The sequence below is a fragment of the Fundulus heteroclitus genome, chromosome 10 (genome assembly GCF_011125445.2).
Source record: "Fundulus heteroclitus isolate FHET01 chromosome 10, MU-UCD_Fhet_4.1, whole genome shotgun sequence".
Classification (NCBI taxonomy): domain Eukaryota; kingdom Metazoa; phylum Chordata; class Actinopteri; order Cyprinodontiformes; family Fundulidae; genus Fundulus; species Fundulus heteroclitus.
In genome coordinates, this window is record NC_046370.1 from 12,633,765 (window position 1) to 12,694,712 (window position 60,948).

Here is a 60,948-nt window from a genome sequence, read left to right on the forward strand (position 1 = left end):
CTACATCTTGTTTCAGTCTACAACAGCCTACCAAGTGGTGAAATCTTGCTTATTGCTCCTTTAATTAAGTGTGCAGGAGCACCGCTCTGCACATTTCTTCACATGTGTAAGATAGAATTCACCTAAACGTTTGAGGTATTTATATTTGATAACATGCACAGAAAAGTCTATTTATCTAAATCAGTAGGAAAAAACAGTGAACGTTGGTTGTATTTTAACTGTTTTATGACAGCAACAGCGCTGCAATGCAAGGATGTGTTGATGAGTTAAAGTTGGAGTCGTAGATGAGTCGGAGTCACCTGAAAATTGCGAGGCTGAAGGACCACAACATCAAAGGTAGGCGCAGGTTCATTTTTGGCCTTTCCTTCATGAAGTATTGACCTGTGAACACGAGTGCCGCATACAGGCCACAAAAGATGAAGGACTTGCTCCTGCAGAGAGAAAAAAGACAGTGAGGCGCCAAACCTCTGCGCACATACTAACACTGTAAAGCTATACATGTACATTCCGCACGGAAATGAGACGTGGTTGCTGCATGCTGCCTTGTGGACCTTGCAGATATGTCAAGCAGGGCCAAGCTTAATGCAAAAACATACATGATGTATGCGACAACAACTTAGCAATTGACGGAAATTATTCTATTTTTTTTTTGTCTTTTAGCAAGAAGATCCAACATTTAAAAGTCTGATATTTGTCTTTTCAATCAGTCAATGGAACACAGCAGGAGGAGCTAAACTGCCTAAATGTATCCATTCATCCACTGTAGAAGCAAAATCACGTTTTCAATTTTTAATTTTTTACAGATGTGAGAACACAGGTTTATTTTATGCTTTCAGTCCCTTTTATTTTGATGCCCCTAACTAAAATCCAGTGCACCTAATTTGCCTTCAGAAGGTGCCGACTTATTAGAATCAGGCTCTGCTTAAGGTTCAGATTGTCAGTAAAGACCTCAGAGGCTTATTAGAGAACATTACTGAACAAACAGCCAAACAGTAGCACAGCTGACAGGTTGGTGAGAAAGATTTGGAGAACATTAAAGCAGAATTAGGAAAAAAAAAAAAAAAAAAAACGTTATTTAAAGACATGGCTATTCACCTAAATGACAGAAGACTTAAAACTGACTCGTGGGTTCACCTTCCAGCTGGACAATAATGTTAAACAGTCAAAGCTATAACAGACTCATGAACCCAGTCAAAGTCCACACCTACGCATGTAAAACCAATAAAAAAATGCTTTTTATTGGTTTTACATACTTAGATTTTACTGATCTTTACAGAGGGTCTTCATCTAAGCTTAAGGTATTTTGCAAATAAGAATTGGCAAAAAAATCCCCATCTCTAGATGTGCAAAGCTAAGAAATACCCCCTCAAAAAATACTTACAGCAATTATTGTATTGTGTAGGTCTTTCTCATAAAACCTCAATAAAACACGTTTAAATGAGTTATTTGGAACGTGGGGGTGGGGTTAGCAATATGTGTCTTGACAAGGAGGAACAGGAGAGCTGAAGCCAGCGAGCCACAGCGAGAGGTTGATTTAAACAATGGGTGCATTTCTTTTCCGGTTCTCCTAAACTGGTTATCCCCAACATAGAGAACCTGTACAGAAAAAGGGCTGAAAAGAACACAGTGTCAGATTAAGGTATGCTTAGTGCTGTTTTCTGGTCCATTCAGCCCAACAGTTATGCAAGAGGAGTTTGACTTTGTTGTTGTTGAGTGATACCTAATGAGCAGGAGACTTATTGCTGTAGTATTCTATCTGGCCTCCTTTTGGTAACGATATTTGATTTTGAATGGAGCAACCAAACAGCACAACCTTAATGAATAAAAAAAAACTAAAACTAAAGAGAAATGAATGTGCTGAAGGTGCTGTTGAGAAGTGGCAGGCCCTGTCTGGGTATTTTTGCAGTTGGGCCACACCCTTCCATTTTCAGATGACGAACCGACATTATCTAAATACTTGACTTTTGAGAGAAGAATGGTTTCTAAGCACTTTTCTCTGGGCTGAATGCAGATGCACGCCTTACTTTTAATTTTTTTGATTTGTAGTAAGTGTTAAAAACCATGCATCACTTATATTCAATTCAGTGTATTATTATGTTTTTTTGTTATTATTATTATTAGTGTTGATTATTATTATTATTTATCAAATAGTGAAAAGGATTAAAGCGTGTTGTTGCAAGGCTCTGGATGCTACGTAGTTGTTACACAATTACTATGAGTAAAACTGGTTTAATAGCATACGCACTATCAAAAGTGAAAAAGAAACTATATTATTGTCTCTATTACTATGTAGGATAAGCCAGGTAGCCATATTTGATTTTTGGAAGTCCAGCCTATTGGTAAAGTTTGTCGATTTATGTATTATATTTTTGAAGTTGCATTTTTCAGTGATTTACTACAGAATCGTAATGCCGGAAAGAAATAAGTAAAGCTGTCATGTGTACCATTCAAAGGTAATAAGGTAATTTCCCATTATCCATACATCTTGTTTATGATCTTATATATTAGGAATGAGATTAACGGCCGCTGGGGGTAAACTAAAAAACAAATCTGATGACATCTCAATGTCTGAGTTTAAATGGTAATAAAATCTGTTTGTTTAATTGCACCATCCGTGATTTTACTAAGACTCAACGGAAGCAGGATGAAGAGGCTTGTTCATAATGAGACGGCCGATCCAGATTGGCTCAATTCGAATTTAAAACAGGAACCGAAAATTAAATCTTTATAATATTTAACATCTGTGCACAAGACCTTCTTAACCTGGCTCCAATCAACCGGAATATTATCTTCACAAATGCAGCCAAACCTAAACGACTGAAGGTGTTTTGTGACCTCCGCCCATCTTTGTCAAACTTTTGCAGTGCTCCAATTAAAGCTGAGGTCTGTTTGGCGAAAAGCTCAACCTTCTTCAAAAATGCGGTTGCAGCAGCATCAGAGCTGAAGAACACGGCGACAAAGGAGGCTGCCCTTTTGTGGTGTTCAGGCGATACTCAGATGCTGGTAAAGGAATGCTGCACAACCAAATCATGAAAAATATTTGCACCCGGAGGAGTGAACAAGGAAGCAGGCTAGCTGTGCCTTCCAAAAGTATTCAATGTGTTGTTCTATGTTTTTGTCACAGGGGGAACCACAGACGTCAGTGCATTGTATTGGGATTTTCTGCGACAGAGCAACACAAAGTAGGGCACAAATCGTGAAACGGAAGGACAATGAGACACAGTTTTAACGTTTTCTACAAATAAACATCAGAAAAGCGGGCCCCGGATTTACATCCGCCGCCACCCGAGTCGATACTTTGTTAATCGACCGATGCAACTACAGCCGCAGATCCGATGAGGTATGTCTCTTCCAACTGTGGCAAGCTAGATTGAATTATTATTTATTTTTATTTTTTTTTGCAATTAACCTTTTACAAAGTAGTGGCATCTTTTTATTTTGCTGGAACAAGCAAACTGGTCAAAGTTCGACCATCCAACCCGGGTGAGCTTTCGGCTACTTAACAACCTAAATGATCCAAAGATTCTTTATTTCTTTATTGTCACCGCGTGTTGCCATGGTGACATTTCTTTGTGGCCACTCCGGCTAGTTGTACACATAGGAGACAAACAAACAGGCGATGAACAAGGGTTGCAGTGTTTGTTTTTGTTTTTTCATTATACCTTTCACAAGATATATATATATATATATATATATATATATATATTTTTTTTTAAAGATGAAGATTTAAAAGTTTGCATGAACTAGTTGTCCTTCATGAGTCACAGATAACATATAATGAGGTAATAAGGTGCTTTTGTCACAAAAGTTGTGCAATGTTGATTTGTGCAAGACGTGCATTTAGATATTCTGAGATAATAAGTTATATTCAACTGAATAAAAAATAGGGCCCAGCTGGCATCGAACCCCAGCCTACGGTCTTTCCGCGTGGAGTTTGCCTGTTCTCCCTGTGCATGTGTGGGTTCTCACCGGGTACTCCGGCTTCCCCCCCCCACCGAACCTGCGATGGAGTCAGGTCCTTCCCGTCTCATACGCCATGACCGATGGAGAACAGCAACACTTTGCATCCTTAAAGTGCCCCCCTGCGAGAAACAGCTAGCGCTTAGAATCCAAATTCCTCGACTGCGATGCTGTGGTTGCACAGCACGAAGTGGGACCGGTTTAATAAAATGTCGGTTAACAGCAGCAAGAGGGGACGAGCCTGATGTTACACCGCACTTACGGGAAGGTTTTAAATGAGAGCAGAGTACAAAAAAAACACCCCATTTTAATTTTAATTTTTTTTTAAATCCACTCACCAGTTTTCCTGCATCCATTCCAGGGCTTTGCTGTCATCGAAACGTCGCTCAAAATCAAAACTGCTCCGCTCGCTCTCGTTCATTTTCTTCCGCAATGGGGGGGTTTTCTGGATAGTTTTACCGAGGAGGAGGAAGCAAGGAAGGAGGGGGTTAAAACATTCACCAGACCCACTGGAAGCTACAGGGTGCTTGTTGCCGCTTTATCCCACTCCCAGGGACGTCCTCCCGATGAAGGAGGAGAAGATGCCGTGCCGTGCGGTCCCCGGATAGAGTTTCTCTGTCGCTTACCTCGACGTCGACAAAGCTCGCGCTAGTAGGGGCCTAGCCATTTCCGGCGCAGACTTTCAGAATAAAACGCACTCCAATCCACGGACATTACATTATGTCTATGCTCCAAGCAGCTTTAGCGTATAATTGACCGAGACAAAGAAAAGTATTTAATAATAGCGAATTTATTACATACTTACACTGTTAAGCGATAATTACACGCGGTTTAATTTTATTTTGACATATGGAAATATGAAAGGTTTTGCAACCATTTGTGTGTAGCGCTCTCTCTTCACTCTGTGACTAAAATCCAGTACAACCTATTGCCTTCAGAGTTCACCTAATTAGGAAACAGAGCCCACTTGTGTGTAATTTAATCTCATATAATATTGAACTAGCTGTTCGTTGATGGCTTGAGTGGTTTGCTATAAAACATTAGTGGACAAGAAACATCTTGAGATCCAAGACACATACAAAACAGCCAGATCAACGGTAAAGATGTAGAGACGTTTAAAGCAGTGTTATAGGTCTTACAGGGGATTGTTCAAATCATCGTCTAAAAAAAGCAAAGCAGTACAACACAACTGCAAACCGAACAGGAAATGACTGCCTTCCTGAACTGACAGGCCAGAAAACCCCCAAATTCACAAATTAGTCAAACAAGAAGGCCCAGCATAACTTTAGGGGACCTGCAGAGTTTCACAACCCTGCTGAAAGACCTGTTTTCTGTACAGCTATTAGATATGCACTTCACAAGGCTTGCGGTTTTTTTTGTTTGTTCGTTTTTTTTTTTTAAAAGCCACAGGAAATCCCGTTTTACATTTTGCAACAAACCCTGTGGTGGAAACAGACCACATGTTGAAGAAGGGCGTCAAGGAAGACCAAAATAAAACCTATCTACCTACATGAAAAAGGCTCTGCGTGGTGGAGTTCTAAAATAGTTTCATTACAAAGACACATTTCCTTGCAGTGAAACATGGTGGTGGCAACGTCAAGCTGTGTGGGTGTTTTGACACAGCAGGGACAACCTGGCAGAGTCTGTGTAAGACTTAGGAGTGAGGCAGAAGACTTGCACAATGCAAGTGACTGTCCATTGTCGCTAAATGCTTACACCGGATGCAAGTAAATGACTCGATGCAGCCTGCTGGGTTTCTTTTGATTAAAAACCCTATTTATTCAATCTATTTGGATGATTTGATTCAATTGACTTTGTAAAGTGGCTTCAGATAGCATGTGGTACGAATTGGTGCTATATAAATAAATAAAATAATTGAATTATTCATAGTACAGTAAAATGGTTAAGACAAAGTCCAGACCAGCAACATACAGATAATCTATAGCAAGACTTAAAAACTGATGTTCACAGAACAGTTTAAGCTATTTTGAATATAAATAAGCAAAACATTACTTTTATTCTGAAAGTTTAAGCTCTAGTTTCTTGTGCACACAAGCCACAGACATGAATTTATCTGTATATTATAAAACTGACAGATTTATTGTTCAGAAGAGGAAGTGTGAAGAAATGAACTTTCTCTCCAAATTATATCCAGAGAACAGTCAATTTAGTTTTGTTGAATGAATTAACAATTTAATCACTTAATTGATCTATGATTGAGTTAGACTTATTGCCATAATATTTTTGTTTCTGTTTTTGTGTTGATGATTTTAATTTCCTCTTCTTTTTGCATAATCACGCCACAAATGTTTAATATTGCATGACTGCTGTGAGTGGTTAGTTAGTTTTTACCAACCCACCTTTTAATCTCAAATTATGAATACTCCCCATATGATTTTAAATAGTAAATCATTTTCCTACCATGTGATGCTCCCCGTACTTTTTCTTTTATGATTTCTTAAGTAAATAAAAACACTTCCTCTTGGGGACGCTGAAATTACTTTTTATTTTGTTTGGTATGTTGATTGTGCAAATAGTGTTTGTATTAATTACATTTTGCATCTGACAGATGTTCTCAACTCTTCATTTAGCCACCCTTTTTCATATGGGGGAATTGTTTAAATTTTTTAGATCTACACAATGCAGTCCCTGGCTTCACACACCTGCTCATCTTATCTTTACTGTCTGCTTTTATGGAGCGATCCTCTTATCTGTCCTCGATTTGAACTCACTCACAGACATACTCTTTGATTCTGCGCAGAACGGCACTTACAAAACAACTGGAGCAGCTGCAGTTACATAACATCAGTTAAGTCTGTCTGCCTGAATCGTTCTAAGGAGCGGTGAGCGAGGTGGTCAGACCAGTTTACAGAGATTTGATTCCAGATTTGCACGGCTAAAACATCATAAAGGATTCCTCGTTTGTCAGCTTGAACTTGTGAAATGGTCAAAATTGATTTATATATAAGACATGGAAGATACTACTTGTTTCTAAAAATATATATGATCATGCATTTTCAGTGACATATTTCAGAGATTTCAGTAATCGGACTTTTTGCAGACATTTTTCTCTCTGACCAAGACTGTTAAGTGACCTGCATCGTGGCTTTACATCGAGTCGACACAGCCTTTTGTCAAGCAAATGATTTTCCAATATGTTTGTGAAAACCATGCAATGGTCATAACCCAGAAGCCTTCAGATCAAAATGTTTATAATATGCATGTCAAAACATGTTAAATTGTTTCCTATAATGTGATTGATCTTTTTTTGCTAGTGTTGGGCTTCAGGCATGACTGAGAACAGGGACTGAATTATACAGAGAAAACGTGTAAAAACTCTAAATCCCAGAATGCACTGTATTACCCTGTTTCCACCAGGAAGGAGGAGTTTTACAGCTGGAATCCCCTTGATGTCATAAAGGTAGAAAAATCATAATCTCACCAGCAGCTCCCCATCTGTTCCTACAGATCCATGGACTGTGTGGGACTGCAGGAAAAACTCTTCCTGTTTTTGTTTTTAGTCCCCAGCACCTGATGACATCACAAGGGGCAACAGGAGTCTGAAACAGACAGAAATACAGCACCATCACAGATATTATGCCGACCAATCTTTCAAGACTGATGGATTGCAAAAAAAAAAAAAAAAAACTTAAGTAAACACATTTAAATATCGTTTGCCTTGTGTTTCCTTTTTGCACTGACGAAATCACAATCAGAGCCAGACTCTCTTCTTCTACATGCCGCTAATGCTTTGGACCAGTTAAAACAGCTGTTGTGCAGGGATTCCCCTGTCAGCAGAGGAGAGAGAAGGGATAATTAAAAACACAATTTAACCTCAAGGCCCTGTCCAGTTCACTGAGAAGTACCACAAAAACAATTAGGACCAAAATAAGTTATCTATTTTCTGATAAGAATCAAGAAGAGGTTGTGTTCTGGGTTAAGAAGTCAGCAGACCCAAATGTTTTCCTCCCTGGAGAGCCTCCTTTATTTGTCCTGTCCCAGCTTTTCATTTAGGATTAAATTGAGTAAAAGAGTAACCTTTATTGTAGTTTTGACAATATTAGACCTTTAATCAGCTAAAAGCACTCTCTACAGATTTTATTAATTCCCCTCTGGACTGAGTTCACTGATGGATCATTTCCACTAGAGCCACACTTGTTCTTGCACACCAGTAGGCAAGCTGGGTTAAGTGCCTTGCCCAGGGACACATTGACACACAGAGACTGGAATTCAACCCACAGCTTTCACATTACAAGATTATTCTATCTACTGAGCCATAATCATTGACCAGGCACAAGAAAGAAATCTCTCACACAAGTTTTTGATAGACAACAGACTGATGAGATAAATCATATATTTATTGAAACTAGCTTTTTCATACACAATTTGTACAAATATGCTGTATTTACAACTCAATGTAGCAGATTAATTAGCAGTTTAATTACTGTAATCTCTCCAATGCCAGAGCGAATCAATTGAGTGAAACATGATAATTTTTCTAAGATTGTGGCTAACAGAGGAATAAATGCAAAAAAATAAACTAAAGAAAGCTTTTTTTTAACAGATGCAGAATGCAGAACTCTGCAGTCTTCTTATTGGACAACAGGTGGCAGCAAGGAGTAATTTGTACTGGTTTTCTCGTTTGCAAGGCCAGTAAAGTTTGAGTACCATCCTCAGGACCTTGGCTGCATGTGTCTTTAGTTTATTCCATTTGATTTATATAGTGGCAATTCACAACCCATGTCATCTCGCGGCAATTTACAAAACAAAAAGTCTATTAGCTCGAATCAGAGATTCCAGGTCAGGTACATACATACCCTCCATGTATGTATGTTACAGTTTTGGGCCTTCTTCCTGGTGCCAGACACCATCGGCGAGAAAATTGCCTTCAAAATCACTGTACTGCTTCCAGTCACAGTGATACAGCTTAATGTCGATTACCTTCTGCCATCTTCTCCAGATAGGAGCCCAATTGTAGGTGAGGAGAGTTCAAATTATTTTTGTTCATTTATTTATTGTATTTCTAAATGCTGCTCAGCCTCTTGGGGGCAGTCTTCGTTGTTCGCCTGATTAATAAAGATGCATCCCTGGACAATAAAACTGTTCCGAATCTAAGTGTTTGAATTTAAGCGGTCTCCATGTGGCATTCCTCCATATACTAGAAAAGATTTTGCTTGACAATCTTCTCAAGGTTGTTATCTTGGCAGCGGGTGTGCCTTTACCTACCGTACGTTTTCCTTCCACTTAACTTTCTAAGATTATACTAATCTTTTCAATATATCTTTTTTTCTGACACACTGAATTCTGGGTTTTCCATCTCTGTAAGCAACAATCGTCAAACTTACAAGGACATATTTCACTCTGTGTGTAACGCATAAGCTTCACTTTCTGAAATCAGTCACCAAAAATATGGAAATATTCAAAATCTTTTAGTAGTAGCATACTTATAAAATATTTAATTTAGTTTGGCAACTGACCGAACAGCTATATGTTTTGAAGACAAAGCCTTGATGTTTACCTAAAACTCATTTCAGGATGAAACCACCGGGCCCACCTGCTGTATCATCCCTTTTTACACCGAGAAGCCTGCCGACTCAATCTGACTAAACACCAGCTGCTTAGTGGTAGCTTGTAATAATCATGCATTTACATCAACAGCAGATTTAAAATTGCATCTAAGTGTCATTATAATTTTTTTTTTAAAGCCATCAGGATTAAAGGAATCAGTGTGGGGACTGTCATATTTGTGAAGCTGAAGGCCAAAATCTGTATCTAAAGTGTAAATATGTCTGAACTTTGACATGTGTGAGCTTATAAATTAGTTTTACATATGCTTCGATTTTTTAAACCGTGGATTAAAATACAAATGTTCTGCTATTCCGACTCGCACACTCTTCATTGTATAAATTTGTTTGCAGTTTTGTATGCATTTGCATCTTCCTTTAATGTGTGACTTGAGTTTGGCTCAAATAACATGTTAATGCTTTAGAAAATATAGCTTAATTCCCTAACTAGATTTATTTATTTTTGCTTTCGTTTTCTCCCAAGAGTTCAATAGTTTATTAGAAGAAACAAAATTCAGCTTTGTTTTTACTCTTTTTTTCTTTATTTTTTCCCCCCATCGTCCTGTAGAGAGGACAAAGCTCCATTACGCATCTCGTCAGACTTTTTTTGTTGTCGTTGTGATCATTCATCCCACTAATACCTCTGCCGTCTTTCACCTCCACCATTCATAATCGTCTTGTCCTCTGCGTTGGAACCACGGCAGATCTCAGTGGGGTGAGGACGACAGAGAGGATTTGGAGATGAGTCACAGATAAAGTGATGAGCGGCTGCTGAAGGGCAAAGTTAACAAATGCAAAATGTCCCCTAGAAAAACAAGAGCTACAATAATGAGCTTAATAACACCAAATACAAACTCAAAGGACACCACCGTGTCGCGTGGAAGTAGGAGATATACACATGCAATGGCAATACAATACATATAGATCAACATCATACAAGGGTTATGTACACATTAGAAAGGTGCTACTGGTATCAAGACCAAACACGGGGGGGGTGGAGGTAAGTGATCAGGAACTAGCACGACTGTAAGTTGTGATTTCAGGCTTGGTTTGTGCAGTAAACAGGACTTTGTTACGTTGGATTGAACTGAAGCAGGGCGAACCGCCCCCGAAGGTGATCTGATTAATGCTTTCACGCTCAGCAATGGCCAGCTGGTGTCTGCTCTCTACAGAATTCAGGTTCAGGATTTTATACGTTCGGCATCGATGGATGGAGCTTCTCCGACGAAGAACGAGACGCCGAGGCACGTGAAGCGGGAGCCCACCTGCCTCACGGGTCTGTCACTTAAACTCACTGAGAGGCTGCCTTGCTTGCGTAGGTTTCTCGTTTTGGTCCGTGTCGAGGATAGAAAAGAAGAGAGAAAGAGAGAGAGAAGGGGGAAAAAGCGAAAGGGCAGAGAGCAGGCGTGGAGTTTTCTTCATATTCGTGTTGGTGGGGGAAATAACGGCGCAGCTATACGGAACGGAAGTTGTGGGATTGAAACAGATCCTAAAGAAGCAGATGTTGTGTGACAGCCAGAAGGAGAGAGTCCAGAGTCAGAGAACAACAAGAAATATATATTTTTTTTTTGGTCCTTTTTTTCTCTTTTTTCCATTTTTATGTTCGTTACAGTTCGGTATTTTGTTTTTCTGTTTGTTACAGTTCCATTTAGAGGTTTGAGATGGAGCCTGAGGCAGGTGGTTGAAAGTACATGGCCCGTAATGGGAAGGCTCAGATGATGCCGTACTGGGCCAGCTCGTGCAGCTCCAGGTGATTGAAGGCCTCCCAGGGGCAGATGACGGTGATATCTGCGAACGGGGTGGAAACGCGAAGCTGCTTAGACACCTTCTCAATCAGTGAAATGAATATTCTAAAACTTACTGTACACTCACCTGTACCCAAGCCCTCCATGCCAGGGATGTCATCTCCAAAGCTGAAAGAACAACAGAGATCACACACTGATCCCCAAGATCTGCAACATCTGAATTAGTAGGAGCTTTAATCGAGGCGTACCCCTGAATTCCTTTCTTTGGAGGCTTGCTCTTGAACTGACGGGTCTGCCTCTGCTTGAACTTGGGCGGGCCCTTGCGAGGAGTGGCGGGGCCTCCGGTTACACGGGTGGCTGACTTGATTTCAGCTTTGGGCGGTTCGAGATTCATTTTGAGCTGTTAGGGAGAATGCGTTCAGGTAAGTTGTCGGGTTTCTCAGATCTCAAATTGCGAAATCTGCAGGAAAAAAAACAAAAAAAAAACTTGTTTTAATAAGTCAGGAAGAAAGAGTCTCACTTGCCCCCTTCACCTGCCTCCAAATCTATACTGATTCGACGTAAGATTTACTGTCACCTCTGGCTGACATTATCAGTTCTAATCCTCTTACAGGCCTGACGTTTTCCCCTAAGTGAAAGTCCCAGGGGGGGTCCACACTGGAGCCTGTCCACCAAAGACGACCCAATTTCCTATAATCCCTGGCTCAAGATAAGAAGTTCTATCCCTCTCCATTTCAAGCTGGTCACACTTGTTTAATCTTGTTAAAACAAGGACGACTGGGGGAATTGCTGAGCTGTGCAACTAAGGTCTAAACGAACAATCTGCTCTGAGTGTCCCGGTTACAATGACTGGCCGGTGCGGGTCTTTTACTCTTAATGTCGTTGGGTTTGGTTTGTAATGAAAACGTGCAGAATTTAGACATCCGCCCACTGTAGTAAAGTTTATATCCTAAAAGAGGCAATTAAGAAGTTTACTTCTTGTTTGTTTATAGTGATATCTTAATTCTTTAACTGAAATATGGGATACTGATGAAGAAATTTGATTGAATGTTAAATACCCTCAGGTGTATAGAAATGTATTTTGGGACATTTTCTTGTAAACCAGGGAGATTTGTAAAGTCTCCCAGAATCTTAATAATAAAAAATCTAAATCAAAAAAAAAAAAATCTAAATCCAAAAGAATTATTGTTTAAATTAATTTCACTGAGCACTACATTGGATCGCAAATGCAACTAAGCAAAGTATATGTATGAAGCTTACAAAACAGCTAAATTACCTAAATTAGTGTCAAGCAAACAAATTATACTTTTACCTGATCTCATATTTTGCTGAAATGGACAATATTACAATAAATATTTAATACTATATACTATAATACTATATTTCAATAGTTTCACATTTATATGAAACTTTTTTTTCTTCTGCAGGAAAATAAATTAAAATGTGCACATTTTCTTCTATTAATCCTATTAATTTTATAATAAAACATACACTAATGTCATCTATTAACTTGTATATATTGGTTTAATTCATTCATAGGGCACCAGTTAACAAGAAATTACTTTCTAGAACACTTATGTACAATAAAGACAGGTTATATCTATATCTAACCATAAACAAATATATAAATAAAATCAATCAAGTAAAATTAGTCCAATAAAATCTAAATTGATCGTTTCAAAATCCTACCCTCCTATTCAAACCTAATTATAACACAAAACAGTCAAATTTCATTTATAATATCAATTGGTTAGATATCACAAATTCTAAATTATCTGCAGGTAAACAGAGATACATGTGGCATTCATATACATGTGGCATTCATTCGTCTGCAGAAATCCCGTTTTTCCCCCGTAATAAATCCACCTGATTTCCAGTGTACTCACCGGATGATTGGTTGAAGCACAACCAGACGAGTGGATGTGAGTGCAGCACTGCTCAGTCTAGCAGACGAGTGGACTTCTACGCTAGGCTCGCTGTGAGGGCCGGTTTGGACCTCAGGGCTTCTTATACCGCGAGTCCTGCAGGAGATTACGAAGGCGCCGCCTCCAAATCTATGACATCAGATCGATTGTTTGGGTTTGGGTCAGTTACATTTTTATTTACAGCACAGTGTTAATGTTGCTTTTTTTAATTATTATTATTATTTTCATATCACTTTGTACTTTAAACCTGTAAAAACTTAGAGCGAAACAGCTTTGATCCAAGGAGTTCTCCCTCATGTTACTTGAAAGGATATTTTTGTTCACCCTCAATGTAAACTGCCTCAAATGTGCTATTCTAAACCCCGAGTAATGTGTTGTAATGTAGGAGTCTCTAGATAGTACTAGCATTACTAAGACTCAATTTGTATATTTTATTATATTTTTTATTTATATATGTATATATATATATATATTTCAATGTGTATTGTATTATTTAATACACAGTTTTTTTTTTGTCTCCCTCTTTTAGAATCTGTCATTTTTTTTCAGGAACTGGGACACACCCATAATTTCCAGGAACGTCTCTGAAGATTCACATCAACACAAGCAGGCAAATTAAACCGCTGATTGAAGAAAGAGAATATGCAGGAGGAGATAACCCAGACCAGATTATGTTCACGCAGATTATCGATGCAGCAGGAAGATTCTTGAAGCTGCCAGTCTCTTCCCTGGCTCTTTGTTATGCAATCCTCCACCATCTGGCGTCTTTTAGTGGAAACTCAGAAAGCTTTCCCCACCAAACTTGTTTTATTGTGACTTTAATGGCTCATTATTAAAAAGTTCCATCCAGTGCCAGTTTACCTCAGTAAAGGGGGAGTGGTGGCCTGGTGGTTAGAGAAGCACATTTGCATTCGGAGAAGGCTTCTAGTGCCTGGTGTGAAACCCACAGACTTCCAGTGCCTGAGCAAGACCCTTAACCGCAGATCGCTCCCCGGGCGCTATCAGCGCTAAGGCTGATGGGTTAAATCCAGATTTTATCGGAAAGTGCACTCGTGATGGCAAACAAAGATTTTTCTTCTTCTAGTATATTCAGACAGAAAGAGAAGTCAAATGTTGGGATTAGATAATACCTTAATGTGAGGTAGATAATACATTTTGGCTGCACCCTTATTCAGGATTTATCACTATAAGTAATTACAAGTCGAACGAAGAATTTTCAGAAATTTTAGACAACATGCCCATTCTGAGGCAACTGGGATTTTAACTCAGGTCCGCTGTTTCAAAGATGCAGACGCCGCTACGCCACCACAGAAGGACAGATGACACCTTTATATCCACCTTTAAAAGAAAAAAAAGAACTTATCATAACTACTGTTTCCACATTTTAAGTAAGTGGTGGCAGGCCCGTATTAAGACAACTCTGGTCAAAAACATCAGACATAATCAAGGGGATTTCTGTAATGTAATTTACTATTTACTAACTTACACAACTACATGTAGGCATATGAGCAGTGATCAATATTCAAATATCTCATTTTAAAATGTTGAAATAAAAAAATCTTGATTTATTTGTCATTTATTAATATTGTGACATCGGTGTTCACAAAACAAATAATGCATGGTCTTTCAACAATTTCAAGTAAATAATATAACAATTTATAAAAAATATATTTTCAAAGATTGTGTCATATGGTGCCCCCCCCCCCCCCCCCCCCCATGGTTGTTGCCCCTGGGCACTGGCCCATTGGCCCTTATGGATAATCCGGCCCTGGTGGTGGCCATATTGCATTGTGGAGCCACTAAGCGAGTTGCAGATTTTGGTAATTATTATGGTAATTATTATTATTTTTTGGCTTCCAAACAACATTCAAAGATCACAGAAAGCTGTGAAGAGAACTGCTATTCTCTTCGAGACATTGACTGTCAAATGACTGTCAAATGACTCCGTCTCTGTCAAATGACAATGTCCCTGTCTTAAGCTGAGACAATAAAGTTAAGCATCACTGATTTGGCTAAAGGTGAGTGCCACACTAAGACTAAGACAGAGAAAGAGCAAGTTAAGAGATGGGAGTGGGAGGGTCACAAAACCGAGACTGACACTGTGACGTGAGGGAGAGACGGGTATTTCTTCAGAGAAGGGGGTGCTGGAAGCGAGTTCTAGGTTCTAGGACTCTGATCAGCCGCGGTTCTTCTGGGCAACCCAAAGCATCTCTGAAGCACCCTCCGGTCTAGAGATGCTCGAGGACTTCAATGCATTCTTTATGATCTGTTTAGTGTGAAAAAAATAAAACCCCTCACGATGCATGCACTGTGTGTGTAAGAAGTAGCATATTCTGGCTTTATATAGTAAAATCTAAGTTCTGAAATTGACAAAAACCTGTAAAGATTTTGTCTTATTTGTAAAAGTAATATATTAAAGATGAACAGATTTCAACCATTATTTTCTTCTACATAGAACTAAAGGTCAAAGAGTCTGAATCTGTGTCTGGAGACACGAAGAACAAAGACTGGGGCTTTTGTTTCTTCATCTTGCCATTTGCATTTTTTGCTCTGTTGTGTCTTTGTTTTGCAGCCAACTTTTTTTTTTTTTCCAGCTCTCCGTGCAGCTGATTGGAGGCCCAGGCAAATCCCTCTACAGGATGATCAGAAGGGACCATGTGTCTGACTCCTTTTTGAGAGAGGTGAATGAACAGAGTGAACATAACAGAATAAATATGAACATAACAAAATAAATATGAACATAATATTCAGCATTCGGACAACTGTTTGGTTCATTCTTTACTCAGTCAAAATATTTGCTGCTACTTAATCTACAAGGAAAGAAGCAAAATATTCTCATATCTGAAATTCAGCGCAATATTTAAAGATCATGTTGTATCAACTATGACTCACTGTGTGAGAAATGTATCTAGTTGGAGATTGTGTGAAGCTCTATATCAACAGGTGAAGTTATTACAACTATTTTGAGTTAGTTTAGGCGTTTGAAGTGCTTGATGAAAAAAATATATACATACTCCAAACTGGACAAGAGACAATGTTCTGCCCTATTAAACCCTGGCTGCACTGGGAACAAACGTTACTTTATGATGAGAACGCAGACACAGGATATAGCATCTTTAGTTTTCCAATCATTAAAAACAAACAGCCAAGGAAATACATTTACCTTTTTCAAAGTTTATGACATACTGTACCACCACAGGGCCCCGATCTTGGCTCGGTATGTTTCATGCTGTACTTAAATATTTCCAGGTATAATTTTTTTGCAGGAGAACATTTTGAACTTATATATCCTTCTCGTTAAATTCCTTGTTGTGAAATCATTTTTTCCCAGTAACTCCTTTTAAAAAAGTGAAACTTGTATATTATATTCCTTCATTGACACAGAGTGACAGTGGCATAGGAGTTAGGGAGTTTGTCCTACTATTGGCGGGTTGCCCATCATTAAATTGCTATATAAGTACAAGCCATTTATATATTTCAAGTGCTTATTTCTTTTAATTTTGATGATTATAACTGACAACTAATTAAAACCACAATTTCAGTATCTCAGAAAATTAGAATATTGTTAAAAGTTCTAATACTGAGGACACCTGGTGCCACACTCTAATCAGCTAATTAACTTAAAACACCTGCAAAGGCCTTTAAACGTTCTCTCACTCTAGTTCTAGGCTACACAATCATGGTAAAGACCGCTGACTTGACAGCTCTCCAAAAGACGACCATTGACGCCCTGAACAAGGAGGGCAACACACTTAACAGAGAGGCGAAGGGAAGGAAAAGGTGTGGTAGAAAAAGGGTGCAAGCAAATGGGATGACCGCACAACTTTTACATTATATTTTAATCGTATGACCGGTATTTGGTAAGTTACATGTGGGGTGACAGTGGTGCAGGAACTAGGACAGGGGTGTCAAACTCATTTTGGTTGAGGGGCCGCATACAGCTTAATCTGATCTCAAGATGGCCACACAAGTTAACTCATTGCAAGATTAAATAGAACTAATAAATGTGGACTTGTTGTTGATTTTTATATTAAGTTAATTTCACTTTTACACAATATATTATGAATAACCTCAGCGTTTTTAAGAAAAGTATGTGCAATTTCAACAATACTTTTACTCAGTTAAACATTTACTTGTGCATTATGCATAAGAACTGATCACAGTGATTATACAATGTTGAAAAGCATTTATTCACATTTTTTTGGAACTTAAAAACACTGTCCTGCGTGACAAAATACATCAAACAGATAAAAATTAAGAAATGATTTGAATTTTTCCACACCTGAAGCTTAATCTGCTAATTAAAACACAGCATCCCTCGTGGACAATATAGGAACTGCATATTTTCAATTAAACGAAGTACCGGTACATGGTTTTTTTTCAATAATTGTTTTATCATTCTCTTCCTTTTATCTTGTCCACTTGTGAAAGTCAAATTTGATGAGCTCTTTGTGGCATCTTTTTTTTTTTATAATGCTAATGCATTTAGCCACAGGGCCGGACTAAATTGTTCGGCGGGCCGGATGCGGCCCGCGGGCCGTATGTTTAACACCCCTGAACTAGGAGATCATTCCGTACCCAGTGTGTTGCAGGCTCGAACCCCCACTCCATTTGTCTCAGTTGTTGTGTCCTTGAGCAAAATACTTGACCCGCTTTGCCTGCCGTTGGTGGTCAGAGGGCCCGGGGGCGCCTATTGTGTTGCAGCCCCACAGCTGTAGCTTATCACCCTCAGTGTGTGAATGTGTGAGGGAATAGATGAATGTAGTGTGAAGCGCTTTGGAGGCCTTGGACTTGATAAAGTGCTTAACAAGTACAGCCCATTTACCATTAAAAAAAAGTCAAGAGTTGAATTGTCTTAACTTGTTGAGGTTGAAAAGAGAAAAAAAAAACCCCAAAATTTAGCACTTCACCCTAAAGCACTCTAAAATGAAAGTATACAGAAGCATTGTTTTAGAGTATATGAATCAAAGCATGACTACGCAGCTTTGTGTCGGATAATTAACATACATTGCCATGACGCAAAGTGAAACTCAAGCCTCGGCATCAGGGCTAATCTGTCTCAACATTATCCTGCGCCGTCAGAGTCATCGGGTTCAGTCTTCTGTGTACCAACAGAAAAATCCGATCCGTGAACCACATCAGGGCATCACTGTGCAAGGCTGGAGATCTAGCTTAGAGGACTGCATAATTAACCCTGTTCAGCTGTGTGACTGGGCTAATGGTGACTCAAGGTCACTGTCACCTAGGTGAACTGGACCTCGGGGACTTCAGGCTGTTTGCTGCATTCATCAGCAGAGCGACTGACAGACCTCCGTCACTCCCCTAAATCCTATTAACACCATGAGAACATCGACGTTTTGGAAAATGTATATTTCAAAATGCAATCCTGCGACACAGAAAGCTAAACTTTTTTCGGTTCTTTTAACGATCTGTAAAAAAAAAAAAAAAAAGTCTAAAAATACGTATTTAAGGTTCTTGTTTGCGATCTCTGATCTCTTAACATTCCCTAAATGAAAGATAGTGGAGAAAAATCGGCCTAATTGTTTTATTATTTGAGAAGATTTCCCAGATGTAAGCTGGAACCGCAGCCCTGAACCATGAGAGTGTGTCCACCAAGGTTCCCCCTAATTTTTCATGTCTCTGGTCAAACATACAAACTCCCTGAGAGTTCACTGAACCACTGAGAGGAACACCAGGCATGCAGACTATCCATCCAAAACCTGAAATCGTAAGTTACACGACTTATTAAAATAATTCAATTTCAGCAGTAATTTTCTTTAAGTTACTTTAGTAATGAAGCTCACATACAATGAGAAAGACATAAATCTTGTTGTTTTATGTGTTGTGTGGTATATTGTGTCAATGTGTGGGTCCCACTCTGGAAAGATTAAGACATATACACCTTTCAGAGGTGAACTTTTGTTCACATTAAAATACTTGCATTTTGCACAATTTGTGCTGTGCAGCACAGTTTAAAACAGTGTAAATTCCTGTAACTGTAAAATATATATTGCTATATATTGGACACTCCAGTATTCACAATTTGTTCACCTGATGAGCCAATTTTATTGGAGAAAACTACACCTCATGATTGCTGCAACTTTCACATGCCACGCATGCCACACGGGCACCACTGCTGCAGTTGTGATGCAGCTGCGAAATATCACAGTATGATGCAAGCACATCATTATTGGGTCATTCCCGGTGCTACCCCATGCAGACCCTTTGCTCACCTTGGCATATGGAATGCTTGAACTGATAGCACCCGATGAGCTACTTTCTATTTTGTTTGGCTAATAACTCAGGTACCACTTCAGGACACTCAGTGCATTGAAATATATAAATTCCAGATGTTCAGTTGATCCTTATATATATATATATATATATATATATATATATATATATATATATATATATATATATATCTATATAGATATATCTAGATAGATAGATATAAGAACGTTTTAATTTGTTATATTCCGGTTCCTTCTGCTTTGTTATGATTGGAATTATTCAGATAATTACTCATTTTAATCAGAACTTAGAGGTTTGTTTGGATATTTGAACAATTTCCCTCTGCACATGGAACCCCAGAAAGAAAAAAAAATTAAACCTGTAAGTTAAAATAAATAGAAAAATTTTATTTAAATAAATAAAACTATAAGAGAAACATTCTCCATGCTAACTAAATGTCAAACAGATGATTTTAAAAAAGTGTTCACTTATGATTTATAGCTACAGCGATGACATTGAAGTATAGACAACATATTTTCCCCCCACAGTCACAGCTTTGCACAAATTAAAGAGACACAGTGCAGTTTCATGCATCAATGAAATGCTGACGGTTGGTTCAACATGTCATGCTCACGTTTGTAATCTACTTCAAATCTACTTAGCTTCAAATCAGCTGAGGACTTACTCTTAACTGGAAACACATTTTATAGTAAAACTGTTGTCAAAATCTGTGGCGGCAAGATAAAAAGCTCCATAACACAGTTAAATATTCAGCTTTCACAAAGGCTGAATCTGACCAGACGAGGTAGACGGGAGTCACCATCTGACACTTCACAGTAAAGCGTCACTTCTTTTTCAGCAGCTTGATCTCCATCTTAAGGTATGCTTTGAGATTGTCATCAAGAACGTTCTCCTCTATGGCGGCGAGTGCTTTGTCTCCTCCGTCCTGATAATAGGCCAGGAGTTGCTCCGCGTGTTCGATCCAAACACAGTTATGGCAGCCGCTCATGCAGCAATGGGTGGGAGCGGGTGGGGGTCCCTGCTTGGGGGACCAAGATGAAGAGGAGCCGTGGTTCTGCTCCGAGGAGGAAGTCTCAGACGGGCCGGCCTGTGCAGGAGGAAGGGCGGATTCTGGTCCGGTTGGCGCGGAGCGCAGGATCCCACAGTGAAGACAACGTCTCCAGGAGTGTAGAGGACAGAGGCTGGCGCGAAGAGCTCTCACGTGTAACAAGGAGAGGAGGAAGAGCTGGAAAACACAACATTGCTTTAAATATTCATCAGGTTTTATATGTTAAAGGTGAAGAACAGTAAAAAAAATAGCAAAAAAGCTACAATCATTTACTTGTCAATAAACTAATAAAAACCAACAAAGCTTAACAAGTAAAACTAAGCAATCCTGTCTATATAATGCTCTGCCTCTTGTCTTAATCAGATTTAAATCGACCTCTTATTACAGAACCGCATTTAAAGCCCCTCTCGGTAAAAAATAAATAAATGTTTTTAACCTTCTTGTTAACGAAGGAAGGGATGAAAAAAGCTGAGTTGGTCCAGTAGTCAACATTATGTATGAGCATTTAAATTTAACTAAAATGAATACTTACAGCTGGTTTGCAGAGTTTATTTAATTTTAATTTTATTTTTTTATAACTGTTTCTTCAAATTAAGGTGCAGGAACCCATTCTCTTTTACTAGTTTTGTGTAGTATTTTAATTTTCTGAGAAGCTGTTTTCATAAGCCAGTACTGTTGGTCTTGTAAAAAGAGTTAAACTGAATTAAAATTAAACCTGAGCCATGCCAAACTTTCACTATTTTGTGACATTTTAGATGGAAGCGGAACACATCTTTTATGCTTTTAACAGTAACAGTTCATTAGCTAATAATGGCTAATCTTTTTTTTTTAACGTTAAAACATTAAAAGGAACACTTTTTAATCGGACTAGCCTGTAACATCAGCTTTTCAGTTTCACTTTCTCTCTGAAATCCCATCGATCGTTACTATTTTCATCACATGGTGTGGCATCATTTTGCTTCTAACCATGTCAGTATGAATATCCAGCAGGATAAACAAAAAAACATAAAACCACCTTTGACTCAAAAGATTAATGCACATGTTTGGGTTATTTACAGTTTTGCTTTTCCTCTTATGGTAAAATATATAAACACTAATGCACGGATAGTCAAAAACCTTCCTAGTTTGTTTATGTTAAAAGTTAGAATGTTCCATTTAATAATTTGTCTGTTAGTTTAGTATCATTCTGGAAGATAAAACCTAAAGGCCACATATTCCTTTTAACATAAAGGTAGTAATAGCAGCTATTACTTTTAAACGTCAGTAAAAGTTACTCTAACAGAAACAAACCAGGTGTTAGCTTAGCATCCAACCTTGTGTAAAGACACCGACGACCACCTCCCGGATGTCACACCGAAACTAAACATCCTCCCGGTTTGCAGGTCACTCGGTTACCTGTCCTTTACTTTCATGTCCTTATAACTAAGGTTGTTATTATCCTTCTTTCTTTTCGGATTAGACAAATTACCGATTTTGGGACCTTTAAAAATAAGTGGCGTCACTTCAGCTTTGAACTTTCCCCTCTGACGAACAGCTGTAAACAGAGACGATGATTGGACGACTGAAAACAAAGTAGCCAATCAAATCTTAGTTCTTTGCAGGTTAAACCAATGGGGAACCGTTGGTAGGCGGGTGCAACACGATGAACGGCGCCTCTACTTTCTAGCCGCCAGATGGCGATATTTTCACATCTTAATTTAGAATGGTCTTCACTTAAACGTCAAATTGCAACATGAAAGGATCAAATTCAGCTATTTAGATGCACTTTTTTCATTTTAGTAACTAAATAATAATACACATATAATAATAGTGAGACATAAACAGAGGTATATCAATCTTGTATATACAAGTATGTATTATTTAGATTTACATCAGTAACACCTCACAAATTTATTTTAGTCAATGTTTATGTCAAGAATCAGAATTCATTTGAGCTCCATATTCTGTTATTGTTGTCCAGAAGGGAACATGTTGTCTTAATTGGACGGAGTTGAGTACATATGTCTAATCAGTGACAAAGAGTGTCACTTACTGCTGAGGACAAGCAAATAGTTTTTAATTCAGCTTCAGCATTCTATAATTGTTATGACTTACTGACTCGTAGATGTAGTGCTCACGAGATGCATTGTACACTTTATCCCCAAAATTGTAATAATTTTAAATTTTAAGATCTGACTAAACTCAACATGATAGAGATTTTACATTTAAGCTGCTCATTAGTCATTCTTTGTTGTTTTTTGTGTTGTTTGCTGGTGATGACTTAAATTACAACTTTAAGAAGAGAGGTGACTGTTTTTTATGTTACTTTCAAGATTAATGGAAAAGTAGAAAAACAATTAGTATGTGGCTAATGAAAAAAAGAGTTTCTTTTGTTGAAATTCTTTGTGAATATTATGTGGAAATATATATAAAGCCTGTTGTAAATAGCTTATGTTTAAAAATATATATAGAACCAGTTTGGATGTCCTAAAGAGCCCAGGTTAATTTACCGCTCTGCCAATTATCAAACATTAAGTAGGAAGATATAACATGTTAAGTAGGATGATGGTGTAACAGGCTGATTTGTTTCCAACAAAAAAATAAATAAATAAGATTTTAGATATGAGTTTATTTAACTTGGTTTCCCTGTGGTCTGGAGAAAATAAAATTGAAGTATTTAGAAATAATGAATGGGGACGGGTAGCAAGTCTGAAAACATCGTCCCAATAAAATATAAGGGTGACAACATGATGTTTGAGTATTTTGCCGCCAGAGGAATTTGTTCACCTCACAAAACAGATGCCATCATGAGAAATTAGCATTATGTCGCAACATTGACCTAAACTCTCAAGGCATCAGCCTGGACGGTAAAGCCTAGGCCAAAAAAAGCTGTCTTTTAAATGTCCACATACCCTAATCATACCACCAAATTATTAACAGAGTGGCTTAACGACAGAAAAGTTGATGTTTCAGGTGTGACTGTCACAAACTGTCATCTAAGTCAAATAAAAAAAAAAAGGTGTGTGCTATCAAGGTGCCCTACAAACCTGACTAAGTTAAACCAATTCTGTCTGGAGGATCGGACGCGACACTAAAACAAAACTGTTGTAAGAAACTGTGTGAGGGTACCCCAAAAAGGTTTCACCCAAGTAATACAAATTAAAAAGAAATACTGAGGAAATTTCAAGTTATGCACTTGATTAAAGTAAGAGAACAGCTTTGGTGTTTACAAATGGAGAAAAAAACGATGGCAATCCAAACTGAAGTAAAAGGCAAAAAAAGAAAGGGAATGCATTGTACATGAATATCTGCTGTGTTGTGATGAAAATGGTGTGCGAGGAAGCCGCAGACCACATGATGCTTCCGGTTCTGATTTAGGAAACCGAGGCCTAAACCAGCAGAAACTTCTGAATGATCAGAGCTTCTCTTCAGTCACTGGCTCAAGTTTCGCTACATTGTGTCTGAAAGAGCCCCTCTGAAGCCAGTTTGGTCAGCAGGGAAGCTGAAAGTGAAGCCTCCTCTGATGTGGTTATTCTCTGTTGACGATGCCAGCCCCATCATGCGTTTGAGTCAGTCAGCGAAACATGTCGAGGTGAGTCTGTGTTTGCGCTGTGAGCTGGCTTCCCCACAGACCTCAGCGTTTGTGTCCATGGTGATGAGCTGTGTTATCTCCCCTGGGATTTCATCAAGAGAAGAAGCGCAGAGCTTCATATCGCAGAGCCAACCGCCACGGAGGAGAAACAATCCGACTTCAGGGGGGTTAGCTGTGCAAACACCCGCTTTAACAGATGCAGTCATTACAATAAGCTTGTAAAACAGCTCCTCCAACAATGGTCTGCTATACAAGCAGGCAGCTCAACGTTCATATTTCACCGCAAATATATCAAACCAACAACAGTATTAACTCTATTATTAAAGAGACCATCAAAAAGACATTACAGGGTCATTTGATCCTTATACAAATGTATTGGTTCATGGAAATTCAAACAAACTTCACAGATGACAGTGTGCACAAAAATTACAATTACATGTTCTAAATATCTATTCAAGTGGCTAAAATACGGCATTTGACTCACTTTTTTAATTTGATATACAATGTATGAAATCATAACAGCACAAGGCAGAACAAGCTTATTCATGCAGGACTCAAGGGCCCTTCATGCAAATTCTTATAGAGTGAAGCCAGTAGCTTCTTTTTGTCAGAAAATGTTTTTTTTGTTTAGTTTTTTTACGGCAATCATTAGATTGACCATTGTTCAAGACAAAAAAAGGACAGTTACTGAAATTCAGTGAAGGTCTAAGAAAAGGTGTTGTATGACACAATGTGGTGAATTCTTTTGTAGCTATTTCTAAAGGTCTGAAATACTTCAGAAGTTTTACCATAGTGTCGCCCTCAGATGTGGAAAACAGGTTAGGAAGTTGAGGAACAAGCGAGGACCCAGTCAGATTCAAACTTGCCCCTCACTGGATGCACCGGTGTCGCTGTCACTAGTGAAGAGAGGTTAACATCGGCGTCAAATGTAAGGTCGCTCACCAAGAAAGAGAAAATGTTGACGGAAGTTTACAAATGCCCCCAAGCCAAATGCCTTCTGGAGAAAGTCTTAAAGGCAGATGGGATTAATTTTGAGCTGTTTGGCCACAATGACAGGAAAAATGTTTGGAGAAGTCAAGATGGGGCATTCAAGTGCAAATAACACTGGACCTACTGTCAAGCTCAGTTGTGGTGGTTTCATAGAGTTGGGCTATTTGAACAAAGTGGGTGGAACAATAAAGAACTAGAAACGTTCAACTTCTGAAGAAGTTGAAGAAGGCGCCCGCCTGGTGGTGCGCGTAACCGTCAAAGGCAAAGCTTCCGAGTTCCTTGGTCGTAGGCTTCTATCGCTTGGGGATTTTAAATCAAATCTTCTGAGTGTGAAAAGGATTTGTCTTCGTCAAAACCAGCCGACAGGAGAAGGTCTGCATCCAAGCAGCATGGAAAATTGGTGTTATTAAAACATGATTAAATACTTCAATGTAGCATGAAAAAATGAAATATGTGAATAAAAATGATAAAGGCATTACAAACTACTAAAGGAAGTACAAACTCTGTGAAGCAGAAGTTGGTGAGACCTTCCTAGAGCTACTTCCGGTTAGCAACATGTTAAGCGTTAGCTGCTAACATGGTTGTGTCCAGTATCACCGGGTGATTGTACTCTGTTAGTTTGGTCCAAATCCTGTACTGGGAAGTTCCTCAAAAAGGGTGCCAATACTTAATGTCACCAAAGCTCACCAAAGGCCATGTGTCAGATCGGCCTCCTTTAGCAACTAAGCCTCACCAAATCTGGGCCCAGAACTCAACATTTGACAAAAATGGTGTGTAGTGCCATTTCCCACAGGTGAGTGGTGCTGTATTGGCCGGGGGGTAGTTCTTGCTGTTGCAATTTTTTCATCATTCATTCATTTATATCAGTTGTTCACATTGTTTATTTGTTACTTGTAAAAAATAAATAAAAAATATTGGGTACCCCCAGCGGGTTGCGAACCTGCGACCTTTGGTGCACCAGTCCAACACCTAAACCACTGTACCAAAAAAAAGTGCCATGCTGAGGTCTGTATTTTTGCGAGGTCATCTGTGTCTAGGAAGTGGTTTTGAGAAGTGGTTTTTGGTTAATTTTGTCACCACGGTAACTTTAAATGGCGTCAAGTACAAAAAGCCCGCTTCACGGCGTCGAGACGAACGTTTTGATGTATAGTATGTGGGGGTAGACCCTACGGTTCGGCCTGTATTAACGGTGATGGACCCTTATTAGGTGCATAACATAAGGCCTCCGCCATGCATTTTCAATGCATAGGCGGGCGCCTAATAACTACCGTAAAATTCTTTTCACTTCAAATCAACCAAAAGATGGCTGAAACACAGAGACAGCTGAATGTTTCAAAATGACAGCGATCCCAAACACATATCTAATGTGGTTTTGCATTTAAAGCAATAATGGTGATATTATGCTTCTGCGATGGCCTTGATCTCCTCCCTGCTGAACATTTTTGGACTGGGCTTACATAGAGGCTCCAATTTAAATGAACTTGACCAACCAATGATGACACAAAGCAAAATCATCATATCTTACAGATCCAAGACCAAGACATTTTACGTCTCCCAAAGGGTAAAGATGGTGCATTAAACACACAAAAGGACTAAAATGATCACATAGTCAGACAGAAAACAAACAAACATTTATTACAGGATTATTTCTTACGATGGAAGATATGTTCCAGCAGAGACAATTTCATATATCCACTAAATTATGACATTCTCAGTGATGTGGGTTTATATTCAATTGTTGCCAGAGCCTTTTTTAATCATCTTGTTAGAGGCCAAGAAGGTCTGTCTTTTCTATAAAAAACCACCTCCACCTGAGGTCAACTCTAGGAATAATTAAAAATCACGTCATGTCCTTCAAAGAACATTTGGCATAAGATTCCTGAGGGCCAGAGTTTTATACACTTTGACTCTTCTAATGAGGTCTCATACTCAGAAAAAGCAATCCTGGGAAGTTCTTAAGTGATACCAGGTAAATGTTTGGCCCACATGCAGAACACACACTCAGGAGAACAGACTTCGGTTTAGTAAAAATAATGATTTATTTAAAGGAGGACCAAACTGGAGGTTCTGCAGCCGGATGGAATGGAGCGAAGCAGAGCGGAGCCTATGGAAAAAGGAGAGGTTAGTGGATGGTTTGTGAGCAGGGGAAATAACACAAGGGACAGGAGCTTACCACAAGGGCAGCCTTCTCCTTTTGAACTCCTCCAGAGGCGTCTGTGACCGCGAACACCTGCGGGTCTCTGCCCCCCTACAATCAGCCTTCACCTGTTGGAGAGAGAGGGAGAGCAGCAGCCAAACACAGACCCTGACAATAAGTAAGTTCGGGAAAGATGAGCCAAACATGGGAATAATCTGTAATCACAAAAAGTACTAAAAGTGTATAAGCTAGGAAAGATAAAACAGTTAAGGATTTTGAAACATTTTCTGAAATCGTAAGGGATCAACATCCAGTCTGTTGTCAGGATTTGTGCAGGATTTGCTTCATCACCGAAGGCCCTCCTGAATGAGCTGACAAGGGACCAGCATTTTTCAATCAATCGATGCACATTCACATGTACGTGTCTCTTGATGTATGTCCTCCAGCAGAGGTATCAGACAACAGCTGTTAAATGGCAAAGTCTTGCATCTCAAATTAAACCCTGAGATAAAGCAAAAGCTTGCTAAGAGCTATGGCTGCTGTTTTAAAGCTTTCAGAGACGTGCGTCTGTCCTCTTGATGGACTCTCAGCACCAGCGTTGTCCTGAGCGCACAAAGACTGCACTGTACGCAGCCACAGCACGCTCATAAATGACTGATGGTGGCTTCCAGCCGTCACCAGAAAAACATTTGTGTTTGAGAGAAAAACTCAGGAGACCGGCCTGTACGGCTAGAAGGGGTGGGCAAAATAATCGTCATGACAATGCATCGCGATTCTAATTTTCGTGATCTACTGCATCGATTCTTGACGCCAAGTATCAATTATTAATATAAAAAAATAAATAAAATAAAATTGCATGAATGGTTGTCGAACATCAGCCAAAAACAAGTGGAATACAACTTCATTAGTATAAAGGACCACTGAGGCCATGTAAACGGCACGGATTATCTTTGTTTTGTTATTTTAAGTTTTATAAATCCTAAGCACTTTTTGTCAGTGTGTCCACTCCAGTAATAGTAATATTTGTTTTCATGGCAATACCTCCAAAAGTCATTTCAATAAATACAGCTATGTATAAATTCAGTTTCTTTCAGATATGTATCAATTGAAGACACTATCCAGATCATACACAGCCATTTAGCCACTGGTAATGGCTGTATTTTTTCTAACAGTGTTCAGTGAAAATATCGCAATGCATCGTGATACATAGCATTAATTCAAGTATCGTGATGCATCGTGATAGAATCGGATCATGGCATGTGAATCGTGATTCGAATAGAATCGTGACTTCTTTGGTAATACCCACCCCTAACGGCTAGGGGTTTTACTGCGCATAAATATAGCGAAAGAGAATAATGTTCATAGGATACAATAAATAACGCTGCTCAGAAATCACTGCAGTTTGTGAGATTTAGTAAAGTTTTCGCAAACAGGCTGAAATTGGACGGTTGCCTCCGATTTCAGCCTCTTTGTGGTCGCCGTGACCTGGATAACTGAAAATATGCACAGGCATTTTTGTTAAAGTGTATTGTCAGCTATACTTGTTTCAATAAAAAGCTGATGAATTTCATTTACACTATAAAAGGACACATGGCATTTCCCCCTCATTGTTTGATGAATTAACTTTACCTGTTTTGAGTTCTGTTAGGATTACCAACATTATTTCTACATGCTAAATGCAGGAATAATGGGAGAACGTTCATAGAACTTTTTTTTCAGTCCACATTTCCCTGTCTTTAGTAGAATTGCCTTTACAACTACATGAGTTGTGTCAAATGTTTCGTGTCTCTTCCCATGAGGATCCATTCAGAGGACCTGTTTACAGGGTACGAAATGAACAATTGCCAGACGTCAAATGTGAGTAAATGTTCCGTTTGGCGAGTAAATTTCAGAGGGCCAGCTGCCACATGGCGAGTAAATGTTTGTACCAAATAAATCGTGTTTTTCAGTCATTATTTGGGTGGATGCTTCTTGATGTTCCTCTGTTGTCAGCTCGTATGACAACGAACGCACACGTACACAAACACTTGCACATGGGACGCCTGTTTATACCCAAGCACTAACTGCCTGGTTTATGTCTTGAGACGTGAGAAGTTAATGTTGTCTTCAGTGTTTTCATGTTTTTTGTTTTTTTTTTGCTGATCATATTTGAGATGTTAACTTTTATCTCCTTCAGCAAAACAGTCCACAAGAAGAGCTCTACTTAACAGCAGTGGTGGTTTTAGACCAAATTTACCTGGGGGGCCATGGTGGGGCCAGTGGTTTTTTGTTAATGGGGGCACAGAATAAAAGAAAGAAACACAAACAATACAGGGCAATATTCCATTGTTTAATATATTAAGTGAGCCAAAGAGCCACCTCTGGAACTGCAGGCTGCAGACCCCTGATCTAGCAGATGAAAACTGTGGTCCTATTTTAGTATGGCTGAAGCTAAAACCGCAGCACCTTAATTTTAAATTTTCACTTAAATGTTATGAATTAATCAGAAGCCTGCCATACCATGACCTCATCATCTGGGTTTTCCCAAATTGTTTAAAAGCACAGTCTTATAAACTTATAATACTTATAAAAGGCGTAGTATGGAAACTTAAGAATTTAAAAATAGCAACAACAAAAAAATCTATCTCACATTTTTCGGACATTTAGCGAACATAAACAATTTTGGTAATCCTTAGTAATGTAAAACAGGTAAATTTAGCCTGACTAAACATATGACAGAGAGGAAGAAAGGTTGCAGAGTGTTTAAATGTCTGGTTTCAAAAAGACGTCTCTGTGAACACTTCGATCAAATGTAGCTTTAGCTTTACATCCAGATGTTCAACACAAAACACAATTGATTGGATTTTGAGCAGCCAAATACAGAAATTTATTTGACAGCCAAAAACTTTAAAAAAAAAATGGAGGTATGAGGAGTGAGAAACTAAATAAAAGAGCAGTTGCCACAATAGTCTTGCTGAGAACTACAGAAACCATTTCATTTCTGGGCAGAGGAGCTGATTGTATGGACCGGTGGCAGAAAAGTGGTAATTTGTAGAGTCATAAATAAATAAATCATATCCTACTTTAAAACCAGAACTTTACAGAAACAAAGCAATAAGAAAAAAAGCATAAATAACAGAGCTTCTTGAACTGGGGGAAAAAAAGAAGAAAGTATTACAACAAACATCAAAACATCGGATCATTTTGTGACGCCTCACACTCAGCTTTCCCGAACCAACTCATCAATTTTTGTAATGACTCTCACATTGCTACTAAAGCTCTCCCCCAGAGGACGAGTCGATGAGGACAAACAAGGCAGAGATACAGAGGAAACATCCAATTAAACCTGTAGCGTGGAGGGGTGTTATGGGAATTCTGAACAGATAACTGACTTCCCTGAGTTACTGAAGAAGGAGACGGTGGAGTGATGACTCCACCGTCTCCTTCTTATAACAAGGGGTGTTTTGCATTTAGCAACAGCAGCTTCCGGTAAACATGTCAGGGAAACTGGTCCGCAATGTGATGAAGCAAAACATTGCAAACTGAAGTCCGGACTGTGAGCACCTACTTCCTGGTAGAGGTTTTTTTTTGGCTAATCAGGGAAGGGGGTTATTTCTGTCACAACTAGTTCCGCTCATAACTAAAATAAAACAGATAAGAACTATGAATGAATAGTCAATGCTTTAATGACTAAAGATAGAGCAATATAACACAAAATACAAAAAGCATAAACAGGAACATGAGACATAAAGAGTTTAAATCTCTAGTTCTATGATGCGTATGATGATTTGATAAGGTTTTTGTTGTACTACATCCGGCGGCGCCACCCGAGGCAGCGGCTACGCATACAGCTCCGATCAACTCTCGACATTTTTCATAAAAAATGCAGCCAAACTCGCTAGAAATCTCTCATCTACCCAGCCGATCAGTACTTGACCACGCGCGCCCGTTGGAGTTACGGTCATGTAGCGTTTTTGGACTTCTAACTACTGCTACGCTCGACTGTTTCCACGCCGACAGAAACAAAGAACTCAGCGGTAAGACCCGAGGAGGCGGACTCTGCGTTTACATCAATAACACCTGGTGTAAAAATGCCAGAATAATCACAAGTTTTTGCTCTCCAGACATTGAGACCCTGATTAGCTGATAGCTGCAGACCTTTTTATCTGCCTAGAGAGTTCACTGTCATTATCACAGCGGTTTACGTCCCTCCGAGCGCTGATACAAATGAGGCCATGAGTGTCCTCTATCGGACTATCTCTGAGCTGCAATCTGCACACACGGAGGGCGTTTTCATCATTGCTGGGGATTAACCAAGCAGATATGAAAACTGTTCTTCCTCATTTCTACCAACACGTGGATTTTGCAACTCGGGGAGAGAACACTATCCAGGAGCTTTTCCATGACGGTCACAACACCAGGAGCACGTGGAAAGGCATACGAGCGATCACTGAATACAACATGCCCTCCCCCCGTGGGTGAAGTTGATGCTGACTTCCTTAACGGACTAAATAACTTCTTTGGGAGGTTTGAGGCACTAAACAGCACTCCAGCAGTGAAAGCTGTTCCCCATCAGGAAGAAGAGGTCCTCTGCCTTGACACTGCCGACGTGTGGAAGACTTTGAGGAGAGTCAACCCGGGGAAGGCCCCAGGTCCCGACAATATACCTGGACGGGTGCTCAAGGAGTGTGCAGGTCAGCTGGCTGGTGTCCTCACAGACATTTTTAACACCTCGCTGTACCAAGCCACAGTGCCAGCATGCTTTAAGTCTGCCGCCATCATTCCGGTGCCGAAGAAACCTCAAGTCACCTGTTTTAACGACTACCGGCCTGTTGCACTGACTCCCATCATGATGAAGTGCTTTGAAAGGCTGGTAAAGGAACACATCGTCTCCAGTCTCCCCCAACATTCGACCTGTTCCAGTTTGCCTACCGGCGGAACCGCTCCACTGAGGACGCCATCTCCTCTGCTCTTCACCTGAGCCCATCATCCCACAGCATCTGGTGGGAAAACTGGAACATCTGGGCTTCAGCACACCCCTTCGCAACTGGCTGCTAGACTTCCTCACCAACAGACCTCAGTCAGTCCGGGTCGGACAGAACACCTCTGATGTCGTCACCCTCAGCACGGGCTCCCCTCAGGGCTGCGTCCTGAGCCCCCTGCTGTTCACCCTGATGACACACGACTGCGTCCCCAGGTTCACCACCAATCACATCGTGAAGTTTGGTGACGACACAACGGTGGTGGGCCCGATGATTAGAGACGACAACGATCAGGACTACAGAGAGGAGATGGAGCAGCTGGTGGGCTGGTGCATAGACAACAGCCTCATCCTGAACTCGGAGAAGACGAAGGAGATCATCGTCGACTTTAGGAAGAACCAGCCTCACCACGCTCCACTGCTCATCAACAGCTCAGCTGTGGAAGTGGTCAGCAGCACCAAGTTCCTGGGGGTGCACATCACGGTCAACCTCAGCTGGACTGTGAACACCACGTCACTGGTGAAGAGGGCCCAGAAACGACTGTACTTCCTGAGGATGATGAGGAGAGCCCACCTGCCCCCGCCCATCCTTACGACCTTCTACAGAAGCACCATAGAGAGCATTCTGACCAGCTGTCTCTCTGTGTGGTGTGGAGGCTGCAGTGCCAACGACTGGAAGAACGTGAGGAGAGTGGTGAGGACAGCAGAAGGGATCATTGGGGCTCCTCTTCCCTCCATAAAAGTAATTTCATCTTAGCGCTGCGTGTCCCGAGCCCGTAACATCATCAGGGATCCCTCACACCCCCACCATAGACTGTTCTCCCTGCTGAACTCTGGGAAGGTCCACCAGGTCCACCAGGTACATACAAAATGACAAATAAAGTTGTCTAAGTCTTAGTTTGTTTGTTTCTGCAAAGAGATGCATGATTGTAATGAGCCGAGCAGCAAGGACAGTCAGGCACAGGTATATTTTCAAAAACAGGGTTCTTTTATTTAACCCAAAAAGGATAAAATGTATAAAAATTGATCCAGAAAAGAGGTCAAAGGAACAAAACTACTCAAAATAACTAATAACAGAACTAACTCAAACAAACTGACCTGCCTCAATGGTACAAAGAGGAACTTAAATAGTGGCTGAGCAGTCCACAAAAGAAACACATGGGGTAAAACATACACAAACCTAACTAAACCAAATGAAGCAAAACCCCCATTTCCCCCCATAGACTGATTTGGTACGGTCCAAATCAGCTCAGCCCCTTGGCCACCTGCTAGTTCCTCAGCCAAGGGACTAAAGCAACTGAAAAACTCAGTCATAACAAAACGGGGTAAAGCAAAATGTGCACACTAATTTTGAAATACAGTGTTATGGTGATAAATAAATTCCAAATAATGAAATGGCTGTGCAAATGAAGCCCTATATAAAAAATAAACAAAATTACATAAATGGTATTTTTACCACATCTGTGTGGCTGTAAATGCAGCCATCAAAATGATGGTGCTAATTTTTTCCCCCTTTGTTATGTTGCAACGACTGAGGAAAACTTTAAAAGGTTTATGTTGCTTGTTATTGCATGTTAAACCCATGTAATGCCATTCATCTCGCTCATTTTGCACGAATGTGAGCGTTCAGAATGACCCCATAACCACGGTGTTAGTGACTGCACTGAATGTTTACCCTGCTGGTAAATCATTCTTGCCAATGAGGTCACATGAAGGCCTGTGGCGGATGGGGAACTGCAAATAAAAGAGGCTGAATGCGTGGCGTGTTTCACTCTGAGGGGCTTCAGGTGGGCACACCAATCAGTGGCCTTCAGGCACTGGGCAGAAACACCGCTATGTTTTTGTGGCGAGGCCGCAGCAGGACGTGAAGGTGTCACAGAGCAGTATACTTAAGAATCACAGATTTAACTTAAGCATTCATGTGGCCGAGGGCTGTAAAAACGGGCGTCCTGGCCGCTGGTGTGGACTTCTGGAGAAAAGCCTGCAGTGTTTGGGTGGTGCGGAATTTTTGGGGCTCCTCTTTGGCCGGAAAGTGGATGTTATTTTGACTTCTGAGACACGTTCTTGCTGCCAACTTCACTGGGCTGTGTTTATTGGTCAGAACTGAGATAAATAAAAAAAAAAGATTTACTCAGGTCTTTAAATGCAAAATAACTACAGCCACATTATTACTTAGCAACACAAAAATAACTGGAACTAAAAAAAAAAAAGTTTTTACATTTTGACAAAAGTGTCACATTTTCACATTTTTTAACGTATTTCATTGGCAGTTTGTGGTAGTACATGAGTTTGAAGACGAAGAAAATGGATGCAAAATAGTTTCTTAAATAGAAATAGTTTCTTCCCTGCTCCTTAGATCAACCGTTTGTAGAACTACTGGGATTCCTTAGATAGGAAACGTTTTGATCAATCTGTATAAGCTGATAGAATTTGACTTTGCAAAGTGCCTTGAGTTGACATATATGTCATGTATTGGTGCTATATAAATAAAATTGAATTGAAAATTTTAATTGAATAGAACCAAAATTTGCTGTAATCTCAGCTGCAAGGCTTTTAGGCTGTTTCTGGAAGTTTTGCACATCTAATATTTGGCCATTCCTCTTTGCAAAGATAGTTTAACCTCAGTCAGATATATTCTAAGCTTAGTTTAGGTCTGGACTTTGACTAGATCCCTCTAACATTTGAATATTTGTTAATCTAAACACATCCCATTGTAACTCTGGATGAAAGTTTAGGTTTAGGCTCACTGTCTTAATGGACTCTCCACCCCAGTTGCAAGTCTTTTGTAACCTCTAACAGGTTACATCTACTGACTAGCTTCACGGTCCACTGCTGAATCTAAGCATCCCCACAGTAGGATGCTAGTTATGCCGTTGACAGATTCTCCTACCTGAGCTGTGGACATCTGCTGCTCCTCCAGAGTTACAATGACCCTTTTGGCAGATTCTCAGATTTTGGAAGTTTAGGTGAAGAGAGCCATGTCTTGGTAGGTTTGCAGTTTTATATTTCTCTTTGTATTTTTGGACGATGGGTTAAATAGACTTAAACGAGAGTTTTCAACTTATCCACAGTTTTATCCCTGATCTGTCTGGTACGCTGCTTGGTCTTCATGATGCTTGTTCTCTCATGTTCTCTAACAAACCTCAGAGGCACTTCATAGGAAAGCTCTACTCATACAGAGTTTAAATGACACATACTGTTGATAGATTGTGGATTCTGTATACAAATAACTTTTTTGAGGGATATTTGTTGCTCTTGATTTTATCTAAGATTTAGAATTGAATACAACTGGATACAAAACAAACAAATATCTTACGTGTCATTTTCCTACCTTGTGTCGGCCTGCTACAATAAAATCTCAATGAATTAGTCTGAGCCTCGTTTTTTTTTTTTTTTTTTTGTGGCACTTTTGCATGGTACTCTCCATGTTGTATTTCTTTGTTTAAAGCAAAACCGTCAGAGCTGTATTTGGCAGTAGACCATTGTGACTAGCTACATAAAAGATTTGAATACTCCCTTCAGCTCTGGTTAAATGTGCACACACAGAAACACTCACTGGGCGTGGTGTTTGAACTGGTTATCTAATGCATTCTCTGAAAATGTAGTTTCACCTAACGAGGCTCCCTTTTATTATATGCGCACAGACAGTTATTGTACATCTTGTCCTCTTTGCCGGCCAAGTAAACATATTTGCAAGGATATTAAAACAGCTGCAGCGTATTTTCTCATATTTCAGCGGTTTATTTCCAGGTCTCAGTCCCATACTGTGTTTGTGTTACCTCAAGTGATTGGACAAGCAGCTCGGCGTGATATCTGCAGGATGCAGGCTTCAGCTCCAGGCATCAATTAGCTCACAGTGAGACGTCTCTCACACCACCAGGCACTGCTGATCCGGGAAGCTTCTGGATTCCCTTCACCCGTCCACAGCAGCAAACAGCACTGTGTTAAATTAAGCCGTTTATGCTGTGATTTTCTAACATCACTTGTTTGTTGCAAACTTTTGTCTTTCTCGTCTGTTTTACGGACCTTAATACGACAGGAAAGTCTGTTTTTAACATCCCAATTACATGAAAAATGCTCACATGGCTCCAACGTTAGCCCGCAGCACCCTGCATGCTTTTGTTAGGCATCTCCAGCTTCAGATCCTCTGATCTAGTCTCCAAAACTGCTCACGATTCCTCTAAACTCAGTCTCAACGTGGTTTATTAATACAGGACCAGCCAAATATATTCTTACTTTTTACATAGAATGCAAAATGTATTTTCTTTCCCTCTATTTATTTATTTATTTATTTATGTATTTATATCATTCTAGCTTTTGCTAAATTTAAAATTAAAATCCAATATGTCAAAATGTATTGGATTGGAAAATATATTGGAAAAATAAACTGTATTCACATGACTGTGAGAATGTGCATTAGCAAGGTCCCAAATGGAAATCCTGCAGGTGCATTTGGCAAAGGGGACATAAAAACAGAGAGAAAATGTTCTCTGGTACACCTGCAAACTATATATGACAAATTAGTTCTGCCATTTATCGGCCTGTTATACAACAAGCACTGCTTGCGTAGGAACCGCTAGACACATCTGACTGGACATAAACGTAAGTTTAAACAAAAGAGTGTTTTCTTCATCGTTTAAACGTTCCACTTATCTTGTCCTCAGCAGCAGAAACTTTCTTTGCATAATTTGTACATCCTGATAAAAAAAACCCGTGACAGGCAGAGGCTGAACACAAAAGTGGATTGTTGTCCCCTCATCTCCTGAGGACACCCGAAGGTTATCAGGCCACAGCAGGTGGCTCCATCGTGAATCTCTGGCCACGACAGGGCGTTACGTCAGCAGCAATCATCCTAAGCTGGTTTAGTGAAGACAATGAAATATGAGCCTGGAGGAAGGGCTCCGGATCTGTGGGAATACACGGAGAAGCAAGCACAATTACATGACTAGGCAACGCCTCATAATTATTAGTGGACTATAATGTGTTTAATACATCAGGAAACAGAAGATGGTGGTTCAAAAAGCTCATAGCTGCACCTGTGGTTCAACGTCTTCTCTGCTTCCCAAGTCAACAACTCAAAGCTTATTTAATCAGATGCGGAATCTGCAGAGCTCCATTTCTGTGATGATGACAAAAAGAAACTTATATGGGGTAAAAGCGGTTCCATAATAAACTTGTACATAAAAGGATAGTTGTGTCCATATTAGTCAGAAGTTGTGCATAAAAAAACATTTGTAAACTCATAATAATTTAAATCACATTCAAAAGATACAACATACAGTTTAAATAGTTACAACTTCAATAACTAATAAATACAAATTTCAAGTTTAAATTTGTGCTTTACTCTTTATGAACACAAACAGTAGCGGCTGCTTGAGAATACGGATTTTTTCTTTGAGAATACGAATTCACAACAGTGGTCTGACGTCACGGTTTCCAAGACTGGTTAATGGAGCAAAGAGTGCGAAGATAGGAGCCGCGCATGCGCTCTTCAGACTGACCGTCTCTGAATGCAACGCGGCTGCAGATTCATCCCAGACAGCGCAGAGCTCACAGTGGTAAGTTAAACATTCCCTTTTCTGCTGCTGCTGTTCTTCAAAAGTACGTTTTCAGATCGTTTGAGGCGAGAACATTATACTTTTAAGCTTCCCTACGTGGCCTGTTTACAGAGTTAGTGCGTAATTAAAAAAAAAAGAGTGATTTATTTGTTTTGTGTTTATCAGGCTGACGCGTGTTGCTTCATTAACTCAATAATTGCTGGAATAAATTGTAAATGTCTCCCAAGAATGACAGCATCATATAAAATGGAGCTGGACCATAATTTAATAACAATATATATCAGTCGAAAGACGTGTGGCACAATAAGGGGAAAAAAGGATCGATAAAACAGTGTTTCCCGCAGGAATTTGCTTATGCGAGGCGGACCGACTCGCGGAGGGGGGGTATCCATGTGCATGTGTTTTCTCCATGCCATTCACGCACGCGCGAAAGCAAAACATCACTTTTTTTTTTTTTTTTTGGAATGATAGCGCTGCGGGAAACCCTGTAAAAGTTGGTTATACAGACAGTTTTCCTTTCTTCCTTTTAACCTAGTTGATGCTGCAGTCACTGCTTCCTCTCAACCAATCGTAATCGCGGACCCAGGCACGCCGTCACAAAGCGCCGCCCTCTCAAACCACAACACAGAGCACGTGAATATGTCGCAGCAAGGAGCGGCGGGGGATATTGTCCCAAAACGGGGTTTTACTAGTTCGCCAGTCTGAAAGAAATAAACCAGTGATTTGTAAAACTTGCAAGGAACCGGTAAAAACAAAGTCTGGTAACGCAACCAACTTGTTTCATCACGTAAGCCGCTCACTACCGCAGCAGCGCGAGCCGTTTTAGCCCCGCGTCATCTTCTTAGGAATCTTCTGGAAGTTCTTCCAAAACAAAGCAGGTACAGCAACTAAACTGGGCTTCCTTCTTTGTGATAAAATGACGAAGCGTCCTGGCAGCATAAGGACATCACGCATGCAGTAACGTGCTTCATAGTGATGGACATGAAAAACCTGGCTTCAAACTCGCCACTCTTGATCCGCGATATAAAGTTCTGGTACGCAAGTTTTTCTCTAACAGCGCTGGTCACTTGAGTTTATTCTTTGTCAGTATTTAATAACATCACCCAGGTCTCTTAAGTTGAGTTATTTTTCTTTTAAAGAAATCAGTTATGGTTAAAAATGTTGGGTAAATAAGAATTTATTTGGGATTGAGTGTTTGTGTGTGATATATTAAAATTAAGTCATTTAGCAATATTATAAGAGCCAGGTTTTAAATCTTTTTGATAATTATCTATCCATCAATATGCATTTTTTTTATCAATATGCTTTTTTCTATATTGTCCAGCCCTAATATAAAATCTATAAATAAATAAATTCTTTAAATGTTTTTCCTAAGTGAGTTTCCTCTGAGTGAGGACACGAAAAATTGAGAAGAGAAAGTGGGAAAGAAAACAATGGTAACAATATATGAAAAAAAAAACATTTATTTTAGACAAATGTTTTAACTTTGGAACAGAATGAAGGTGTAACATATTCAACAAATTAACAGTTACTAACGTGGTTTAAAACAAATAAATAACTTCTATTAACATCTTATACAAATAGACAACACCTACAAACATACAATTAAAAATAGTTGGAATGGAAATTAATTCACTGATTATTTTATGTATTGTTACAGGTGGTGAAAAAATGAAATGAAGCAGCAAGTGTACATGACTAAAACTGATCTACATTAGGTCAGGTGTAGTCATGTTCACTTAAACATGCAGCCAGCTGGAGCAGCTTCCTGACTTCAGCCGTTGGTCATCCTCCTCTGGGTCCACCTCCTCATCCTCCTCATCTAACTGGTCACCTGCTGCTATACTAATACTGTGGAGGATGCAGCAGGCGGCGATTACTTTTTGGGCAAACGTCGGGCGGACCTCCAGCAGCCTTAAGAAGATGGAACGCCACCGTGTCTTCAGACCACCAAAGGCGCGCTCAACGATTTTCTCACCTTGGCGTGGTGTCTGTTGTAGCGTGCCTACCCTTGACCTGTACCAAATAAAAAATTAACTTGTAATTTAGGTAATATGCTGATATGTTTTAATCTTCTATCCAATTAATATAATCTATGTATCAATTGTGTGTCATTGTTGGCTCTATTTAAGGACATGAAGGTAAGAGATCTTACTGGCAAGCTGTTTCCCTATAGGATGCACCACAGGCCAGCCAGTAGAGGGTCACCAGCACCTCTATCTCCTGTGGCCATCCATGGACCTTCTGGATGGGCAGCAGCTGAAGGAGGAGGACGATGGTGGCCCTTCTTAGCCTGAAGGCTGGTTTCAGGTCCCCTTCATTAAAAAAATATTTGGAGGATTGGCACAGAAGTGTTTATCCTCACATATTTTGTTTCTGTTTCTTCCTGTAAATAAAAAATGCCAAGTGTTACCATAATTGTTTTTTTCAATTCTCACCTTTTCACACCATAAAACTATATGTGGTTAACATGCAGATTATTATAGTTCTCAAGAAAGAAAGGGTCAAAATGTATAGTAGTAAATGTAACAAATGGCTTCCCTTCTCTGGTATTTCTACCATTTCACTGAAAGAATGAACTGAACTAACTGCACATAATTTATAGATTAATCGCTGTAAAGGTGGACAGACAGAAATAACTTTTCCTTAATGAACAATGCTGTGAAGGTTAGACAAAGTAGCTTAACTCTACTCCCTTTACTGTTACTAATATATAAAAATTATGTTTTCATTTTAATTATTTACAGATAAATAGTCACAATTTCAACGTGATCACATGTTTAATACCATCCTCAATGTTGTTTTTTTAAAGATAAAAGTAGGAAATAGGCTGTCAATCTTAAAAAAAACCTACCAGTTGGCACAGACGCTCAACGTTGGACTTTTTATTAAAATTACGCACTAACTCTGTAAACAGGCCACGTAGGGAAGCTTAAAAGTATAATGTTCTCGCCTCAAACGATCTGAAAACGTACTTTTGAAGAACAGCAGCAGCAGATAAGGGAGTGTTTAACTTACCACTGTGAGCTCTGCACTGTCTGGAATGAATCTGCAGCCGCGGTGCATTCTGAGACGGTCAGTCTGAAGAGCGCATGCGCGGCTCCTATCTTCGCACTCTGTGCTCCATTAACCAGCCTTGGAAACCGTGACGTCAGACCACTGTTGTGAATTCGTATTCTCAAAGAAAAAATCCGTATTCTCAAGCAGCCGCTGCTGTTTGTGTTCATAAAGAGTAAAGCACAAATTTAAACTTGAAATTTGTATTTATTAGTTATTGAAGTTGTAACTATTTAAACTGTATGTTGTACCTTTTGAATGTGATTTAAATTATTATGAGTTTACAAATGTTTTTTTATGCACAACTTCTGACTGATATGGACACAACTATCCTTTTATGTACAAATCTATTTAGAAAGCTATCTTACCCCATAAACTTATATTTGTGAACGTTTTTGTGACTTTTCCTAGCAGACGCTTTGAGTCTTCCTGCTATTGATTGTGAGCTCCATTGCATGTTTCTATTTAAAATGTGGCTCCCAAACATTTCCGCTTCCAACCCATAAAATTATTGCAGCAAAGGGATAAGAACTCCAGTTTTGATATCTAAAATATACATTAAAAAAATCCAAATTAACTCATTATATTGCATTATAAATACATTGAAACCTGGCCTTTTTGCAGAGACACCACACTCTGACCCAGACTGTTGAAAACACTTTCATTATGACATTGCCTTGAGCTAAAATGACGTTTTTATCCCACAGACGATGCTCCTGTGACGGTCAGTGGGAAGTCTGTGAAGCAGTTATGATGAACTGTTTATTGAGAAGTAATAATGATACTTTTCTTCAAATTGACGCACTAAGCTTCTGCATGTGAATTCCTCCCTGTGTTTCCTTTTTAGAAGGACTGTACGTGTCAGTTTTTATCTAAAGTTATGAGACTGCATCTCAGAGCTGTAAACCAAAGAAGCAGCTAATGATGTGTGGCAAAACAGTCCAACGTGGTGACGATGGGGTGTATGTGAGCACTACACCTGAGCCAGGGTGAAGGGAGAAGATGAGAGTGAGTGATGGACCAGAAACCACAAAGAAAAGGTTTGGTCTATTTGGCAAGACTCATCCTATGACCACAATTCGCTTAGTCCAGCAAGATAGTTTTTAATTCCTTGTTTTGTGCAATTTGGTCCCAATTCACAACCATCATAAAAGCAGGGGAAACAATGTATACATGAGGTAAAATCTGAGGTTAGTATAGGTTTCAGCTGTTTTAAGTTAATTTATATTTAGCTTGTTTATCTGTTGTATCGGTATGTTATCCTTTTTGATATAGTAAATCATAAACAGGAGTACCGTTTACATAGCTGATTTGCTCATGTACAATGTTTACTCTTGGGGTAAATGTCCGAGGGGTCAAACTGGTTTACTTTCTTGTCTGTCACAGCAATCCCATCAGGAACTACAAACTACTGTCTGCACTGGAAACCTTTGGGACCCTGCCCCCACTAAAGTGGAGATTTACTGAAATAAATATTTTTATCTGAGCTTGCACATCTCACCCTTACCGTCACTGTGTTTTTTATTTGAGAATTTGATATTTTTTCTTAGAAATACTCCCCATACCACTTTCATCCAAATCTAGATTATTATTTCATATGCAACATCGTTTTAAAAAGTCTCAGGTACTGTAAATTCATTAGCTATAGAGCAAGGACTCTTTATCCAAAGCGGAAGTGTGTCAGTGGTCGCCATAAGTGCTGTCCTAATAGTGCAGTCAGTAAGGAAGGAGGTAGGAAAAGTAGCCTGTATGCTCCCTCCCGCGGCTAGTTTTGCCTAGAAAGCCTGCGTTGTCCCTTACCGGTGCTTAGATCCCTTTAGGTATCCCACAAGCCTTTGCGTGACCTGATGTATCAGCAGAGCCCGCAAATGGAAATGTCCAGAGAGATAAGATCGCTCTCTTTCTAGTTCATTTTCGAAACTTGAAGGCCTGGATTTGGCTGGCATCATCCATGTTTCCATCATATATATATAACGTTATAACGTTGGAGTTAAAGGCTGTCCGAAGGCAGCCTGAAGCTCCTTTCCTCCCCACAATAGAGTTCTTACTGTTGACTCCGTGAAAGGTCAAAGAACATGAGCTAGGAGGAATAGGACTAGAAGTTATTATTAAAGGTATTTGGATGGAGCCTCGGTCCTGGAAAGATGGAAGTACCGCTGGAAGTGGTCGTCATCCACAGGCAGCTACAGGGGGTATCACTTGCCAAATAGGGTGTGTCTCTGGAGGATCTGGGGAACCCAGGGGCGCCGACACCGTTATTCCGCTAACATACAGCACCACGACTCGTAAAATCCATCTCCGCCGCTTCGTGAGATTATCAGACAAGAGGTGCCGGCAAGCGGATAGACGCTCCACGTATTTGATGACGTGGTTGAAGTCCGCTGGGGGAAAATGACGGTGTTGTCAGTGCACATTGTTTGAGAGACAGGGTGTGTTCATATTCAGGGGCTGCATCCTTCAGAGGCTAAATTTGAAGGCCGGTTACATCACAGCGATGCACCGAAGGCTGTCCAAATTTGAAGGCTAAAATCCAGCCCACAAATGCAGCCTTCTGGCCAATTCTATCCCATGATTCAATGCAGACAACCCCGCTCCCGCTTGCAGCTGATCAGCCAGGTGGTTGAGACTCGCCATGCCGAGACAGAGCGCCTGTCTCCCGGGGCGTTGTTTTCAAAATTAGTTAAAAGCAGGAGTAATTCAGTCAGATGATATCTAATCTATTAATGTTTGGTTACTTCATATTTTTTCTCTACAAATAAAGTGATATAGGCTTTGTTCAGGGTCTAGGTTGTTAAACATGTTACTGATAAACAAATAGTATTTGTGATTAATTTTATTTGGTATATTTTTATATCTATGAAACATGTAAATTACTTTAAGCTATAAATAGCTCGTTCATGAATAAGTGTAAAATGGATGCAGCTGCTGAATTTGGATACACCAACAAACAAAATGTCAAGGGTGAAAAATTCACCTGTTTGGTGTGAACGTACGTTTACTCATGCTTTGCATATTGATAATATATTTGACCTATTGGGTATACTCTAAATGCCCTTAATGTCCTCACCTGGATGAGATACTAAAGCTCACAATGGACAGTGAACACATTATGCAATAGTAAAGAAAAAGCGACTCAGAAAATGTGGGCCAATCATATATTTATTGTTATCTCAATTTTCCGCCATACTAGCGCAATTACACATTTTCCAGACTTCAAACAGGCCTTCTAATATCACATACAGACAAATCATCAGGTGCACAAAGAGAACACTGTTACTCTATATTTTGACAAACATTCACCCGTTTTAAGACTTACACAACTAGTTTGGTGCTCCTGGCTGTTAAGGTGAGTGTGAACACCATGGTACGACTGAAATAACTGTCTGACGCCTTCGGAAAGAAGCCCATAGCAGTTTAGGAGTTTAGTAAGATATTTAAAGTCATCTCAAATGAATTGCAAATCAGCCACTGCACTGAAAATACTCTACAAGTGGAGGACATTCAAAAGAACTGCCTACAGGCCGAGGTCTGGCAGTCCAAGCAAATTCACTCTGAAGGCAGATAGCACGATGCCGAAGGAGGTCTCCTAAACCTCTAAAAATGTAATTGAGAGTCCAACATTAGGCTCTTGTAGCGCTGATATGAAAAGATACGGCTGTACAATCAGAAAAGGGCAGTTTCGGCTTAGTTTTCATGGGAGATGCGGAACAGGCAAAACTTTGCTCCCTAAAGAAAACATGAAGGCTAGAATAAAGTTTGCTGGAGTGAACGAAGAATTAAAAACAGGACCTGTGGAATAACGTTCTTTAGACAGATGAGTCTAATATTGAATTATTTGGACACCTGAACAGCGGGCATGTTTAGTTTAAACCAAATACAGCATTCTAGAAAAATAACCTCATACCACTGGTGAGACATGGAGTTGGAAGTGTCCAGGTTTGTGGACACTGCACCAACAGAACCAGGCCAGCTCACCATCACAGAAACCCTCTATCATGAACTCTATCATGAGGAAAATGTGAGACCATATGTAAAAAAAAAACTAAAGCTGAAGCATAACAGGACCCTGCAATATGACAACGACCAGGAACATAACAGGAAATCCACTAAAAATAGGCTAAGATTAGGAAATAGAAAATCCTTGGCCGAGTCAAGGCCAGGATGTCAATCCCATTCAGGCACTTTGGGTTGGCTTGAAACTTTCCACTCATGCAAGAAACCTCTCAAAAATCTCACAGCTGAAAGTTAGGAGTGGGTAAACCTTCCTCAGAGTTATGTCAGAGATTGACTACCAGAGCTCTTCCACTGAAGTCAATAAACAAAAGAGAGAACCAATAGATATTTCTTCAAGTCGAAAAACTTTTTTTTGTTTAAATTTCTGTTTATTGAGTGAGACATCTTTACATTTTGTTGTTTGAGTGCAATAAAATAACTTTATTTTCCAGAGATAAATTAGAAGTAAAATCAGACATCAATATGTGGACAGATCCTAATAATAAAGAGCTAAATATAGAAAAGGGTGTCCCATTTTTTTTCCACATGGCTGTTTGTAATTATAGTAATTTAAGTACCAAACATTGTTCAAATTAAAATTACTTATATAGGTGCTTCAGTGGTACGTTTCACAACCAATTTGATGTGTCAGAAATTTGGTGACAGAGCTCTGTAGTGAACAATTAACTGGACCAACAGAACAGACCACAGGAAAAGCCAAATAATAGAAGGCAATCCAGATCTGAAAACTCACAATTGCTTGATTGGCAGACAGTATTCAACGATTATTAAACAACACACAGCAGCACTTTAAACAGATTTAAAATAAAAAAAAAGACCCATACATTACTTCCATGCAGTGCGTTATTAATGATACGGACACAAACACACTGTATGTACAATAATTCAATAGCAGAAGTTCAGTTCTTTTGTTAAGACATAATTATTGGCATAAAAAATGACAACTTTGATCAAACCTAAAAGTCCACAACCATTAAGTATAAGCAATTACAACTGGTTTCCTAGTTTTGTCTGGTGGGAAATGATTCAATTATTCGGTGATAGGGCCGGACGATAATTCAATAACAATATATATCGATCGATAGACATGTGGTGCAACAGGAAAAAAAAAAGGTAAATAAAAAGTTCAATAGAAGAACAGTTTCCCTTCCTTTTTGCATTCTAGCCTATCATGTAGATTAATACTACAGTCATTACACCCTCCCAACCAATCACAAACGCAGACGAAGAAACACTCTGTTACCAAGCCTTTGATGGTAACACACCTTTGATGAGTGCAGAGTATGTGTTCTTTCTTTCTTTTTTTTAAAAAGAGTTTTTGTAAAAGTTGGTTAAATAAATTGTTAAATTTGAATTCAGTGTTCTTTATAGCCCTGCGACAGACTGGCGACCTGTCCAGGGTGTACCCTGCCTCTCGCCCAGTAAGTGCTGGAGATAGGCACCAGCAACCCATGCAACCCAATGAGGGATTAAGTGGGTTAGAAAATGGATGGATGGATGGATATTCTTTATATAAAATAGGTAATTAAGGAACAGCATAAAATGGCCATGGCGTCACTTAAAATATATGTTTTGAATTACTTGATAATTATCAATATTGATCAATATGATTTCTATTCAATCGATACACTTTTTTAAATATAAAGTCCAGCCCTATTTGGTGAAGTGTGAATGTAGAGTATATTGTGTCCCAATAATTCTTGCTCTGTCAGCGCGATCCCTGTGCATCTGTGTGTTTGCAGCTGAGAGCTGAAAGTTCATTGTCAGCAAATGGTTTCTGTTGCAGAAAGTCTTTGTTATAAAGCAAAGCTTCATCCCTGGGATTTCTCTTCTGTATTAAACTCTTCGCTGTCCCAGTGGTCCAGCGTGCAGACAACCAGTCAATGGAGGGTTTATCTGACCTCCATTAGTGGGGGTGATTGTGATCAAACAGTCACCTCCATCATGTGTTGGGCCCATGGGGTTCCTCTCAGTGCCAGCTTAGGGAACCATGAATAACAGCAAACATACAGTCAGCCAGAGCAAATGAGAAGACATGAATCGAAGTAATAGCAGGTGTAGAGTCATAACATGATCACCACTGGGGCGTCCTATGCAAACCTTGACCCTGTAAGGGAAGACAGAGATATTAGAATAGCAACATAACAGAAACTAAAATATGATTATGTCATCTCTTTTTTTTTTAAAATTAATTAATAAGATGTAAAACAACATTTGGCGAAATGTAGAAGCATTTTCTAAACATCTCTGCAAAAAAGAAAGAAATGTGAAATAGGATTTTATACCTCGTCTACTTTATAATAATAATAATAATAATAACACAATTATTTATATTTTTCCTTTAACCAAGAAGCTTTTTTTAACTGAGAAAGATAATGTCTTGTTACAAAATGGTGAATCAAAAATTATTTCTACCCTTCTTTAACAGTTGACTTTACTCTAATGGTCAGTTGTTCATAATCAATGAACAACTGACCAGCTCAGGATCTGTCTTTATTTATTTGCACCAAGTCTTTAAAGATGGAAGACGCCCTTGTCATCACCTTTAGCTCCCTCCACAGATTCTCAATGAGATCCAATTCGGGACTCTGGCTATTCTGCTCCAAAACATTAACATTGCTTTAGAAACAGGTTGCCAAAAGTTAAGTATTACTCTAAACCTAAATCTGCCAGGTATATAAATAATATTGATCATTACTTTGGCTGCTGGATTCAAATAGTCTGACCAGTTTACTAAGCCAACACAGACAGATATAACAAAATGTTTCAATACAATTTTAGGCAACCTTAGATAATGTTGAATAGTTTGCAAGTCTCAGCTAACTATGGTAACAAATCAGAACCTACCATGAAATTGTACCTAATAAAAACGTTGTATTTTGCTGAGTTAAGTGTTGTAATTTAAAATTTACAATGACAAATCTGATTCGCTAACTGGAATCCTGAAGTCTGAGCTGTTCACAATGCCTGGATAAAAGAATCTTCTTAAACAGGTAATTTAAACTACATGCACTTGTCACTGTATGTATTTGTAGAAACTACAAAGTTTTTCAAAACATTAGGTATTTTATGCAGAGTTAATAAAGCTGATATGCATTTATACATGTCCAATTTTTTTTGTTTTGAGCTATCCCTTTACTTTATGATCAAAATTCTTGTCATATTTCACATCTGGTTTGACTTGCTAATGATCACATCTGACCATTAATACTTCAGAGGTAATTAATAGTGAATAGGTCATAAGAAAAGGATGGTCTACCACACAATACTTTGAAGCAATCCTGAGTAAATCTATATTCATAACTGATTTAAAGTATATTTTATTATAATATCCTTAGAGTCTACTTTGTTAAAGTTTGGTTATTTCTTATAAACACTGTCTACAAACAAGCAATCAGATAAGTAATACAATTTAATCAAAGTCAGCTGGTCAAAACAAGGATCGGAATCACAATCCATGGGAATAGGTTTTAATATAAAGTCTGCAGAAAATAACCTACATTTAATTGAGAACTTTCATGAAATTGTACTTTATAGTATTTTTACCACAACAATTCACTTAAATATCTAACTGACCGGGGTGATTATACTAATATGAAAAGGTCAAGAACACAGGTACAAAATAATTTGTTTATGGGTATGGAATGGAGACGCAAAATGAATGCAAACTGTTGAAAACGGGGAAGTAACCTTAATAAAGTGTGGTGTTTACTTTCTTTTCTGTTGCTTTCATCTCTTTGGTCATTCTGCCAGAACACAGCTTCATTGTTAGTGTATTGACAGGGTTTTATCATCCACCTGCTACCTGCCTGTAAGCCTTTGTATGCGCCACTGACACAGAACCCTGGTTTCGCAGCAGACTGTTAAAAAGAAAAAGCCTTTGAAAAAATGCTTCTTTGACACTACATTGACTCATTCCTTAGGTTTATGAGCCTTTTTCGGGTGACATAATTCTGGTGTTGGTGTGAGGTAGGCTAAACAACATTTAAAAACAGATCTTCTGAAAATGCTCTGGTGCAGGGACTAAAAATGAGTGACAAAGCGAATCGCCAAACCAAAAATATGTTAAATCTCCAGAATGCCTGAAGTACTGTTTCTAGTTAGCACTGAAGAGAATCAAAAATCAGGGTTTTTTGATATGAAGTAAAATGCTAAAGGATCATTGCATCAAGCAGCTTGAAGGAGGGGTGCAGAGTGAACGTAGTGTGCATCGAGCTAATAACAGCTAGCGCTTACCGTATTTTTCCTTAAAGTCCTTAAGTTTTCTCAAAAATGTATGGTGCGCCTTATATATGATTACAGTTGTACTTACTGACCGATTTTATGTGGTACAATGCGCTCAAAACTCAGTTAAAATGTGTAAGTACAACTTTGGTTTGCAACGAAGCCGCTCCGCTCAATGGATATTCGGAGCATTACGGTACACTGTGTCACTACCTGATCACACCCCTGAACTCTGCAAGACTGCCTGACTGTATTGTCGAAACTACCAGTGCTTTCATGTAAAGGCCCCAACATATTCGGGTGTAATTTACTCCGCGGAGGTCCGCGTGTACTCAAGGCGGACTCTGCGTGGACCATGCGCATAGAGGTACGTACAGAAAGTATTCTGCAGAGGTCCACGTGTACAGGTACGTGCAGAGCTCAATTTTTACAACTTCTCGTTGGCAAGAAGTCTTTACATCAAACGGTTTTATATGTGACACCGAGATAGATACACTGAGCTGCTCCAAGCAGGCGGTCGCAAGGACGCACGGCATCACTGTCCCTCTCTGTTCTCACTGCCAGGTGGGAGCCTGCTGGAAAAGAAACGGCTCTAGCTGCTTAGCTAGCTAATCACACATTTTATCATCCGTTCTGCTGCTTCTTCCCACTGGTAGAAAGTGTGGGAATTGTAGGAATTTGCAACAAGAAATGTAGGCAACAGTACGCTTGACTATGAAGGATAAAATGTCTGCGGAGAGTCAGCGTGGAGACCGCACAGCTCACAGTATGCGCACAGTATGTCCGAGTATGTGGGAGCCTTTAGGCAACCTCCACCCGGAGTACACACTAGCAAGGGGGGGGGGGGGGGGGCCACCATATAGGCCCCTGGTACTGTAATTAAGATCACAATGAACCCTGAATAATATGTTTTGTCCTTCTATATTAGCCTGATATAAAATACGTACATACATTTAAGTTGTTTATGGAATAAATGCATGCACTTAAATCTACTCTTCTTTATTGAGTTCAACACAGATTTGTAGTAAGTATCTCATTTTGGGACACTCTGGGACACTTAACGCAGACTTGAGGAGATAGAGACTTCATTCTTAATCAGCTTTATAAAAGACAGATACTGAGCAACAAAAAACCCTTTCACCAGCATAATTCTTTCTGTTTGACCAAGAAAAGAAAATATGTGTGGAGTGCTGCATAGAGCAGGTAGGAGACAGACAGGGCCTTGAAAGAAGAGACGGCTCAAGGTAAGAAAAAAAAAAAAAAATCCAGACAAAGAAGCATTTCATGGTCAAACTGCAGAAGGAGTTGCCATGGACACAGTGGGAGCTGAGAGTCTGACATGCTCAGAAACAGAGAATAGGAAAGCATCTGGGGGGCAGCAAGAGATAATGAGAAGTGTGAAGAGAAGGAGAAGTGTCGGCGGAGGAGTGGGGGGTTTTGACCTACGCTTGTTTGTGAGCTTGCGCCGTTCCTAGGCTCGCCCTGTGTTGAGGGCGTGCTGCTCCCGCTGTTGGCTGTGGAGCCCAGGGTGGCTCTGGGAATGATCATGTCATAGGATGGCTCCCGTTGTTGCTGTATGAAGTCACAAGAGGTGCCATAACAAAAAAAAAAACATCAAAGCATTAAGGCATCAACTTCTCTGCAGCTTCACATCCTGATTCAAGCTACCCTTCCCAGAAAAAATACACCTCTTTGCAACATCTATCTATCTATCTATCTATCTATCTATCTATCTATCTATCTATCTATCTATCTATCTATCTATCTATCTATCTGTCTATCTGTCTATCTATCTATCTATCTATCTATCTAGTTAAATCATTGCAGCATATTAACATTTTTAATTTTTCTTTGTTATAATTTCATCATATTCACATTGAAAATACCAAAAAGTATTATATTTATTACCACTTCTATGAAGTACCTCCTGTCCGTTTAATTGTGTAGATATTTATTTTTAGAGTGCATAATGAAATCTTGCCTCATGATGTCATCTGAAATATCAGTTTAATCTTTAACCAACTTCCTTTCTGATGCATTGTTGATTTTGGATTTTTTGCTTGGCTCTAATGAGTTCAATAAGAGTTGCAGGGTAGATGTGGCTGCAGGCTCTGATGATTGTCTGTGACGCTCCTCTCAATATTTTGTGCGCCTCATTTGTTTATTCCTGTCACTCTGCGACACAATGAGGCCTCTAAAATGGTCCAAGGTTCATGATTTCCATATCTATTTACCTAAAGCAGGAAAAGAGTGTGTGCTGGTGTGTGTTAGTGTGCCTTGAACCTACAACCCGGATGACGCATGCAAATGTGGCTCTGTAACATTTTATGCTTACGTTTCCACCCGTTTTGGTGATGAGAGCCAGCTCAGTGGGTTGGTAGACAGAAGCACGCATCTGACCAGTGTAATTACCATATGGAGACACGGGCTTGTTTCCTGCAACAGAAGGGGGAAAAAAAATAGTAATTATCTTTTTTGCATTTTGTGACTTTCCTCACAGATGGCACTTTTACACACCCTATTGCTTGAAACGTCAAACAGTTTTGCCTCATATGAAACCGTTGGCACGCCTAATGCTCTGCGGGGACAGGACAAACACAGGGTGTGATGATTCTGGTGGGAACTGGATGGAGAACACAGGAGTTGATAGAGACTCATTAACAGACTCATCTGAACTGAACAAAAGCACTGCTAAAACCTTCAGTATCAGACTGAATTCTTCAGCCAAGACGCTGATATGGTGGTACTGATGTTTCCTGATGGTTCACAGAGAAATGGAGCGAGTAAGGAGTTAATCATTAAGGATGCAGCTCTGCGCTGTACAGAACTCAGTATTAGCCCAAAGGTAGCTAATAGTTGGTTTAAGTAAAGATGCAGAAATGTATATTTTAAAGATTGATTTATTTAGTTATTGTTTCTTAGCACAGATATAGGCCATGCTAGGTTTGCATTCCACAACTATTTTCAACAGCTTCCAAGCCCAGGAGCAAATTGGTTAACAAACTAAACTTTAGCAGAAAATCCCCCAACTAGGCATAGGCAGTTTACCAGTATCAAAAAGTTTTGTTTTGTTCAGATTTTACACTCAGTCTAATGAGACACCAGCAAAAGTTCTAGTTTTCTCTGCATGGAGGACAAACCAACACAACCTTACTCCTCACCCATCTGCCCTGTTCACTGCCTGTTTGCTGTATATGTTTCCTTTGCTTATAAGAAAGACAAGTACCTTTGCTAATATTTCTGGTCACAAAAGATACAGACTGTCATGCTGTGGGGACTTTTGGGCACCTAAATGCCCAGCCTTGCTCCGTAAAGAGTAGAAAGACAAAAGGGTGTAACATTTTCTAAAATGTATGTTTACTTAAAAAATTACAAATAAGTTTAGCGGGTTTTCTTTCTAAATTTATACATAGGTACAGTATATGTACAAAAATCCAAGTAGTGAAAATATTCAAACTGTAATAATAAGTGTGTTAATTCAGCAGCAGTAGGAATGACTGGTGTTTCTGTTAAATTGGAAGGGAAAAAAGAACATATAATAAATTTTGGTAAAAAAAATTTGTGTAAATTACATAAAACTGTGAAAGTCTTGCTCCATGTTATTACATTTTTTATATACCCTAAGGGGATTAGGGTTAAAATTATTTGTTGTTTGTTACTTCAGACATTCGACATCAAAGTATGATCAACCGAAAACATAAACTGAGATGTGATTATATATATATATATATATATATATATATATATATATATATATATATATATATATATATATATATGTGAGTGTGTGTGTGTGTGTGTGTGTGTGTGTGTGTGTGTGTGTGTACATGCAAACACACAACAGCAAAAATATCCCTTAATTTCTTTTAAAATATATTTGGATATCTATTATACTTACAACACAATAGAGTAAAATTCAACTGTTAGGTCATTCACAACTTTTGTTATGTTGTATTTTAAGAGCAAATTGAAATTGAAATGGTTAAAATACAAGTTTACCTCCTCACAGATCCAAAGGTTTCTAATTCACTAGATTAATGTTAAAAAAAAGGCCAGATGGCTGAGAGAGAAACTAATAAATGTAATGGATACATTCAGTGGGGAAACAAGTACGTAACCTTCTGTATATGGCAAGAATATTTTCCAAAATACAAACTATGCAAAGAAAATCATCCAACCTTGACACCACAGCTGGCTAGCTCAGATATATAGCGGATTAGCTCAGATATTTCTCGTTACTCTGCAATGCAGCGGAGAAACTGCAGCGTATCACATTCTGTGTGGTCATCATACAGACAGGAAGCAACCCACTCAGGATATTTTCTGTTTGCTTTGGTGTTCTTTCTAAAGTCTCACAATGCACCGGTCATTAGGTGAAATCTGATAGGTATGTGGACAGAAAGCTCTAATGGCTCATTTGATGACGTTCCCAAGGGAGGCGATGCTGACTGTGACCGATTCATCGTGTGTGACGTGTGATTGTATTTTACCTCCCTTCACCTATCAGTGTGTTCAAGAATAGAAATGCGTTCCATATATCAGCAGGGCAAGTGTTTGCTTTGGAGGAGACCATAAAACTCCTTCCATTCAGATGGAAATGTGGACATTTCCAGGGCAAACATGTTATGTAATATGTATTGGTTACATAATCCCATACTTAATCCAAGTAAAGAACTTAATCTGGTCATGACTCATTATTTAAATATCGTTTTCTTAGGTGTTGCATGAATTAATGTATTATTCTTGGACTGAAAGAGATAATACAAACCTGATATGAGGTTCTTTTCTTTGCAAATTTTACAGGAACTCAATCATGCTTTTTTTGTGATAACAATTTATAATAATCCTTGTTTCCATACAGTAAACGTTCCCAATTCTGTTTTCTATGACTATCTATGAAATTTAGTGCATACTTAATTGGACTCAGTGCAAAAAAACTCTGTTTTTTATTCTTAAATGTATGAATCAGTTTTGTATAGCTAAATATAGTTTGCATAAAAATTACAGCCATCTGCACAGTCAAACATGGTGGTGGCAGCATAATGGTGTGGGGAAGCTTTTCTTTAACAGGGACAGGGGATTTGGCAGGAGTTTATAAGGTGGAGATAGAGATGGATGGAGCTATTTACAGGCAAATAAGGTACGAAAATCTCTAAGGATGTAAACAGTCAGATAATCACATCTCAATATGACCTCAAACATACAGCCAGAGCTACAGTAGTGGTTCAAATTAAAGCATAGATGTGTTGTATAGTTGTCTAGTCAAAGTTCAGACCTAAGTTCAATTGCAAACCTGTGGAAAAACGTCCAAAAAGATCTTAACAAACACCTCCCACCAATCTGTCATTAAGCAAAAATAGATAGATTTTATGTTTTATTTGTAAGTATTTTGTTTTATTCTAATTGTATTTATTTTTTGCTCTTTTTCAGTAGTTTGTAGGTATTTCATTGGTCAACGGGCACAATAGTTTATTGAAGAGAAAATGTTTACAAATTGTAGAGAAACTGAAAACTATTCCCAAACTCTTTACTGTGTACTTTAAGGGCATTTTAATGAGTCTTTTGTGATTTATTTTTAATTCATAAGAACGTATATCAGTATAGAACCTGAGCATGTTTTCTTTCTACAGACCTGCTAATCCTTGGGATGCTAGATTCAAGTGTGCCTAGGTAACAATAACTATTGGGCCTGAGCTGCATAAATAAAGTCCAGACCTTTTGGGGAAAAGCTTTAAACTGATATACGGACCACATACCTTGACCTGGCTCATCCATTGAGAAGGCCTTATTTTCCATGAACATGTTCTGAGAGGGGTGGTTTTTTAGGATCGTCTCGTATCCGGCTCTCTGGTTTGGGTAGGCATCCTCTCCGTAGTCTTCCTCCGTATCATTTTCGGTGTTCAAACAGCAAATCTGAGGAATGGTGTAAACAGCGATGAAGACCCAGGCGTTTGCCACCAAAGCGATGGCCAGGGTCGGGTCGTCCCATTTCGGGCCTCCGGTTCGCTCATTCCCATAGACGTACATGACGATCCATGCCACCCAAATGCCCACAGAGATCAGGCTTATCACCAGAATGAGTGCGCCTTCCTTTTTCCACTCTGCGTATTTGCCTGCCATGACGGCCAGGCTTGCCACGACCACAGCCAGGATGAGGACCATCACGTAAATCAGCGCCATGACAAAGTCCTGGTTGGCAATGTTGCAAGGCGTCGCTGTGGCTCTGATGGGTTCAGTCGTGGTATTCAGAGGAAGCTGCGGGTGGCGAACGACTGTGATAATGAGCCACTCCGTGTTGATGACGACCTCCACCAGCCACAACCCTAGCGCTCCCAGCCAGAGGACCCAGGCCTGGGGTCCGGCGTTTCTCCTGGCCAGGATGTTCAGCCTGACGCACTGCATCAGGAGACAGGAGAAGCACCCACCAAACAGCACCCCGAAGAGAAATCTCCGAGAGGCACACGTGGAGAAGTTCTTTCCTACAATGAAACTGAACGTCAGGCAGAAGAGTCCAGCGGTGCAGAAAAGGAAGCTGGCGTTAAGAGCCACAGCGTTTTTCTGGTTTGGGTTTTTGATGAATGGCAGGCTGGCCAGGAGGGAGATGAAGAGCACAAAAGAGAAGATGATGCCGGCTGCCGCGAAGGCCTCTAACACGACGCCCCAGGCGGTACCGAGGTCGCACAGGTTGTAGTAGAGAGAGTCCAGGTTGGGGCCGCAGCCCTGAGGGGTCACATTAGCAGCCATAGAGCCAGAAACACGTCAGTCTTGGGCAGTACCTGTTCAGACAGAGAGATGTGGAGCAACTGAGAAAGATCTGATCTGGGCTGATACTAATTCAGACTCACAATACGTCATCAGAGATAATTCAGAAACCCACCCAGTCCTGCAAATATTCCACCCGTATGAGTCAAAACACACTTTCAGACATACAATGCTGGAATGTTTGACTTGAAAATATGTAGTCACAAAGAAACATGGCTGATATTCAAAATTCCATCTAGAAACCACAGCAACTAGACCTCAACTGTAGTTTCTCTCAATCCTAGGTTAATCAGTAACAGGCTCTACTGATACGAACTGCAGTCTAAATAAAACGATAACTAAGTTTTGTGATTATATAAGGAAGTAATACTGTTTTTAAAATCATTTTAATTAATCACAAAACAATATATTTGCTTTGTTAATGAACAGTTGAGCTATTTATCCTTCTGCAGCCTGCTCAGCAGATCTAATTACACAGAACTCAGAGCCGGATCGATACAAATGTGGTGGTGGATGTCCCGTCTTTCTATCACACCAATGATGTTTCTAGAACAAAGATGTTTTCTCTAATTCTGTTTATGCATCTGCTCACGGTAGTACCTAATGAAGAGAAGATAAAACCAAAAAAATAACGAACCAGGTAGGTATAAGTAGTTATCTCCAAATTTCATCTTTGTCTGTTAATTATTTTTTAGCATAACAATAAAGTTGGTATGAAAAGCTTTTTTGAAAATACACCCATCACCGCATAGTCAGAACCCAAGAATCACAAGATATTGCTCTAGAAATAAAACATAGCTATTACCAGATAGGCTACTAAGGTGTTTAAGCTTTTGTCGCTGTTTAGTTCCTTGATGTTTATGTTCCCTAGTTGTACTAGTTGCTTCTTTATTTCAGTCTTGTTCTTGTATATTTTATATTATTATTCCTTCCCTCTGTTTCTTTCAGTTCAACTCAATAATTTCTTTCGACCCTTATACATTCATTAGTATCAGCTGTTCCTCATCTCCATCTGAAAGCCCTCACCAGTTTCTGTCATACCTTTCTCCACACTCCCCTCTGCATATAAGCTCCCTGGTTTTCATTGCTTGTTGCTGGTTTCTTTTGTTATTCTGCCTCATGGTTTGTCAATCTATCCTATTCACCACTTTGCTCCTCGTATAAGTGTGCTTGATTTTTTTCAATGAATCCTTATGTTAATTTTGCGACCTCTGAGTTCCCGTCTGTGTTTCGGTCCAGCTAAAACCTCACAAAACACAACAGCTACTTCAGTACAGCAGTTACATTAAGCTCAACTGTTTCAGTAAACAGCACAAAATAATTCTGTTCACTCATATTTTCAATTATATTGATATTAATGGATGCTCTGATGGAACAAGGAGTGGAAAAATATTTTAAAACAGAAACAATTACAACCACACAATTTTAGGGTTTGCAAATATCATCAATTACACTTTATATTTATCACAATTTCCTACCTTTGATCCAACAGTGTCTCTATTATTGACTACAGAGAGCTCAAGGAACAAATATTTTATGCCTTTGTGAATGTTCAAGTTAGAAAATCAAGGTTTAATTCCATGCCGTCATATGAAATTATTATTTTTTTTTTAAATGTCTAACATGCCGCTGCATCCTTCAGCGGCATGAAATACAGAAAGATTAGATAAAGAAACTCAGACGAGGTGAAACTCTGGGTAAACTTACACCAGAATACCTTAAGGAGTAAAAAAAAACTGTCCAGAGAAAGCCAGAAACATGGGCTCAAATCCACAACAAATCAAATTATAAATAGAACCGGATTAACCAGCATTTATCAGGTTAAATGTTGAATATGTAAACAAAACCACAAGTTTACAAAAACAAAGTTCCATTACTCATTAAATGAAAAGATGAAAACTAGATTACGAAAAAATACAGTGTCCAAGCGATGCAAACGCACTGCAAATACATAAATGCGCAGCAAACACAAAAAGTACTCCAAATGGAAAAAATTGGCTAATACACAAAACACATGCAATGTTTCTTTTTTTGCTGTATTGTTCCATTACATGTGTTTTATGTGCTAGCCTATTTTTTGTGTTTGGAGTACGTTTTGTGTTTGCTGTGCGTTTGCACCTCTTGGCCACAAAACAAAGTTTACTCCCTTGCTGCATCTATAAGACTGAAGAAGGAAGAGGCTGCAAATCAAACACACCGGATTAACTCATCATTATCATTGATCGCCTTTATAAAAGCGGTAGTTTGTTGCACTGGGGTACACAGGTGTGTGTGTTAACATTGTCAGACGGTGCAACACGGAAATGATAAAAAACCCAAGGGTTCCATCTTACCCTCGACAGACTTCAGCTAATGTGTTGAGTGTAAAAGTTCATCACAGGACAATCAGAACAAGACTGAAAGAATATGATATGTGTAGCGGGGATGGCAGCACAATTTAGATTTTCAAATTTTCAACCATATGACCCAAAACAATTCTGTAAACAGATAAGACAAAGTAGAGATGTTAAAGAAAGCCGAACACAGCATATAAACACAATCACCTCGTACCTGTCAAGTACGGTGGTGGACGGGTGGGACTTGGGCTTGTGTTGCGGCCTAAAGGAGCTGGACTCCATACAGTAATTGAGTTGACCATGAAATCCTCTGAATACAGATGTGTTTGACAGCTTGGTCTAAACTGGGTCATCAACAGGACAATGATCCAAATTGCACCGGCAAATTTCTACATAACATATTCGGGGAACATGCAAGCAATCAAGGTCCTGCAGTCGACCAATGCCCAGTTCTCCAGCTGATTAAAATGCTGAGGGGGAGCTGTACAGAAACAATAATCTGCAAACCCCAGAGTACTTAAAAAATGTTAGACATAGGAGTGGGCTAAAGTTCCTCCACAAAGATGAGAGAGACAGATGAATCAGACTGAGAGTTATTGCTCCTTTAGCTGGTTGTACAAGCTGTTGGGTCACGGAGTGTACACCACTCTCCCCACACCTCTTTTTCCGTTGTGATTCATCTTTGTTTAATAAATAATGACACTGTGGACTCTGTTTGGTGGCTTTTCACAGTCAAGGTCAGATTTAAATAATGGAATCAGGGCAGGACCAGGTTGTTTTATTATGTCCTCCTGACTCCCGGAACATAAAACTCTAGAAACTTTGTTTGTTTCCCACGACTGTAGGTTGGATACTAGAAACTGAACGAAAACTCAATATTTTATAAATCAAAATCAAATGATTTTATCTATGTAAAGCCAATTTACAACACGTGTCATCTCAATGCACTTTAATCTGTTCAATTTGATCATGCAGACAGCTTAGTCAAAAACGTTTTCTATCTAAGGACACCCAGCAGCATTCACTCGTCCTAAAGGAGCGGAGACAATGGACAGTCGCTTGCATTGTGTCGTTGCCTTTGAAGCGACAGTGGAGAGGAAAACTCCCGTTTCACAGGAAGAAACCTCCAGCAGAACCAGGCTCAGGGTAAACAGCCTTCTGCCAAGACCGACTGGGGGATTTTGGCTTGTTAATCTTCCCAACTCTGACACATTAATCATACTGGTAGAAAAAAGGCCTCTAAACTCAAAGAGATGAACAAACGACTGATTGTGGGGCTGGAGCTTATAACTACTCAGAAAACAACAACAATTTGTGTGGAAAGCATCAGGAACAAAAATAGATAGAATTTAAGTAATACAAATAATTCAAGGTAACTTAAAAGGAAAATGTTCACATATATTTTTGTTGGTTCCATTTGACTAAGCTTGTCACCATCATATCAAATCGTTTTTGCTCTGCTTAAACAAAAACAAACGATTCACTTAAAAGCAAGTTAGATCTACTTTAAGGTCCAAGGAAAGTGTTACTTTTTTTTTTAACGTGGGGCCAGTGTATTTTTCTTTGAAGAGTTCATAACGGTATTTTGCATTCAACGAACCAGCATTCTGAGAAAAAGTCTTAAAGAAACAGGACCTAAAACAGAGCATGTCGCACCAAAGATGAGAGAGGCCACAACGGAGAATCGCCGAAGGCAAAATCCCAAGTTTGGGATGTGAAACATATTCTAATAAGCTTTAAATGTACACACATTTGTCCTTTTTGATAACAGAAAACACATAGATTTAGTTTTGAATGAAAAAATAGGATGTTTCACAAACGTTTGAAGTAATAGCGCACAGATGACCATTAACAGATTGAAACTACAAGAACATTTGTAAAACGTGCGCAAAATATAAAACTATGACATTGAACGTCTTCGTTTAATGGGATGCTGGTTCAAAGTGAGCACTTTTGACTTTCTTTTCACCAGCTGTGTCTCCAGCTGGTCAAGCACATGTCACACATCTCTAAAAACACGCAAACCAAAAAGCACCCAGCTCTAACCCAGAACTGATATTTTTTGCAGAAAATACATTTCGGTGAAATAAACCTAAAGATGGGATGTGACCCGAGGCTTACCTGGATGTTGTCAGTAGTTTTCGCCTCTGCGCGGATCGCTCAGCTCCACCTTGAAACAAACGCGCCGCGCAGTTGGACAGAAACGCTTCCGCTGGAAAAAGAAGTCCGCCAGGGAGCCGCGGCGGACCGATAGAGTTAGCTGCAGGGAGTCCAACTCAAGGGATGCAAAAAGGAGTTTACGCCCCTTCTTATGCATTGTCACACACATGTCATGTTTACTGTGCCGAAATTTCCCAACTTCAGCAGGACATCGGCTTTTGTTCACGCGTTAATTAAGCCAAAGTTGGAGCTCCTTCTTTAGAGAACAGGTTCTAAGAATTGGCATAAATGTTATGAAAGAGATTAAATCAAAGAGCAACAGGAATATCGCCAAATTAATTTAAATTGCTACTTTTTCTAAACAATCCTAACTCTATGTGTTTTGACCACTTTGTGATTTCGTAAGTTTTTATTTATTTATTTATTTATTTATTTATTTATTTATTTATTTATTTATTTATTTATTTATTTATGTCTATTTTTAATATATTATTCAGCTGTCCCTTTTCATATTAATCCCAAATAAGTATTTGGAAACACAACAAATGTAATCTCACAGGATTTAACAAAATAAATAACCAGATCAATTCAATACAATCATGGACAGATTTCAAGTCAGTCGCTACATTTTAATCCTAGTTATAATACAATGCAATCAATTTTAGCTTATAATGCCAATTGA

General features: G+C 39.3%; 4 protein-coding genes and 1 long non-coding RNA gene across 6 annotated transcripts in view; 1 reads left to right on the forward strand and 4 right to left on the reverse strand.

Annotated features, from left to right (window-relative positions):
* Positions 1 to 4,610, reverse strand: part of LOC105926463 (elongation of very long chain fatty acids protein 6) — a 12,983-nt gene extending 8,373 nt beyond the window's left edge. The window contains exons 1-2 of the mRNA XM_012862819.3: positions 4,299 to 4,610; positions 300 to 431 (exon numbers count right to left, since the gene is read on the reverse strand). Coding sequence (XP_012718273.2) covers positions 300 to 431; positions 4,299 to 4,381 — 215 coding nt within the window. The 5' untranslated portion in view covers positions 4,382 to 4,610. The remainder of the gene's footprint in view (positions 1 to 299; positions 432 to 4,298) is intronic.
* Positions 2,836 to 7,608, forward strand: LOC118564357. The gene is made up of 3 exons (XR_004931794.1): positions 2,836 to 3,003; positions 3,125 to 3,340; positions 7,429 to 7,608. It is a non-coding gene; the product is annotated as an uncharacterized LOC118564357 (long non-coding RNA).
* A 2,435-nt stretch (positions 7,609 to 10,043) lies between these two features.
* pde6gb (phosphodiesterase 6G, cGMP-specific, rod, gamma, paralog b) lies at positions 10,044 to 13,264 on the reverse strand. 2 transcript variants are annotated; one of them, XM_012862841.3, is made up of 4 exons: positions 13,156 to 13,264; positions 11,518 to 11,729; positions 11,397 to 11,437; positions 10,044 to 11,312 (listed from the first exon to the last, which is right to left on the reverse strand). In XM_012862841.3, exons 2-4 carry the CDS (start codon positions 11,661 to 11,663, stop codon positions 11,236 to 11,238), a joined length of 264 nt encoding a protein of 87 aa, XP_012718295.1. In that variant the 5' UTR covers positions 11,664 to 11,729; positions 13,156 to 13,264; the 3' UTR covers positions 10,044 to 11,235. The 2 variants fall into 2 exon arrangements, with proteins under 2 accessions (XP_012718295.1, XP_021172207.1); XM_021316532.2 differs by having other exon boundaries at positions 11,518 to 11,669; positions 13,156 to 13,263.
* A 6,550-nt stretch (positions 13,265 to 19,814) lies between these two features.
* On the reverse strand, positions 19,815 to 22,040 carry oxld1 (oxidoreductase-like domain containing 1). Its single transcript, XM_036142036.1, has 2 exons — positions 21,811 to 22,040; positions 19,815 to 20,674 (listed from the first exon to the last, which is right to left on the reverse strand). Exons 1-2 carry the CDS (start codon positions 21,862 to 21,864, stop codon positions 20,273 to 20,275), a joined length of 456 nt encoding a protein of 151 aa, XP_035997929.1. The 5' UTR covers positions 21,865 to 22,040; the 3' UTR covers positions 19,815 to 20,272.
* Positions 22,041 to 46,360: 24,320 nt separating this feature from the next.
* Positions 46,361 to 60,363, reverse strand: gprc5c (G protein-coupled receptor, class C, group 5, member C). Its single transcript, XM_036142037.1, has 5 exons — positions 60,228 to 60,363; positions 54,765 to 55,784; positions 51,344 to 51,444; positions 50,455 to 50,580; positions 46,361 to 46,891 (listed from the first exon to the last, which is right to left on the reverse strand). Exons 2-5 carry the CDS (start codon positions 55,750 to 55,752, stop codon positions 46,859 to 46,861), a joined length of 1,248 nt encoding a protein of 415 aa, XP_035997930.1. The 5' UTR covers positions 55,753 to 55,784; positions 60,228 to 60,363; the 3' UTR covers positions 46,361 to 46,858.
* Between the last annotated feature and the right edge of the window lie 585 nt (positions 60,364 to 60,948).

Bases quoted from the DNA above. Each gene is read 5' to 3' on its own strand.
- pde6gb (XM_012862841.3), bottom strand. From the start codon at position 11,663: ATGAATCTCGAACCGCCCAAAGCTGAAATCAAGTCAGCCACCCGTGTA. The intron at 11,438-11,517 runs GTACGCCTCGAT...TTGTTCTTTCAG, and splicing joins CCAAAGAAAGGAATTCAGGG to CTTTGGAGATGACATCCCTG. The intron at 11,313-11,396 runs GTGAGTGTACAG...CCCCGTTCGCAG, and splicing joins CATGGAGGGCTTGGGTACAG to ATATCACCGTCATCTGCCCC.
- oxld1 (XM_036142036.1), bottom strand. From the start codon at position 21,864: ATGTTTAGTTTCGGTGTGACATCCGGGAGGTGGTCGTCGGTGTCTTTA. The intron at 20,675-21,810 runs GTTGGATGCTAA...TGTGTTTTCCAG, and splicing joins CGTCGGTGTCTTTACACAAG to CTCTTCCTCCTCTCCTTGTT.
- gprc5c (XM_036142037.1), bottom strand. From the start codon at position 55,752: ATGGCTGCTAATGTGACCCCTCAGGGCTGCGGCCCCAACCTGGACTCT. The intron at 50,581-51,343 runs GTAAGCATAAAA...GACTTCATACAG, and splicing joins TCACCAAAACGGGTGGAAAC to CAACAACGGGAGCCATCCTA. The intron at 46,892-50,454 runs GTAGGTCAAAAC...CTTCCCTTACAG, and splicing joins GCGCAAGCTCACAAACAAGC to GGTCAAGGTTTGCATAGGAC.